This window comes from Silene latifolia, chromosome X (genome assembly GCF_048544455.1).
Source record: "Silene latifolia isolate original U9 population chromosome X, ASM4854445v1, whole genome shotgun sequence".
Lineage (NCBI taxonomy): Eukaryota > Viridiplantae > Streptophyta > Magnoliopsida > Caryophyllales > Caryophyllaceae > Silene > Silene latifolia.
The window spans coordinates 335,780,100-335,850,570 of record NC_133537.1 but is presented as its reverse complement, the minus strand read 5'-3'; the positions used below and the strand labels follow the sequence as shown (position 1 = coordinate 335,850,570).

Below are 70,471 nucleotides of genomic sequence, written 5' to 3'. Positions count from 1 at the left end.
GCACGAGCTAACATATGGGCTACTCTATTAGAGTCTCAGCGCCTAAAAGAAAAATGAACACAATAAAAAAAAGTTGCACAAATAAAAGAGGTCCCCGTAAACTAAAAAACTCTCGCTTCTTTTGCTGTAAATTTTGAATAACTCCTAAATAATCATCTTCAACAGAGTATTTATGGGCTATCTATCAATACTATATATTAGTTTCAAAAATCAGGGAACTTCAATGTAATTAAATAAATCTATACAAATTAATTATACTATATAGTTTTAAATCAATAACACTGTGCGATGAACCTGAACAAGAGACTTCAATGTAAATATTATATAGTTTTGGTTGAAATATATATTTAGAGAACACCGGAATATGGTGATTTTCCTTAAAATAAACATGCCCCACTTATGGTATTAATTAGTATAAAGATGTTAATTATTTTAACATAAACAAATATGATATAAGTATATTATATTTTGGAAACTGTTAAAAAGTAAATAAATCAAGCTAGATTTCCAAAAAAAATATAATATTCCATAATTATTTCGACTGAATTAATTTAATGCATGTATGTAATATATTTAATGTATATATGTAAATCACTCATTGGATACTTAAAGAGTAAAAGTAATTATGTTAAAGAATTGTAGTAACATTTGATATAGTAATATGATAGTAATAACTCATTTGAATAGTCAAATTAACAATATTACCAGCGAGTGGGAGTAGTGAAAGTAACAACGGGAGCAGTGAAATTATCAATATTAATGTACAATTAGTGAAAGTAACAATAATTACGACGGGAGTACTGAAAGTAAAAGTAATAATAACAAATGTAATAAAAGTTAACAATTCTAAGAACAAAAGGAAGTATATATGGAAAATTAGCTAAGTAATCGATTTAAGTAAAATATTAATAGCGGGAGTAGTGAATTTATCTCATAATTTATTTCATTGTAATTTTAAGATATACTCTGTTCATAGAAAAATATATTAATAATTTATGAGTTATGCAACTTTAAAATAGTTTTAGTTAATTGAAAATATATTTTAATGCTAAATAGAGATAGCTAGGGCGAAGCCGGACACCCACACTAATAATTCCATATACTATTAGCATAACGACTATCTTTGAACCAAAATAATACTTCCGAGTTTTGAGCTTGATTTCACGTTTCATCTCTAAAACCGTCTTTTAAAACAATTCGGAATCGAAATTACCATAGTAGTTAAAACTACTCACTCAAGGGGTAATTCCTAATATGGGCCAAAAGACAACAATATATTTGGTCGACACAAAGAGCGGTGCGGATTTAGGGTGTAGAAAACCCCCCAAAAATCCCTAAATCAAGTTCCAAAACCTTCGACATCTTCTCACTCTTCTCAAATTTCTCAATCAAAACCCTAATTCTCGATTTTCCGGCCGTCGATTACCGTTTTCTTACCACCTGCCGCCGGTGAACGAAGACCTAACATCCGATTTTATATTCACTGAGTTGTATTTATTACGCAATTCGCCAATTTCGTTTAATTTTTTCGAAGGTTTGTGCTTTTTTATCTTCAAATTCATATTTTTTAATGCAATTTTAATGTTGATAGTTTTGTTTTTGATATGAGATTCGTCGATTTATGTGCGTATTATTATTGTTTTTGTTAGTTGATTAGGGTTTCCGTAGGTTTTAGGGTTTGGATACGTTGATTGTTCAACTAATTAGTTTTATGATTAATTGATTAGGTTTTCGTTAATGTTATAATTAACATTATTAAATGAAATAGTTTTGAGATTGAATGTTATTCTATTTGATGAGCTTATGCTGTTATGCTGTAGTATATGTACGTTTGTAACAGCTTGAGATTGAATTCTTTTCGAGCTAAATAGTTGATTAACTAGATTTGCTTCGAGTACTCGAATTGAATTGGTTTTGTGGTTCGGCCCTATTCAGTTGTTTTCTGTGGAGAAGAAGTTTTGAAGTTAAACCTGGAAATTATGATACTTTGTTTTTTTATTATCCGTTGTTAAGTGTGCTGTGTATTGGGTGTTTGCTTAATTTACCTGTCATGTGTTTTTAGTGAACTAAAGTTAGTGTGAGATGGCAAATGCGGAAGCAGCTGGTCCAAGATATGCTCCGGACGATCCATCGCTACCAAAGCCTTGGAAAGGTTTGATTGATGGGAGTTCGGGTCTTACCTATTATTGGAATCCCGAGACTAACGTTACTCAGTATGAGAAGCCACCGCCGGTTGGTGAAGCTCTACAATTGCCGCCTGTAGAGACTGCGTCTCAGCAGCCTACTGCACAACCGAGGCAACCAGATGTTTATCAATACCCTTCTCATTACATGAGTCAATTGTCCCAACAACACGGCCAAGCCGTTGATGTTTCTCAGTACCCCACTCAGTACAAACAACCTCAACCTGGACAGTTTCCTAGTTCCGTGAGTGGACAAATGGCACATCAACAACCATCACAAATCCCTCCGGCCGGGCAGCCTGGTTTGTACCCAGGGCAACATTATGCGCATCCTGGACAAGGGATGCATGAAAGGGGTCCGGAAGGCGGACATATGCCAATGCAACAAGGGCAATATGGATCACAAATTGATCAACATACGACACAACAAGGCCCTCATTTGGCAAAACAACCCGGTCACCATACATCTGAGTTGGGGCAGCAAACAAGTCAACATAATATGCCACAACAAGGGTCACATGTTGCACAACATGGTCAACAACTATCAGAGTTAGGGCAGCTTCAAACTGGTCAACGTATTATGCCGCAACAAGGATCACATGTGGGTCAACAGCATGGGCAGAATCTTCCTGTATTGGGACAGCAAGCTTCTCAACACCATAGCCCTAGTCCACCTGTGGGACACTCGCAAGGTCATCAATTTATGCCACAACATATGCATTATCCTCCCTACCAGCAATCCATGCTGCCACATGGGCAGCCAAATGCTCAACCCCCGTCTCAGCACATGCCTCAAGGACCCCGATTCCCGTATCCGCAAGATAGCAGAAATATGGGGTTTGATGGAAATCAGCAGCCTAGAGGTGGTCAAGGATATCCCTTCAATCCTAACAGTGAAACACCATCTATGGCTGGACAGCATCCCAATCTCGCAGCAATACCTATGGCAAGGAATCACCAGGTGGTGCTCTGATCTATCTAATTTATTGTCTGTTCTTCATATTCATATTTCCACGCTATGTTGCTCGGACTCGGTTAGAAGTATCCGACACGGATTGGTCTATTTTTATTATAAAATTCATGTTTTTGGTCTAAAATGAAGTGTCCGAGTGTCCTACCCATGTCCGAGTGTCCAGTGTCCGACACGGGTACGCGAGGTCATATTGAAGAGTCCGAGCAACATAGTTTCCACGGTGCCATACTGCAATTGACCTATACATTTGTGTTCGCACTGATTGCTTTTATTTGACCAGCCAGATAGTTTAGTTTAGCAAACTCATATTACTAGTCGGGTAATATTTGAGAGAATGGAACCTTGCTTAATATACTAGCACAGTAGCTTCGTTGCAAAAATAAGTGACCACTTTATCTTATCTATGATTGTAGTGCTCGATTTCTTTCAGGGAAGAGAGACTGAAACTTTATATCAACATGCTTATAAATTTGACCGCATTATGTGAATGCTGTGAAAATATCAATTCTGCTTTTGTGTTATTTGGAAATGGGCGAATTTTTAAAACGAAGGGTTGGGGGATAGTGATGCTTTTTGTCTCAAATGTTCGTTGACTAAAAATCCGTTGCATTAGTTTTAAAAGTATCACCTACTATTTTTGTTTCGGTGTCCTGTTCTCCTTTGTCCTTTGTTTAAAGACACCGTTACTTTTATGAATAAAATGTTTTTTCAGTTATTGCTTTTCTTGTACAACTGTTTGTTTCTAAAAGTATATGAATATGGATATTTTGACAGGACCCAAGGACTGGTGCTGCCCCTCATCATAATGCTCATCCTTCCCCTGATAGCAGTTTGAGTGCTGGAGCTGCACCTGGAATGCATGGCATGTTCAATCATTCAAACGTCGATCGACCTATGCCCAATCAAGCTTTTATGAGGCCTACTCCCTTGATGTCTGGCCCAACAGATGGTATGAACATGCAGTCAGCTGAGTCTTACCGTTTGCAGCATGAAGTAACAGCTACGGTGTGTATTCTTTGATTATTCTTGTTTCATTTATAAGATTTCGCAGTTTATGGTTGATTTACAACAAAAAATATTGTAGTACAAATGGTTTTTTGTTCCACCTATCCTGGTTGTCCCCGCTCCTTTCATACTTAGTCTGATATGTGACAATGTTATGGAGATTATATTGTGTTGTATACGTGTATACTCTGCTTGTGGCAGTTTTATGCTGTATCTGTTTATTGTCAGAGAGTATTGAAACCAAGTGGTGTAGGGAATGTAGAGAGGACTCTTCATTTTTCCAAACTTCGGGCTCATATTTAAAAAGTTTGGGTATTAGTTAACTTTGTCAATCTCAAAAGGAGTGGAGTTCTTGACCTTTGGCTTAAATTCAAGTGACACCTGTGAATATTTAGGGGGTGTTTGGTTGGCTCTCTTGGAATGAATTGGAATGGATTTGCTCCGTTCTAATGTTTGGTTGGAGTATTTTGGAATGGAGTTAGATACACAATGGATTCTAACTCCATTCCAAACCCCTAGAATCTCATACCCAACTTCCCCCCTTGGTATCAAACTCCATTCCTCCCTTCTACAATTTTAAGATGAACCAAACAAGTTTATGAGGGAATGGATTTAGAACCCTATGCCATTATGGATTCATATTCCATTCCATTCCATTCCATGTTATTGAACCAAACGCCCCCTTACATTGTTATTTTATGTATCGCCTGCTCATGACAACAGTTCTTAGGCCTGATGATTGCACAGCTTGCATATGAGTTCAGGCAATCCGCCCTTAACTGAATAATAATTTGGGACAACAGTGTCAGAATTTGTTGATGCTATGTGCAAACAATAATCTTTATGTTCTTCTATCTTGTTTGTGTTACTAGAAGAACCATATTGTGGTGTTCATTTCAAAATTAGTTCATTTGGGAATTTTCTGAGTGGCATACTTTTTTGAACCTTATCTTCCTATGTACCTAGCACTCTTGATTTCTCATATTCTTGGTCTGTTTTTTTTTTTTGGAAAATACCGAAAGTTGTGTTTTTTTTCCCTCTTTTAAGAATAGCTGTCGCTCCTTAACTACCCTGATCTTGAGACACATTAGTTGGTTTTTTGTTTGTAAGCAGGGTTGAGAGGAGGGTATATTTCTGTCTTAGTTACTGACTTACTTATTTTAAGCTAGTTATCATTTTGTCTCCCTGTGTGCCTCTTGGACTCCTGCTATCCCAATGGTGGGGGAAGAGGGGTTTGGTGTATATATCTTGATGCTTGGTTCATTATTTGTCTTGAGCGACTTTTTAAGAGCATATACTTCTGAATAGACTGCGGTATTGTAAGGTTGAATTTCACAAATGCGTGCCCTTTTTTTAAAAACAGAACTTTCTGGATCCTTTCTGATGTAGTACATGCTACTATAAGCGTTGAGATTTCCTACAATTTGTTTTTTTTTTGTTTGTTTTGGAGATAATATTATTTTTAACTTCTAATATATCTGTTTATGAACAGGGTGAGAATATTCCTGCTCCATATATGACCTTTGAAGCTGCTGGGTTAGCACCTGAAATACTGAGAGAGGTATAGAAATCAAATGAAACTAAGCAATTTTTTTTTGTTAAAACCTAATTTTACGGTGTAAGGATAAGGTAGCACTTTTTCCTTCAGCTGCTATGAGTGATTGATACTATTTATATTACTAAAAAAAGTTTCTTGTCGCAGGTGCGATATCTGCTCCAGTGGGGAGCATATGTCGTACGCTGCACTGCTATGCGCGCTCTTTACGTGCAACAAGTACTTTTGTTGAGGCTGCACAATGGACTTTGGAGCCTTCATCCATATGACAACTCATTTGACTAGGGTTATCTTGCTTGTTGGCTGCGTCTTATAAGTCTTTATTGCCTCCTTTTGTTGCTTATGTAAGCAACTGCATATTAGCTGCCCTTTCCTTTTTAACTTATTTCTGTGATTGGAAAATATCTGTTTAAGGATGCACTATTGATTAAGTATTTTCTTGATTCTTCGTATGCCAGTTACAATCTGCTGGTTTTGCTTCGCCGACACCAATTCAAGCCCAAACATGGCCTATTGCACAACAACACAGAGATATTGTGGCCATTGCAAAGACTGGTTCTGGGAAAACTTTGGGTTATTTAATGCCTGCCTTTACGCATCTTAAAGAAAGGCGGAATAATCCTCGGTGTGGTCCAACAGTTTTGATTTTGGCTCCAACTCGTGAGCTTGCCACTCAAATTCAAGCCGAAGCCATAAAATTTGGAAGATCTTCCAGGGTCCTCTGTGCTGTAAGCTCTAGGACATGTACTTTTTTTTGGCAGTTGGATACCGTGTCACCTTATTTCCTGCATTCTTTTATGTTTATCTTTTCCTATGTTTGTAATGTCATTTTGATTACTTATCTTGTGTAACAAATGATGAGACTATGATTGTGGATAATTCCCAGTGCTTATATGGTGGGGCACAAAAGGGCCCTCAGTTGGCCGAATTACGCCGTGGTGCGGATATTGTTGTCGCTACTCCTGGTCGCCTTAACGATGTTCTGGAGACGAAGGATATTGATCTTGGACAAGTTTCTCTGCTTGTGCTTGATGAGGCCGATAGAATGCTTGATATGGGCTTTGAACCTCAAATTCGCAAGGTTGTGAATGAGATACCTCCACAAAGACAGACTCTGATGTACACTGCAACTTGGCCAAAAGAGGTCAGGAATATAGCAGGTGACTTGCTGAAAAATCCTGTTCAGGTGAACATTGGTAGTGTTGATGAGCTTGCTGCCAACAAATCTATTACACAGGTATCTTAAGAATAGAGTTATGTCATCTTTTTTTATTGGAAGCCTTTTCAAAGAATGAGTGGGTTCCGTCTCGGAAAAATTACAACTAGTAAACTTAATATTACGACACATTGATGCTATTAGAGACTATTATACACGTGTTTCACAGAGTGATGCTATTACGGTGCTATATTATACGCGAGGTAATATGTGGTCTTGAATATCTTAATGCATGGTACTGATTGTACGATGTTCGGATCGTTGCCAATAATGATCTGAAATGCGCAAGTGTTCAACATAATACTTCCGTCCCTTTTAATTTCTATCTTCATATTTGGAAATTAAGAGAGTGTTACAGTGGCATTTTGTCCCGGTTTCTTGGTTAAATTCTGTCTATGCTTTCTGGTTGTTTTCGGTTGGCTTGACAGTCTTTTTGTCACCCTTATAATTGATTTGCCCTTTTGCAGTATGTTGAAGTTGTACCATACATTGAAAAGCAAAGGCGATTGGAGCAAATTCTTTCATCCCAGGAGAGGGGTTCTAAGGTGATTATTTTCTGCTCTACCAAGAGAATGTGTGATGAACTTGCACGAAATATGAAACGTAATTTTCAAACTGCCGTGATACATGGTGACAAGAACCAGAGTGAGAGAGACTATGTGTTGAATCAGTTTCGCTCTGGACAATCACCTATATTAGTTGCCACTGATGTTGCAGCTAGAGGGCTTGATGTGAAGGACATCAGGTAATTTTTATCTTGTACTTCAGATTGTTTTAGAAGTTTATGTATATCGGACTGCCTCAAACCCTCCCATAAGTGTCAGGGTAGGGGTATTGTATCTGCACAACCTTAGCCTATAAACAGATCGAGGGGAGGTTTCTTAATGGTTAAAAAATGAAAATTGCATCGAGTAAAAAGTGCGCAACCAATTTTGTGGTGATAGAGGCGCTGTTTCCTGTTTAAGTTTTGTTACCTTTCTTTTCCCATAATCTTAGCAACATTATTTTCAGGGTGGTGATCAACTATGATTTCCCAACTGGGATTGAAGATTATGTCCACCGAATTGGTAGGACTGGAAGGGCAGGAAACACAGGAGTGGCTTACACCTTCCTCTCTGATCAAGATTGGAAACATGCAGGTGATTTGATTAAGGTGCTAGAAGGGGCTGAGCAGCCAGTGCCACCAGAAGTGAGAGATATCGCTCTCCGTGGTGCTCCACCATTTGGTAAGGATCGAGGTGGTATGAATAATCGATTTGAACCTAGCCCTGCTTTTGGTGGAAGTCGTTGGGATTCTGGTGGCCGAGGTGGTGGCATGAGGGATGGTGGCTTTAACGGTGGCCGTGATGGCAGTAGGGATGGTGGATTTGGGGGGCGTGGTGGGCCTAGGGATGGTGGCTTTCGAGGTGGCCCGAGAGATGGTGGCTTTGGAGGTCGTGGGATGAGAGATGGTGGGGCTATGAATAGTCGAGGAGGGGGGAGAAGTGATTTTGGTGGTCGCGGAAACCGGGGAAGGGGATTTGGCCCTCCTCGTGGTGGAGGTTATGGAGGAAGGCCTCGAGATGATTATAGCAGAGATGATTTTGGGCGTGGTCGAGGTAGGGGACGATTTGATAACCGTAGAGATGGGCCTGGTAGGAGTAGAGGAAGAAGTTACAGTTCTAGCCCCGAGAAGGTTAATACTTGGGAACGTAGCCGAAGTAGGAGCAGGAGCCGTTCTCGGAGTTGGAGCCGCAGCCCCCGCAGGAGTTACAGCCGGAGCCGTAGCCGCAGCCCACGGCGAAGTTACAGCAGGAGTCCCCGCCGGAGCTATGATCGGAGCCGGGGCCGAAGTAGGAGCCGTAGCCTTGAGAGACTTGAGAGGCCTAGACGTGCACGTGCCTCAGGATTTGATAAGCTACCCGAGTCAAGTGCCCTTGAGCAAAGAGACATCACAACACCATTGGTTGACACTCCTGTGGAACCACCACAGATGACCCCGATGGGTTCGGATATTAATAACGGTCTTGTGCCTGGAAAAGAGCATCTAGAGAACCAGGAACCTCCTGTTGTTTCTGGCGGAGCTGATCTGTCTGGTCAGTTTGCTAGCGGGGCTTAGGCTTCCTTCTACATTTATGCGAAACCCATATTTTTAAGCATTCGACATCAAAGAAACAAGCATGAGGTAAAGAAAACTAAATTGGGCAGAGCGCCGTTCATTTTCCTGTATTAATGGTCATCTGGCTGATTCAAGTTTTTACCAAGACGTTCGTCGACAGATCCATGATTTTTCATGTTTGTGTCGGTTACAAAAGAAGGTTCACTCGATATTTTATTACGTATCCCGATTAAGTTATGCTATGGCTGTAGTGATGTTATGATTAAATTTGCTTCTCTTGGTAACAATTTGATTTACTCCATTATGTAGTAGTACTATTCTTTTTGGTCAGTGTTGCTTTGGGCTCTGTATTTCAGCCTTCAAGCAATACAATGAGTTGTGTATCCGACTTCAACGATTACTGAATCCTTTTTCGTCATATTGGTCTAGAAACCATTCGATTTGCCAAAGTTATCCGACTTAAGAAAGGCTGTGTAATAAGATCCAATTTTCATATGGCCGTATTAATTCCGCGCTTTTATGTTCCTCGACACGCTTCTTGCATGCTATATTCAAACCGTCGAAGTTCATGTGAATATTCGACCTGTTTTCGCCTCATTTTGACCTTACTTTTCGGCAAATTGATAGCAAATCGAAGAACTTCAAATACATCAACCATTTATATTACTAATAACACAATACAAGACTTTCATATCCAATAAATATCATCACACAAAAAGGGAGAGAAAAACACCCAAATGGGATGAAGCTGCTACTAGTATACCTAAAGCATTACCTAAAAGGCAAAAACCCGAAAAATATCAAAGCCCTTCATGACAAATACTTCGAAAAGCCATATACAAGTATACATTTGTAAATTGCGAAAGAAAACACCTTTTAACTACTTATTTCTACAAACTGAGGGAAGGCGCCGAGGAATGGCTCCTCAGCGCCTTCCCCTGGTTCGTAGAAATAAGTAATTAAAAGGCGTTTCCTTTTACATAAATTTATAAGACATATATATATATGAGACATCGATCTCATTGACAACAAGCGACAACCTCACCGAGTGATTCAGGCATACCGTCTTGCAAACAATCAATAGGAGGGATAGTCAATGTCTCTTGAAACCCATAAGAATTCCAACAAAAGGGATCATCAACTAATTGCCCTTGTGATGGCAAAAGCTCGACTTCGGACATGGTAATGTTGGTGCAAGGGACGGTGTCACTACAAGCAAAATGAATAGGTGCACTTTGGACATTGTTGTAGGTACCCTTGATGTTCTTGTAGGTCACACCGGAGAGGTATACGGCCGAGGTTTGGTTCCGACAAGCCTTTGTAAGGCAATAATATTGGTCTATGAGAATACTATTTGTATTATTTTCCATTTGAATGTCTTGAAATGATACGTCTGAGACCGAACCTGACCCGCCTTGCCATGTCTTGATTCTTAACCCATTGTCCGAGTTCTTGATTAACGCTCCTCGGACCGTTATGTTTGATACACATGCTTCCGAGTTATGGACTCCTAGACTTCCTATGCTGTAATTGAACAAAGTCAATAGTTTACGTTTTCTTTTCAGAAGTAAATGTTTTGTATAGTACGAACAAATTAAGGCCCTTGAAAGTTATACTACATCTGAACGGTTGAATTTCATACGTTTGATTAAAATATACGTATATTGAACAAATGCATGAAATTCAGAACCGAACAAAGGCAGTAATTATATTATAAAGTAATAATAAAGCACTGACAAGTTTACTATGAAAATACTGTAATTGACAAAACTGAAATCAAAAGACAAACAAAAGAAACCAAAAAAGTCCTTTTCCAAGAAGTTCATGCAGTACAATGACATTGACAAGAACTGTATTATTCCAAAGTTTAAAAAAAAAAAAAAAAAAAAGTGAATGACAGTAAAAAAGTAAAAAGGTAAAAAACTAATATTCACCTGATCCCGTGACTGTGGTCGCACACCACACCTTGTATGTCCACATTTGAGCTTCCTGGTCCTATTGATATGCAATCATCTCCTACCCATATATATACATACATACATACAATTATTTACGTATATTTTACTCAGAATCGTTTACAAGTATCCGACACAGGTAAATGTTTAAGTATCAGATTTGACTATTTCTATGAAATGTATACTTATTTTGGCTAAAATGAGGTGTCCAAGTGTTGAGTGTCAGACACGGGTACCAGCGGCGAATCTACTAAGGCCATTCCGGGGTATGCGGACACCGGAAACAGAATTTTTTTTTGTGTATTTTGTCTAATTTTCAGGCTAAAAAAATAAATTTATAACTTTTTTATGTATATAGAGATTTTAAATATTAATTCGGACTCCGAAAAGAAATTTTTCTGTATTCGCTATTAACAGATACTTGATGGTATCATTTTACTTTATTCCGTCAATATACTGACTAGGGTAAGGTGTCGTTTTACTTTAACGTATCTTATATAAGAATTTGTATGCATCATAGGTCATCACTAATCCGTGATTTTACGCCTTTACGTATGACAAGGTAAAGAGGAGTCGAGTGTACAAATCCGTAATCATTCTCTCACGTATTTTTAAAAGAAAGCGTATGTACGTAAGTACGTACCGTTGGCTATCATGGCGTTGTAGATGGCAACATTTTTAGTGTTCTCGACATGGATGCCATCGGTGTTAGGACTATATTTCGGAGAATTAATTTGAATCTTATCGATCAATACTCCGTCACATCCGTCGAACTTTACATGAAATTGTGGACTGTTTTGTATCCTTAGCCCACTTAGCTCTATATTCTTGCTCATGAAGAACCTAATCATCTGTTTCAAATATAAAATTCCCATAGTCATGAACGAGAACTGAGTATACCATCCAGTTTAGTCTAAATTCGTAAAACACAGAATGATAAGAGGACGATGTATAAAATTCTTCCTCGTCAATTTTAAACCTTACAATTAATAGTATGATTAGTGATTTAGAGATGATGGGATTTTAAATGTTATACGGCTTTACCGGAAACGAATCGAAAACAAACCAGCTATAACAAAATTAAAAAATTAAAAATTACTCCTTTTAAAATTCAGTTTTCTAAAATTATTCCTTTATATAATTTTTTTTTCCTAAATTACTTCCTTAAAATACAAAATTGCTACAAAACTCAAATTTAAGCAACTTATTTCGTCTGTTTTTAAACTTATTCTGTTTGTGGCTTAGTCAGTTTATACTTTGATTATGTAGACGACAATTGGAGGGAGAGTTCAAAAACAGACGGATAAATAAGTCACTTGAGTTGAAGTTTTGAATTAATTTTTGATCAAAGTGTATTTTGAGAGAGTAATTTTAGAAAAAAATTATATAAGGGATTAATTTTAAAAAACTGAATTTTTAAACAGAGTAATTTTTAATTTACTCTTAAAGGTAAATAGATAGATTGTTCACTTACAGCTGGGCTATCACATGGTCCAGGCAATGTTGAACCATTTGGACCCTGAAAACAGTAAAACAACATGTTGTACAATTAATTAATTCGTCTTCTAATTAAACATGTCATATATTCTCTTTGTTTTAATCATTTGTTTACCGTGAATCAAAAAGTAAACAAATGATTGGGATAACGGGAATATATATTAACGGTAAGTTATCAGAAAGTAATAAACATACCCTGTGAGGTTTACAAGGAAGTTCCCACCATTGTTCACCATTGCCTTCAATGGTTCCAGTTCCTGTAAGGGTCACCTGATCCAACTGATAGAATACTAGCCATTGCCTCTTGCTGTCCGATTCCGGCCAGCATTCCGGCCCGTCCGGTGGCATCAAAATCCCATCAACCTACACCAGTTACATTTATTAGCATTATGCTAATTAACCTTTGCTTAATATCTTTGTATTACAAATAGTTCATTTCCTTAATAAATCTGTTTTAAAAATTACTCTTTCCATTTCAATTATTTATTTACATTAACTAAAATATATCTCAAAAAAGGAAAATATTTCTTGAGACAGATATATTACTAGTAACCTGATGTAGCAGGTAAAGCAAGTCAGAAAATGACAATAAAGATACTAATTCACTTTTACCATGAGAGTAATAGAAAAAAATAATTATATAATGGCGAAAATAGAAATAAACACCTTTAACGATGGCAATAAAAGCATTTAACTCTAACTCGACCTAAACCAATTCAACTATAATTTCCGATTTTTTTATTTACATTATGTCATGACTTGTTCACCTTTACTGAAATTTTCCGTGATCCTAATTATAAATCCTGATTACGCGACTGTTTACGACTACACGACAATAAATTAATAAGACAAATTAATAACTAGCTCGATTATTTCTTCTTAGAAAAATGGACTATGATAGTTAAACTTTGTTTTTTAAGACGTTGAAAGTGTGACAGAACTTCACCTGAAACACAAGTCCGGGCTTACAAGGCCCGGGAAATATAGTAGAGGTGATCATGAACTTTCCACTCGAAGGAACATGCACTACACTCGACTCCACCGCGCACGCCGCCTTCCACGCGCTCCGAAAGGCGGCCGTATCATCCGTCGACCCGTCTCCCACCGCCCCAAACGACGTTACGTCAAAAATACACGGGCCTCCTTGGTCCGGGCTTGGGTTTGGGTACGGGTCGGACGGGACCATGGGCCGGGTTTCCGGGGCCGGGCTATACGGAGGTGTTTGATCGTCGTCCGATGGTGCCGGTGAAGAAGGTGGTGTTGGAGATGAACCACCTCCTTTTCTCTTGTGGTAATGAGCTCTTCCTTCTACTAATTTTTCAATGTTTTGAAAACCTAACATATAAATCAATGTACAAAATATAAATAATTTGAAATGGTCCATTTTGTTACAATGTGTGTTAGAAGTTGTAACAATTATGTTTTTCGGGTAATGACGGTTTTAAAAGATGGTTCTGAATTGTCAATTTCGAATTTTCAGGTAATGACAGTTTCAGAAGATGATTCTGAATTGTCAATTTCTAATGAGTATATATATATATATATAATAAAAAGAGACGATGATTCTACTTGGTCGACGCCGGGAAAACGATATTGATATTGTTAAAGTAGTAATTTTGGAAGTAAGGTTTTGGAATGGAGATTTTATAAGATGCAATGTTGCATATAATGTGTGTGTTGGACCATATAGATAGTATAAGTATAAATTATGAAAAAGAGGAAGTGATTTTATAGTATGAGAGTGAGATGTCTAAAAGAAAGAATATTTGGCAAATACGTTAGAAATGCGACACGTGTTGCATTATGGTTGATTAGGGAGGAAATTGAAATTTAGTATGCCGACTTTGTACAACACTTACACAAGACAACAGTTAATGTTTCAGTTAATAAAGCTGAGGTTTTTTTGGTGATTCTTTTATTCACATGATTGATGATGCAATTCGAAGTTGCTAGATTTTATGTTGGGTAATTCTTATATTTATGTGATATTTAAATTACCTAATTTTTTTTATTAAGACGGAAATTCGTATTTGATACTAGTTCAAATGGTTAAGTATTATAAGCTATTTGAATCGATGAATTAAAAAAAAACTACAGAATAGCAAATGGTTAAGTATAAGTTACTTGGCCTGTTTTAACCATATATCAGATGAGATTAACTGTTTAAGTTATGTAATAGGTCGGTTTTTCTAAAGTATGTTCATTAGGGCATATTAATGATAAAGAATGGACATATGAAAGGAATTTAATGAAAAAATTCTTCTACTCCTTTCATGTAGAGTTTTTAGTTTTATTTATATATTCCTCTAAATAATGGTAATTTAATAACATTTGCATTTATTCAATGAGATATGATATAAAAGTTAAATCATCAATCTTTTAAAGTTTAAACATAACATTACTTACTCAAATTTCACTGAATGGGAGAGTATTGCGGATTTTGAGACATTTTCTTCTGGGTTTTAGTCAGCTTTAAAATCGTGAATAATAGCCTTTAAAAGTGGCAATTTTCGGCAATAATCTTTTGAAGTCGGCGAAAGATTTTGCTGAAACTTTATCAGGGATTTAGGGGATTACTATGCCTTCAAATAATTATAAAGTGTCCAAAGCCCTCATAAACGATTTAGAATGAAGTGTAAAACATGTTTCATCTTCTTTTTTTTGTTGCATGACTTTAAAAGTACTTTTAAGGTCTCTAAATGTCTCTATTTCAAACTACAAGTTCTCTCTATTACCTTGAAACATTTTTATATTGTATGAAATAATTATGGTATGAATTTGAGATCTTTTATTTCGGGGTCCAGTCAGCCTGAAAATCTTGGATAATAGTCTTCATTAATCATTATAGGGTGTTTTTATTGATTTTCAAACGGAATCCAATCAGCCTGAAAATCTTGGATAATAGTCTTCATTATAGGTGTTTTATCGATCTTCAAACTTTGATTACGTTGCAGATTTGGAGACCCTTTATTTCAGGACCTTGTTAGCCCGAAAACTATGGATAATAGGCCCAGGGCCGTCTCGGGATTTTGGAGGCCCCTGTGCGAACTCTAGATATGGGGCATCTATATAACATTTTAAGAAACAAAATTTTAAAAAAGAAAGGAACTCGAGATCTCTATGTCAGAAACCTAATTACTATCCACCAAGGCACTATCTTTCATTGAACATCTAAGTATCTTTGTCTTATTTATTCTTACTTTTACTTTAATTTCTAACCTAAAAATTTGGGAGCCTTGTGCGTAGCTCGCCCCGCACGGGTCCAAAGACGGCCCCGATAATAGCTTTGAGAATCGATAAATTTTTTATTTTTTTTGAGAAATTGAGAATCGATAATTTTGGTTCTTAAACTTGCCAATTTTTCTACCAAAACTTGGTCACTAGCTAAAATGACGACTCTCTCCTCCCCATTTATTTGTTTTTCTTTTATATTCTTTATAAAGAATATATTAATTAAAAGTAAATGAATGATTGAGCCAAAGAAGGTACGTTATAAATCTAAGACGATATTTATAAATGTCGGGTGTTATTTACCATAAGATAAAGCACAAAATCTCATTTGTGACGGCACGTATCCGTCACTTTCACTTTGGAGTGACGGATACCATTTTCCCTCACAAATGACCCAAATAGAGGAGAGAGGGAAGTCCCCCCTATTCATTTTGTGAGTGGCATTATCCGTCACTTATTCCGACCCGTCTTCAGCAAGACTAATTGAAGATAAAGTTAGGTCAAAATTAAAAAGACAAAATTGTCACACTCTTAACAGTCTTAAGTGTGAATGAACATGGTAGTGTTCACTATTTCATGTCTTGTGGTTCACAAATCACAAGACTCCAATCTGCTCCTCACAAACTCCTCACTTTCCACTTCTCCATACCTTTTTTTTTAGGTGCTATTATCACCCAACGATTGTTGCATAGCAAATGTTTGTTATAAGCTTTATTCCTCAACATGTAAATTTTGATCCCTTTTATTAAGGTTGTACTCCGTAACTTGTAAGCACGTCAAGTCGTCAATATTGAACCAAAATAACATTATTTTATAAGTCTGTTAATCAAATAATTAGCTTATAACTCTCTTTTTTAATCAAATAATCAAAACCCCCCAAAAAAATAAGTTAATAGACTTGTAAATTTTTTATTTTTATTTTGATAACCTAAAATTCTATTTAATAATTTGTATATTTAAATATGTTAGTTTTTATCATAAAGTGTCGTGAAATTAAACTAAAATTAAATGTTATCTTTGGGCTTCTCTCCTTTTGGATCAGTCATATGCTATAGGACGGTTTTATAGAAGATTTCATGTTCGTAAATTTTAAGTTAATGACGAAATTAAAGTTCACTCATCCGGCCCACTTACTACAAAACTAAAAACAAATTAGATATACAAAAACTTATTGTAAAGACTAAGGTCGTGTTCTTTTGAACTGAAACTGTCTGAACTGAATTGAACTGAGTTAAACTGAACTGAATGGAGCTGAATTGAATTGAACTGAACTAAAGTAAAAGTTGATTTGTGAAACAAAGAGCTAATTTGAATAAAGCTGAAATGAAAAGAATAACGTAAATGAACTGAAGTGAATTAAAATTAAGTCCAAAAGAAGACGACCTAAATAAAGACTAAATAACAAAGGGAATCTAATCTTACTTTACAAAGCTAAGTGTACATTGGTAAAACTCTTAATGTGTTTCTATCAAAAAGTTGATTATTACTCATATAACATACATAATCACTATGCAATGCATCATCATAATGATACACATTTTGTATTTAATTTTCTAAATCATGAGCTTCAAAAACTAATGCCTAAATATCAATGCATAGATACAAAACGATCACTAAAAATATACTCCGTATTCAAAAGCTTATTTAATTCTTATATCGTGATCAGGGGCGTCTTACAATAATTGGAGGCCCAGTGCCACAAGGAAAAATGAGGCCCCAAATATGAATGCACAAGTATATTATACTTTGAGGTTCGTAATACGGTGACCAAAAGCGGAGACCCGGTTTCCACGCCCGTGGTTGCCCATGGCCTTAGACACCCTTGATCGTGATTGTCTAACAAGAATTTATCGTAAGAGTGATGATATTCATAACGAGGAATTGAAACTTGTCCATATTATTTAAATATAGATCCATGGATCTCTCTATCAAGAATAACAAACGCATTTGGATTTTTTGTCTATATGAATCTCTCTTATACATTTATTTTGATGTGATGTCAACAACAGAAATGGAGGTAAGCACAGGCTGATCAGGGCATGGCTCGGGCGAATTTTTCGGAAAAAATATAATACCCACTAACGTTTTTCTTAACAAAAGTAACTATGATTCGAAATATAGATAAGATTGATGTTTCAACCCTAGGTTCAATAAAAGCATTCTTAAGTAGGATAAAGCGATAAAGAAACATTCATTCGATTGTATGGTTAACTATATGAAGAAAAATGATACCCTCTTTCAATTAATAGTTTTTATTTGTTTTATTTTGTAAGAGAAAATAAAGTAAATGTAAACTATAATGGCATTTACGACACGAGCAAGTACATAAAGTAGAAAATAGAGTAATGTGGTTGATGTCAATTGTCAAAGAAGAATTATACTGTAGAAAGCTAGGAATAAAAAATCTCGTGACTCTTATTTGTTGTATAGCTCTTTGTGCGTGGTTGGACGATAAATAATATGCATTGATGCATTGATGAGAAGGAGTCTCAAATTATTGGATTAAATTGTTCACGGGTGTACCACTGTGTATGTGCATGAGAATTCCCTCACCCACCAAATAATTAGCAAAGCAAAAAAAAAAAAAAAAAAAAAAAAAAAAAAAAAAAAAAAAAAAGTATAATCAAATTAATAAAACTCGAAAACAAAAGAAAATGAATTGCATGCAATCAGTGACGGAGTTATGATTAACAATTAGCTAGAGAGGCGAAAATTTTGAATGGGAGCGAATGAGTATGGAATAATGTTAACTTGCAAATTTTCAGAAATTTTATTGGATACCTGGTGACAAGCGCTCCTGCTAACTCATCTCTTGAATCTACCACTGCATGCAAATTGTCCATTATTCTCATAAAAAATATACTTGACGGATAATGTCCGTCATACATAATGAGAATTTGTATAAAAACTATACTTGAAATAATCTTTTCTTTGATTTTTCATGATCAAAATTCAACGGGTATTAAAATGTTTACATTCGCAATCAAAAGTTATTTGAAAAAAGTAATTATAAAAAAAAAAAAAAAAATACTTTGTAATATATAAATAAAGAAAGTCGAGCCGACGTTTTAAGAACCATGCACTCGTGAAGTGTTAAATAAGAAGATTATTTTCAAATAAAAGAATTTTTGAATTATTGTATGATATGATTGTCTTAAATTAATTGTTTTATATATATATGTAAGATGAGTCTATACATTACTTGCAACCCTACTTAACATATACTGATCCAAATGTCGATCGATTGATAATTCACTAGACCATTTTAAGTGTATTCTATACCACTCCTTATAACCACATGCACTACTTGCAGTGATGGAGTCAGTGAAGGCTAATTTGGAGCGGTTGCCTCGTTTGAGAATAGAAATTTCAAATATTTTAATTAAAATTTTCTCACTCTTTTCAAGTTGACCTTATACTATTGCCTATTGGTGATTCAATTCCGTTGAAATTTTCGTCCCCGATAAGTTCAAATCCTAACTCTGCCACTAACCGCAACTTTCTAAATAGAAAACAGAAATACAGATTCCTAATCACATTAAACAAACACTTCTACACATTCAAAACTCAAAACTCATAGTTAGAATTGAGAAGGTTACTATCTCTGTCTCCAATTAGTCTTTTCAAGACGGGCATTGAAAGCAGTGACGGATAATGTCGCCTCTAAAACGGATAGGGGGACAAGGTGGGGACACACCCATGTGCTTCCCTCTCTCCTCTATTTGGGTCATTTGTGAGGAAAAATGGTATCTGTCACTCCAAAGTGACGGATACGTCTTGCGTCACAAATGAGATTTTGTGCTCTGTCTTAGTTATTTGTTTACCTTTGATTAAAATACCATTTACAAAGAATAAAAAATTAAACAAATAATTGGCTCGGATTGTTTCTGGAAAGTGCTAGGGTAAAAGAAGGATAAAAAAGGTGTGCATGTTTCTTATGTTAGGATATCAATATGTAACACGTACGTGCCTTGTAAAGCTTGTGTTCCCAATTTTGTAAGGCTTCAATACTTTGACACACGTGAACCGTGACCATCCAATAATTTTGTGTTGAGTCTCAAAAAGTTTCTGAATAACAAATGACTGAAAAAAGTGTGGCCATCGTCTAGTGAGATTCTAGTAAAGAATGTGACATACCCCATACGGTATTCTTTTAAAATACAGAATGAGAAACGATCGAAATACGTAAATAATAACCTCGTCATCACGTTACCGGCTAATATCATGACGAGTTGGGTAAGTCGGCGAACGAACTCAACTTAAGTGTTGGGTTGGGGCGCAAATGTACAATTGGCGGTGGTTGAGGTGCACAGGTTGGTTGAAAAGTGGTATCTGAGACGAGAGGAACGAAGAAATATAGATTGATACACGGGATTGATTACTGGGTACATTTTAATTCGATGTTGGAGACTGGAGGGCAACAATACCCGTCTTAACCACAAAACTAAGACATCTTCAGTGGATACATGTAACTATGCAAGTAATGATGAGTGGGATAATCTTCCGGGAGCCCTACCAAAACTTGGGGAGATAATATGACAAGTATTAAGATGGGTATTTGGAATAAAAAGTAAACATGATTCAATGAAAACCAAAATAAGAGATCCAGGTCTGAGTTCAAACCAAAAGTGAGTACATATATAGCGGCGATAATAAAGAGGAAAACACTAGTAGATGACAGTCCTCTGCCTATACTCCACCTTCTGTTATGAGAGCAGCTAACGTAACTCGACTTGTTTCTTTTAGGCCTGCATATTAACCAAAAGGTCGTTGATTAGAACTGAGATAATTTGAACCAAAAGGAACATAAACAGGTTCCGTTCTTAAGTTCAGGTTAGGAACACGAGATTTTCCCGTTTTTGGAGTAAAAGGTGCTTTGTATTCGTTGATGCAAATATGAATGTTTTAACAAAGGCTGTATTCTGCTTCATAATTAATAACTAAACAACGTAAACCTACTCTTAGGGGCCGGATGCAAGCGCCCTTTATTCCTTACCCATGTTTTATTAGTAGAGGCGGTTTCCAAACGACCCATACTAAAATTTGCATCGAAATGCGTTGAATGACTGTTACTCCTACTTCGCAGTTCAAAGTAAAACAAAGAGCAACAAGTTTAGTGGCACGAAGTGTTTTATTCAATAAATCAATGTCAGCGAGACTTTTGTTTTTGTTCAAGTAGTCATCACTCTTAACTAACATGTCCATTGTCACAAAGGATTTTAATTTCCTGATCCCAAGGGCCAAGCCTACCCAAATAAAACAAGGGTTTCTGAATAGTAAAGGTTCTCATCCGAATAAAAACAAGGTTGCTGAAATGGATTTTCAAACTAAAGAAGCATACCTTGCTAGCAATGTTGTTTGAGAGCCAGTCCAGTCCCTCATACAACCCTTCTCCAGATGTGGCACATGTGCTTTGAATGTACCTACAAAATTACCAAAAAAAAATGGAGAAAATCTTAAGCAAAGGTCAAAGCCTGTAGAGATTGACAACCAAATAAAGAAAGAGAAAATATGATATGGGGATAGTTGATCAAGTAATCAACTAACAATGAGCGAGCCTAAAAAAAGTCAATCAGGCGCTACATACCAGTGGCGTTGACGTAGTGAATGGAGGCCAAGCTTGTCAGTAATTTCAGCAGCATTCATTGCATTTGGAAGATCTTGTTTGTTAGCAAATACCAACAACACTGCATCTCGCAATTCATCCTGTAATATTTTGTGGAACATACAAGCAATGATCAATAGACATGAAAGCAAACAAAGCTGTTTATAATGGTTTAGTAAATTACAGTATATAAATGCCTTATTTGTCAATCACTATACAGAAAAAACAGATAAAAAAGCTAATAGCCTGATACCTCATTCAACATCCTGTGCAGCTCATCCCTAGCCTCAACAACACGGTCGCGATCATTGCTGTCAACGACAAAGATAAGCCCTTGGGTGTTTTGGAAGTAATGCCTCCACAATGGACGGATCTGAAATGTGCAACAGAAAATGAGATGTGTCAAAATATTCAATTTCATGGTAAAGAACATAAAAGTTTCACATGAAGTATACTGTCTTTATACATCACATGAACATTCACAAGCAGACATTAGATGTATCAGCAACATAGCAAGTTCTCAATCTTAAGAAAGTAAAGTGTATTGAGCCTCAAAGCATTTGTTATACTCCAACCAGTATTTGACCTTGGTATTGACAAAGCCTTTTTGCAGCCACAAGGCTAAAGATTGTGCAAATTTAAAAAAAAAAAATTTAAAAAAAAAATCTATGTAGAAGCTAAATTCTCAATTCAAAAGTAGCCAATCAGAACAGAAACGGCACATACAAAATCAGCAACAATATCTATGATGTATGTATCATCGGGACCCAACAGATCAATGTCAGTTTATACCTCAAGTAAAAAGTGTTGGAGCAGACTAGTGCTTATACTGCTTACATTGTCCAATAATTCAGTAACAGAATGAAAAAGGATAGTTCGCAATTACCTTGTCTTGACCCCCGACATCCCACACGGTGAAGCTGATGTTCTTGTATTCCACAGTCTCCACATTAAATCCTTCACGGATACAAGTTCAAAACAATTTAATGTCAAAAATTATTAACCAGCAATAGGAAAAAATTAAAACTCAATGCTACAAGCACTAGGAAAGGAAATAAACAAGAAACAGGTATGCTACAAATATTCTCACCACGTGAGTGTTCAATATCATTCTCAACCTCGCTATGACAGATATCTTTTTTATTTGGATATTTTTATCCTCAGAATCACCAATTAGGAAACACACCCACCCCCAGCTAAGACCCCTACCCTGCATACTTAAACCGACCCAAGTACTAATTACCCCGCCTGCACACCACAGCCCACCAACGTACTAAAACGCCATGGCTAAGGTTCGGCTCAATCACGTAACTAACTCTGATAATTCACGATTGGATGAAGGTGTTTCTCCAAAGAATTCAACCGTGGATTTCTGATATGGGTGTCTTGGTAGTGTTTTTGAAAAACTGTGGTTTGGGGATTACGGGCAGCAGATTCCAAGGATGTATAAGGGTACGTGAAGACGTAGGAGGGCAGAAAAGGCTTAATAGAACGACTGATGCAGAGGACAAATTAGATAGACTGCAGCAATGAGGAGATATGTGGAAGAAGATGACTCAATGGGGGCTGTGATTATTGTAGATCATGTGGATTAAAAACATGTGTGTGGTAGACTAGTAGGCAGTGGTTATTTGTAGTGGTAGACTAGTAGGCAGTGGAGGGCGGAGTTATTGGGGGTGGGGTCGGTGTAGGTAAGCAGGGGTCTTAGTTTGAGGGGTGAGAATTCCGGAAGCAATGAAAGAGAGGAAAAGGTCAGAGGTGAAAAAGGAAACAAATTTTATATCCTTTTTCTTTGGAAAGAAGGAATTGCGTAGAGGATAATATATCACTTGATCGCATTCTCTTCTTTCCGACCATAATTTAACTCAAAACTCCACAAAATGAGATGCGTAATTACACATATCCTCTTCAGAGCTCACATAATACGTTCGACACTCCAATTGTGTAAAAGACAAAGGCTACATATGACTGCCAAGAGCAACATATGAAACTCTTTAACTAGTCGTCTAGTATCGGCATAGCTAAGAGCAAGCACATTTACATCACTAAAACACGACACAACACCGATAATAAATCAAGCACAAACGAGAACACTAACAAAAACATCGATGCACATACCAATTGTGGGGATGGTGGTAACAATCTCTCCGAGCTTGAGCTTATAAAGAATTGTAGTTTTACCAGCTGCGTCGAGACCCACCATAAGAATACGCATTTCCTTCTTGGCGAAAAGCCGGCTGAACAACTTGGTAAACGATAACCCCATCTTTCACAAACCTTCACTCACAGATCCCAACAACAAATCAATCATCAGCAACAACAAACCTCCATTAAATACTACACACACAACCTAAATCCCCCCAATTATTTGAATCAATTAAATTAAAACATCAATTACGCTAATCATTTCATCATCCAAAGACCAAAACCCTAACAAATTCATCAATTACGCTCTCATTTTATCATTCAACAAACTTCCATTTAATTCAACACAAATTAACTCCCTCAATCTCATGTATATCAATCAAATCGAATCATTTTATCATCCAAACCCTAGCGATTCATTGAAATATTAATTAATCCGCAGATCATGATATAAATCAATTCATTCATCGACTAATCGATCAAACAAGCTATAAAACAAGCTATATCAAGAAACATCAGGAAATTCAAATCAAACCCAATAATCATAATATCATAAGAAACTAATTAACATGCACAAAATTGAATTTTTATATCAATATACAGATGATCGTGTAATCAAATCGAATCAAATCAAATCAAATCAAATCAAAATTAAAACCTTGATTAATCGATTGAAAGACAGATTAAGAAAGAGGAAGAAGAGATCTGAGCTTACGATTGAGAGATTGAGAGAGAAGTAGGAGATCTGAGAGAAGTATGCGTCCCACGATCAATTGGAGATGAAAGAGAGAAGAGGAATGATATTATGATGGAATGGGTATATTTATGGCCTCCAAATTACTGGTACTATATTCAATCATTTTTTTAGAATGTTTTTTTTTTTTTTTTTTTTTTTTTGGATATTCGTGTCACGCTAAAATTTTTTGTTTTAAGATGACCCTCTTTTTCGCAAAAAAAAACTTTGTGAATTAATAAATCTTGGCTACAAATTCAGAATACGATACACTTTTTTTTCAAATTGACCGTCTTTGAGAGGTCTTCGGTTTGAAAAAGAATTCACCGACGTCGCAACTCATAATCGGGAATTATGGTCGGTCAAAGTTTATTCGTTTAAAAATCTTTGACCAACTATAACTACCGGCTATGAGTCCAAAAAGCGGTGAATTTTTTTTTTCAAATTCAAGGCCTTGACGAGATAATTGGTTTGAACAAAAAATTACCGTTTTCTGAACTCGTAACAGAGAATTATTGTCAGTCAAAGTTTTTTTGTGAAAAAACGAGGGGTACATCATAGAAAACGAAAAAGTTCATGGGTACATGAGAGAATATCCCTTTTTTTAATTTGGGTAATGTTAGGGGCGGTCTTTTTCGATCAGTCCAGATCCTCTGTCCCATTATTGTGTCACATTGCCTTAATATGTTGACACCTCATCCTTATATAATATCTACATATTTATTTTTAATATTTATTGCTTATGTGTCGAATGGAGAGATAATGGGACACAAGATGGGACACGAAAATGGGACAGGGGATCCGGACTGTCTTTCGATGATCTCTACTTGCATGTTGATAAAATATTATCGACTGCCGAGTAGTTATGGACTTATATAGTTAGACCTGGCTACAGGCTTGGTTAGTGGTCAGGTCGGTCTATCCGGGCACTAAATCGGCTCGTCTAAGGGAGCGGGCTGCACCAACCGGTCTGAGTTGGCTCCTGTTTGGCCCTATCCCGACCCGTTGTGATATTTTCTATACGGTCTAAGGTTAGGCTTCGGAATTGGAGGCTTGAACCGATTCCTGTCTTAGGTGCACCAGCGCGAACAATTATATGTTGGGCCAAACAACACGGATTGGCCGGGCTAGAATGTTGCCTGGTCTACTTATGGACTTATGGTGATTAGAGAATATTTGAAAGAAATGGTGTTTTTCGATTTTCTCCTTTAACAAACAGTTAAAATATTTACACCAAAAAAGCTGATAAAATATTAAAGTTGGTTGAGATGGATGACCAGATAACAGAACCATCTATTAAACTAATTGGTCACGAGTTTAATTCATGACACTTGTGAATGAAGAAAACAAATTGAGAAGAGTTTATTTAAACAACTACCACAACAAAGCTTTAATCCTAACATAGGTTAGGATCGGGTAACACAAATCATCAACTTCTCTAAAGTTATCTTCATTAATTTAAAGAAGATTGTCATTACTCTAATGCTTTTGCAAAACTATCAAAGAAAAGCTATCAATGTGGGCAAAGGTGGAAATACTATATTTAAAAATTGGAATTTAGTCGGAAAAGACATGCTACGTTATGCTTCCGATTATTTCATTATTATGTGAAAGACTATATAGTACGAAGTACTATATTTTTTGTCCCATTGAAAATGAATGGATGAGGAAAAATAGAATACTCCGTATTAGTGTGTGATTGCGCGCTTCTAGAACACGCGATAGATAAACCGATCACCATTGTAGGCTTGTAGGCTGTAGCTAAAGCCTAGAGAACACACCAGAATATTGATAAAAAAATTCAAGGCTCGATCTATTCGTGTTACACAATTTCGGGGATTTTCAACAGGAAAAGAAGCGATTTCTTTCATTCATTCACTTATTTTGGAGAGAAGTTCAAATAAATTAGAACTTCTAAAGAATATTACATCTTCGAACCTCATTTCTACAACGATTAATTTTAGATACAAAATAATGAAATATAAACAATATATACTACCGTATTTTTGTAATCCGACTAAAATGCGCAAATGGTTCTGAAGCTTTTCTATCTGCAGTTTTCGCCTTTTCAGGATCCCCAAAAACTTTCCAAAATCGTAGAGTCTCATCGTCTGCCCCTGCTGCTGAAGCTACAGTGCACCCATCTGGACTCTGCAACATATCACAGAAACAAAAACAGGTTAGAAAACAAAAGGTGATATCACATTTCGGACGAGACTTTCAGACACTACCGAGTTTACACATGGTCATTCTGTAGATTTGAGCATTTATTGGGTTGGTCTCATAGTCCGTCTCATAATATGGGACTGTCTCTGAAGAAACTAATCAATTACGTGTATGTAAGACCCGTTGCTTTTAACAAATTCAGATTGGTTACCTGTGTGGTAAAAAGTACTCGAGACTGGTGCCCACTTAGCTCTGTCATCTTAGTCATAGAGGGGTACTTCCACAATGTCAGCTGGTTTTGAGGAAACCCGTGTGAGCTCAGAAGCTCGCGGTCAGTCTTACTCCACAGTAAAGAGCAAACTTGAGAACCCGAGTTTACCGAGTTCAGACAAGCACCAGTGTCTGTGTTCCAGAACTTAATGCACCCGTCGGCACCACCACCACCAGAAGCCAGCATATTACTCTGGAAGGGGCACCAAGCCAAGGCTCTAACTGCAGCTCTGTGATCTTCGAACCTGTGAAGCCACTGAGTCCGAGTTGATGTCATGGCTCGATCCCAAATGTATACCAGGTTGTCGTTGCCTCCACTAGCTAGTTTTTGGCCAGAATTGGACCACTTAAGCCCGCAAATTTGACCTCGGTGCCCTTGATATGTGTCTACAATGTGGTCCCTGACTCTCACGTCGTTGTTGATGATGCTGCAGTCCGTTGATCCGGAGGTAAGAATATGTCTGTTCCATGCCAACGATCCTACCCTAGCTTGGTGTCCTGTTAGAGTCCTTAGCTTCAAGAAATAATAATATTAAAGTCAGAAAACAATAACAAGGAAACATTGGTGCAAACAAAAATTTACATGAGCTAGATTTACGAGTAAGACCAACTAATTAACCCTCAATAATATAATGAAGGACCACCCCGATTCAATTAAAAACCCACATATACAAATTTGTACTCCGTAATAATTAGAGGGAATGCAGAATATATTGATGTGTCTCACAAATGAGACCGTCTCACAGAGGCTAACTATATTTGCAATTAAGAACCAATAATCAAGTTGCGTAAGATTAATGTACTTACCAATTTCATGGCAGTGGCATCCCACAACTGAATATGAGAGTTATGGAAACCAACTGCAATGTGACAACCATCAGAAACCCAGCTCACACTTGTCACTGGACCTGTATCCTCGTCTACTGTGAGAAGTTCTGAGACAGAACTGGTATCAACACTCCACAAGTAAACTGTGTTTTCAAGCGCTATTGCCAAGACATTGTTGCTACCCCAGTCAAGTAAATTCACGTAGTAGTCATCTAAGAGTTGAGGTGCGTCCAAAGTCCGATCAGCAGTCTGCATTTTCGGCAATAAAATTTCTGAGTTAAGAACAAGTACAAGTTTGAACAAATCAACGTCTAAAACAAATTCCTACTCTCGTAGTGACTAATGGAGCTATATTAAGTAATTACGATACAGATGTTGTAGATTTAATTTTTTTTTACTGTAGCACACAAATCGGACCACATGGGCAGTAAACTTAAGGCCTTGTTTGGATAGGAAAAAAGGAGGGAAAGGAAGGGGAGGGGAGGGGGAAGGAGGGAAGAGAAAAGAAGGGAAGGGAAGGGAAGGGAGAATGGAGGAGATAATTTTCCCTCCAAATCTTGCCTATGTTGGTGGGGAAATAATTTGCCTTGTAGGAGAGAAATGGAGGGATCCATTTTCCCTCCCCTCCAAATCACTGTACCTCTATTTTGCTAACCAAACAATGGATTTCTCATCCTTCCAATTCCCTCTCCTCCCTTTCCCTCCAAATCCCTCAATCCAAACACACCCTAGGCCTTGTTTGGATAGGAAAAAAGGAGGGAAAGGGAGGGGAGGGGGAAGGAGGGAAGAGAAAGGAAGGGGAGGGAGAATGGAGAAGGTGATTTTCCCTCCAAATCTTGTCTATGTTGGTGGAGAAATAATTTGCCTTGTAGGAGGGAAATGGAGGGATCCATTTTCCCTTCCCTCCAAATCACTCTACCTCTATTTTGCTAACCAAACAATGGATTTCTCATCCTTCCAATTCCCTCCCCTCCCTTTCCCTCCAAATCCCTCAATCCAAACACACCCTAAGTTTCCTAGTGGCCGGGGACACCAGATCGTTATACGTATCCAACAATGAATATTTCAGAAATGTAAAAACATATACCGAGCAATCGTTTCAAATCATTCATTCTATCATATTAGAACCACTTCATGATAATAGATAAAGTCACATAGACATAGACGGATTACCTGAGGAATGTTGCGCTGGCAGGGCTTAACGGGCTTAGATGGTTGGACGACAGAATAATCATCCTCAGGATATAAACTAACGGGAGTGGGCGGCTTATTCTTATAAGCAAAGATCCTTGAATTTTCCAAGTTGAATACTTTTCTCAGTTGCTGCTGGTAAGCCTGCTTCCTTGGTGAATCAAACTCGCTATTTGGCTTCTGCCTCCATCCTCCCTCCAGCACATAATCGAACTTTGTTGCAGATCGATTAGGAATAAATCTGTCCAACTGTTGCATACAAAACCCATAAATACTGTCAGACCGATACTACCAGCAAGCCGTAATATTCAGAAGATGGCAGAAAATCACATACAAGCCGAATATCAAACCGATTTAAACTTGTATGTGTACTCCCTTCTTCCCAATTATTTGCTTACCTTCTTTATTCTTTGTAACGAGTATTTTAATCAAAGGTAAACAAATGATTGGGACGGGAAAGAGTATATAACTCACAGTTAAGGTGAAGGATCAGACAGACAAACATCAAACACGGTCGACAGTTCGAAAATTTAAAGACTAATATGCATAATTCAAATAAATAATGGCTAATTCATGTAAAAAACTTAAATCAGGATACTTAGAACAATAAAGCTAACAACTTTTCTAGGGTTTACATTGCATAAATCAAAAATAAAATTAGGGGAATCATGGTAATTAGGGTTACAATTCAGAATACTGTAAATCAACTACAACACACAGAAGACGTAATATCCCCAAAAATTAGGGTTTTTGAATCAGAAAACTGCAAATCAAACATAAAATACAAACAAAAAATATAAAAATTAGGGTTTGATGCTTACGTTTTCCTTTGAACTATTTCTGGAAGGAGCGTACTTTCGAATCGATCTTGTAATCGGATCCAACATTCTTAAATCAAAATTCAACCCACAATCTTGCAAATTCCCAAATAACCCACGAAAATTAACAACAAAACAAGTGAAAGATGAATAATTTGGGAAAAGGGTAGCTTCGAAAAGCTTTGAATTGAAGTGGGTAATGCAGAAATTCAATTGAAGATGGAAGAATTGAGAGGAATTAGAGTAGGGTTTGATTGAATTAAAGAAGTTAGAAATTGGGGGGAAATTATGATCGTGTGATAACGGTTATAAATAGTTTTGAGTTTCACCGCCATAAACATCCCGCTCCCGCGCCATCTCTAAGCTACTCTTTTTTTAAAAAAAAAAAAAAATTTACCGTTAGATATGGATTTATTTTTTATTTAAAATAATGATTTGAAAAAAAAATAATAAAATAAAATTTATTTGAACAAAGTTGTATTCAATGGGACTATAAATAAGAAAAATTTCTTGCGTCTTTTAAGATTATTGTACTTCTTACATTTAAGTTTTTATAATATTTCATTTGCTGAATTACTTTTACACAAATACTATTATATAACCGGTTGTACAAGAGCATTGTACCACCATAACCAATCTAATTGAGCTTATGTGTATTTTTTTCGAGCTCTTATAATTTTTTATTTATATTTTAATTATTTTATGTCAAAAATTAAAATCTAATTGAGCTCATATATACTACTTTTGAGTTTCATTATAATTTTTCAAGTTCTATGTTTTTATAATGGAGGTCGGATTCTAGTAACAAAGCTCGCAATCTATAGGTCTAAGCTCAAGTAAACACATTATAAAGCTCATGTTCTGTTCTATACAACCAACACAACTGGTTGTATAATCTACTTAGGCCCTGTTCTTTTGGACTTCAAGTTGCTGAACTTAACTTAATTTTTCTGAACTTAACTTAATTTTGCTGAACTTAACTTATTTTTGCTGAACTTTTCTGAACTTAATTTTTCTGAACTTAATTTTTTTGAACTTTTTCGAACTTAATTTTCTTGAACTTAATTTTCTTTGAATTTTCTTTGAACTTAACTTATAATAGCTTAACTTTTCTAAATTAAAATAATCTTACTTAAATTAACTTAATTTAATTTCACTTACTACTACTACTACTACTACTACTACTACTACTACTACTACTAATAATAATAATAATAATAATAAATCCCTTCAAAAATAAATAATATTTAATAATAATAATAATATTTAATAATAATAATAATAAAGAAATATAACTAAAAACACAAATAAAGATTATAAAATACTTTATTTATATAAGTTAATATTTTCGTACATATTACCTAATACATAAAAATAAAAAGTAAATCACATTACTTTTTTTTTCTTTCTAATCATATAGTTCCATATTATCATCTTCCTCGTCACTTTCTTCATCTTCATTTGAGCTCACCCCGTCAAATCCATTGCCTCGCCAAATGTTCTTGACTATGTTATTTCGCACCTTGTACATAACTTTTTTCCGCTTCTTATCAAACATGCCTAAATCTTTTGTCCCTAGAACGTTCTCATGTTGTATATAACAGGTATCCCATGAGTGTGCATCCGTATAAAATTATTAAGTGTGAAATTAGAAACAATAATGGACATTCGATACTTAGGCGACATTTGAGGCATAACTTTTAACACCTTCCACCTTTTTTTCAATTGACCAAATGCTATTTCAACTTTCATTCTCAATGACGAATGTCGGTAATTAAAATGCTCTAACATACCTTCGGGGGATAGGTAAGAATTCGGCTTTAAATAAATGTTTTTTTTTTGAAAAAGTTATATAGAATAATAATTAATCTCGGATTGTTTATACAACCGATTTGAACGAAAATTGTATCTATTTTTTAAAACTCGTCAATATTATGAAACTTATTATTCGCTTAACTTTTTCAACTTAATTTTCTTTGAACTTTTCGAACTTAATTTTTTTGAACTTAATTTTTTTGAACTTTTTCGAACTTAATTTTTTTGAACTTTTCTCAACTTAATTTTTCTTTGAACTTTTCTCAACATAATTTTGCTGAACTTAACTTAACTTAATTTTGCTGAACTTTTCTGAACTTAACTTAATTTTGCTGAACTTAACTTATAGAGAGTGACTTTAAGTCCAAAAGAACAGGGCTTTACTCTTACTTTTAGGTGTAATGAGGACAATCCTCCCGGATAACACGATAAATTTTCATGAGATAAAATGGGTTAAGGACGTTAAGTAGCTCAATTTTTTGTTTTGTTTTTTTTCCAAAAATTGACTAAAATGCTTTAGGTGTTTTGTAGTTTCGGATAATGTTACTAACTTACTGATTGTCATGAGGTTAGTAAATGATATTCAACTATTCATACCTTTGCTCTAATATAAACGCTATTAAATCTGATTCTACCCGAATTTATTTCGGTAGGAACCACCTCAATTCATTAATTAGATTATTTTGAACATTAATAAAAAAAAACAAATGAAAATCAGGAAATTTGATAGCTGAATATCAGTAATAAGTAACTTTAAATTACTAATATAACTAATAAGTATCAGAAATTTTATACTCTACAAATATACACCAAAAAAAAACAATATGAGAATGGATCCATAATAAATTAGTAATAAGTCAATTTAGACCCTCTCTATTTTTATCTTCTCACTATAAGGTTTCATATTTCATCTCTAAACGATCTAATTGTCGTAACGTCAAGTAATGGACAGTGATGTGTAGGAGAAATAATACAGCTTTTAGAGAAAATCGACCATAGCGTTCATATGAGGAAACTGAGAAAATCCTGAATCTTTAACTTGTAATAATTAACTCATACCCGAACTTCTTTTTTTTTTTTTGGTATGTGTGTTATTAAGAAATAATTATTCCTACACCAGTTTAATTGAATATAACTACAGCTAGTCTTGCTTGTGACGGGCTAATCCCGTCACAAGCTTGTGACCTCTCACAAAAAGGGAGAGGAGACAAGGTGGGGCACCCCCATGTGCTTCCACTCACCTTTTAATGGGCATTTTATGAGAGAAAACGGTATCCATCACAAGCTTGTGATGGATATCGTCCGTCTTCAATGAGATTTTGTGATATAACTATATATAGAAGATGTTAATGTTGTTTACCAAATTACTGAACCCAACATCATAAATAACTTCAAATGTAACCTATTTCCCCGAATCTTTTTCTTTTATAAGTGAGTCTTTTATAAACTCACTTTTAGATATTGTAAAATTTATAACAAAGATTGATAATTGTAAATATCATTAATGATTTTTCTGGAAAAAAAATATTATTAGTGATTTACAACAGAGCTATATTTATACATAATACAAGGGTAATTATATTGATGATAATCAATATGAATGTATGAGTTCCAACAAGGGATGCACTGATTCACAAAGGAGTTGGAGCACTAATATTTTCCTTTACATTATCTTTATCGTCACGGTGCCGACTATCATGTTTCGGGTATGCCTTACTTCGTCGGTACACTCCAACAACATCGATATACTCCATTACATCTCACATACCAAATGTATGAGGTAATACACAAGCAACAAACAAAAGAAAATATACATATGAAATAAAAATTATAACGAGTACTCATCACGATCCTGTTCTTTTGGATTTAATTTCAACTTATTTTCATTCAATTCAGTTAAGTTCAACTTTTCTCTTTGCAAATCAAGTCTTACTTCACTTTAGTTCAATTCAGTTCAACTCCATTAAATTCAGTTTAGTTCAGTTCAGTTCCAATAAGTTCAATTCAATTCAGACAGTTTCAGTAAAAAAAATGGGTCATAACAGTTCAAGTTATCATAAAAACGTCTCATATAAAACTAGCACGGTTTTTTCCGACCCCTTTGCAAAAATTCCACGCAACCCATGCCATAGTCTAAAAAAGTCTCACTTCCTTACCCGTATAATGCGCTCACTCACTTGCTTTTAGTACATTCTCCGTAGTTGTTAGTTTCATACCATCCTACTTTCATACTCAACACACCCTGGAAAGCAAACCCTCTTCAAAGTTTCAATCTTTCCATCGAATTTCATCAATTTTATCAGATCAATCTCTAAGTAAGCTTCATATCATCAATTTATTGCTTATATTTTACTGGGTACCTTTTAATTTTTAATATAGTTCATGTTTTAGTTTAAATTTGATTTTCCCCCCTTTTGCTTGATGTTAGTGATCTGAAGTGTTATGGGTATGATTAGTGTAGTTTTTAGTGAATTTGATGTGTGGAAGTAATTGGGTTTGTTTAATTGAGCTTGGTTTTCTGTTAATTTGATTGATTATGTTTGTAATTTTGTTGATTGATTGTTGTTGTTGGGGGAAGTTCTTGAATTTTGATTTATTTATTTGAGCAAGAAATTTCTGTTGTAGAATTAAGTGTATTAGTTGGAAATTTCCAAATTAGTGTATAAAATTTATAGATTTTGATATTTTAATCACACAAATTGGGCAAAATGCCTCTTTTTAGGGGAATGATTGCTTTGCAGCTGAAATGTTCTCTGCCACTCACTATGTGAGAGCGTTATTTTAATAGCTTAACATTTCTAAGGTGGGATTTGATTAGCAGATTACACTCCGGTGTGGCGTTATGATCACTAAGATGGGTTGGTTTGTTAGAAAGTTAGACCATTGATTTTGGGGTGATTTTCCCTATTTAGTTGAAGTTTTGGTGTGAGCAGATAGTATACCTTGATGTTTATAAATTTAAATCTATAAGGGAATATGTATGTCTATGTTTTTTTCGAGTTTTATTGTTCTTGGATATCTGTTGGATTGAATTAGCCGTCTTATTTGTTGTTGGATTTGTTGAAGGAATAGTAATAACTATACTGAAGTAATTCAGTTAATTTTTGTTAGCTTGTTGACTCGTAAGACTCGCTGTTTCTTGGAACTTATTATAACTTTGCTACGCTATTCTAGAGTGATGAGCTGCTTCGGTTGCTGTGGTGATGATGATTTTCAGAGAGGCGGTGACAATGGAGCTTTCATGACAAGTAATCCCGCAGGTAAAGAGTAAATACACATTATCATCGAGATTGAGAATCTTTGAACTAAGATTGTCTGTAAAACATTTTCGATTCTTTGTTTGATGACTGTCATATGGGAAAAGCCTCTCTATATCTTCTACAATAAAACACTAAAGTCTTGTAAGGTGTTTTAATTTGATATAGTAAAACCACCTGATATTTGCTCATATACCCCTGTAAAAGTACTTTATAGTAACGACCTTCTATTGGGTATTTTTGGTTTTACAATAATGCTTATATCATGTTCATTCTTCTTTACATAAATAAATTGTGTTTTAGCACCGGGGTTAAGGTTGCGTACATCCTACCCACCTTAGACGGGAGGCTTTGAGACACTAGGGTAATGTTGTTGTTATTTTGATAAATTGTCAATTTGTCAAGCTCTTACATGTCGAGCGATAGATTTATCAATTTTGCATGTTGCTTTAGAATGGACAATATTAACAGAGTAGATCATGTTTAGGCCACAACGCAGCTTACCCAATGAGAGAAGACAAACCAAAGGACACACAAACTGTAAATTTTCAGCCGCCGGCTGTTGCTGCTATCACCGTAGACGAGTTAAAGGAAGTTACTGACAATTTTGGGACAAAGGCTCTGATTGGCGAGGGTTCTTATGGAAGAGTTTACTATGGTGTTCTAAAGAATGGTCAGGCTGCAGCATTAAAAAAATTAGATTCTTGTAAGCAACCCGAGCAAGAGTTTTTGGGACAGGTAAATCCCTCTGAAGTATTGTTCTAACGCCTTTGACATTTTTATTTTCCAGTGAATTAACATCCTAGGACATGTCCTACAGGTTTCAATGGTGTCAAGACTTAAGCATGAAAATGTCCTTGAGTTGGTTGGGTATTGTCTTGATAGCACCCTTCGGGTCCTTGCCTACGAATACGCTCCTAATGGTTCACTCCATGATATTCTACATGGTTAGTAGCTATTTTTTCTCTTGTCGATAGTAATTTCGCTTACTTTAATAAAGCAGAAGGCTTACTAAGGCTGTAAGGCACTAGCCAGAACACCTCGGGGCCCTTTGGGACGCCTTCTGCGCAGCCATAACTTATTTGGAGCATAACCATGCAATTTCTTCTAGTTCCCTTACTATACCTTTCCTGTTACTCCGTTATATCTAGCTCATATTTTCTTAAATGTTAACCGTCTTTCAAATTCAAAAAGGTTTTATTGCACAAAAAATTATTTTGAAAATACGACGTTTTCAAAAACTGCATGGCTCTTGTGCCTGCACCTTGCACCTTGCACCTCGTCACATGTTACCAATATAGAAAAGGTCAAAGGAAAGGAAATATAAAATAATTGGGTGCGTACACTGAGCAAGATATCTGAGCAGTGGTGCTTCAGGAGAAGTGATGTAAGTCTATTAGATCTAAGTTAGTGTTTTTTTACTAATAGAATAACGCTTCATGAAATTAGGACGGAAAGGTGTCAAAGGAGCACAGCCTGGTCCTGTGCTGACCTGGGCGCAAAGAGTCAAAATCGCTGTCGGGGCAGCAAGAGGCCTCGAGTATTTGCATGAGAAAGCTCAGCCTCACATTATTCATCGTGATATTAAGTCTAGCAATGTTCTCCTGTTTGACGAAGATGTCGCTAAAATCGCTGATTTTGACCTGTCAAACCAAGCCCCTGATATGGCAGCACGTCTACATTCGACACGTGTTCTTGGCACATTTGGCTACCATGCTCCTGAGTAAGTTTTTTGGTTGGCAGTACTAAGATTCTTTCATCATCTAAAAGTCAACTCTCTCTCTTCGATAAATATATATATATTGGCTATTATTAACATGGTAAGATGGATTATGGAGTGCTAATTCGTCAAGTATATAATTAATTAATTATTAGTATATAACAGCTCTAGTTTATAAAATACCTACAGAGTATATTGATAATCACTGTCTGTTATATATATTTTCTCAAATTTGAGAATTACCTCATAGCCCAGCTATTTCTCAAAATCTGGTGATCAAGAATGCTGGTTTTGCTATCCGTGAGTAACTAATGGGAAAACAAGTTATCAAAATCATTATTTCTATATCACAATCTAAGTTTCTAGCTTTTAGGTTTTTAATACTTACATGCTTTTCCCCTTGCTAATTCTATTTCCATCGGGACTTGCTATACCATGGGTTAGAAATTTAGAATGTGATTGATTATAGAAGCAAAAGGCTTATAAAAGAAAATCGATTGTATATTGCGAGTTTTGAAGCAATTTTCATAATGAGCCATTTAGAAACACTCTCTGCCTGTTTCCATCAAGGTGCAAGGCTGTGTACGTCATGCTCGTCTTAGCTCACCAACGGCGGACAGTAGCATCCCTTGAGGCACTAAGCTAGGGTTGTTATGATATGCCTTTCACCGTAAAAATACGAAGTAACCAGGAAATAGGTGTTTAATGGCATTGTGACTATTTGAACGAGGGTTTTTAATGGCTCAAGTTTTTCGCCTCTAAATTCGGAGCATATCTTTGTGATTCCTTGATGCTGCAAATCAGGTTAAGTGCTAACATATGCTTGTTTTCTTGAATTTGGATGGTAGATATGCTATGACAGGGCAATTAAGTTCAAAGAGTGATGTTTACAGTTACGGTGTCGTCCTTTTGGAGCTCTTAACAGGACGCAAACCTGTTGACCATACATTACCCCGTGGACAACAGAGTCTTGTAACATGGGTAATTTTCTTTATGAATGATTTTCTTATTCCTTGATCACGTCTTCTAATTTTTGCAGCCAGTTTATTTCTACTCTTTTGCTTATTTAAGGCAACTCCAAAACTCAGTGAAGACAAGGTTAAGCAATGTGTTGATCCAAGATTGGGATCAGATTATCCTCCCAAAGCAGTTGCGAAGGTAATGAACTCATTCAGAGAAATAATCGCTGTCTTTAACGAAGTAGAGCTTGCTGATTAATCATTCCATTTATTTAACAAAATTAACCACAGTGCCTCACAGACAGCAGTCACAGGCCCTTTTTTATAGCCGAATATATGCAGCCTTACCGACCTATAATGAAAATTGCATGTATTGACCGGCTAGTGGCTACCTCATCATATATGCATCCCTACTTCTGTGTTGAAAATACTAGGGCCTTGTTTGGATACCAAAATAGGAGGAAAAGGGAGGGGAGGAGGAAGGAGGGAAGGGAAAGGGAAGGAAGGGAAGAGGAGGGGGAGGGGGACATGGGTGTTTGGATGAAATTTCCCTCCAAATCTTGCCTAATGTGAAGAGATTTTGATTTGCCTTGTAGGAGGGAAAATGGATCCTTCCAAATCCTTTCCCCTTCATTTCTCTCCACCCTTATTTTCTATCCAAACAAGGGATTTTAAATCCCCTACGCTCCCTCCCTTTCTTTTCCCTCCAAATCACTCAATCCAAACACACCCTAAACGATTGTTCCAGGATACCCATAGCTAACTAATTGTGTCGAGAATTGCTCATGCACCAGGTGAATATTATAAAAGTCGTATAATGACAAAAAAAATGCATGTTCTAATTCCCTTTCTTCACTTGGTTGGAACAGATGGCAGCTGTTGCTGCTCTATGTGTACAGTATGAATCTGACTTCCGACCCAATATGAGCATCGTAGTGAAAGCTCTTCAGCCTTTGTTGAACACCCGGACAGGGCCTCAGCAATGAAGCCTCAAAAGGCATAAAGTTGCCTCCTTCCATCAAGGAGTTTGTAGTGAATGTTACATTGAAATGTGCAAATAGCTTGATTCTCTATTATTATCATGTAATATAAATGAATTATTTCAGCTTTTGTAATCCGCAACTCTTACACCTTCTCGTAGGGTGACATTTTTTTCAAGATTTTTTTTATTGGTTTTTGCAAGTGTTATGTAGTCTTTCCCTCCCTTTTTTTTGCTTTACTCGTAAAAGACATCATTATTCAATCATTGAACACCGATGTACACAATTAAACTTATTGTGTACATGAATGATCTGGTTGGTCTGAATGTAAATAAATGTTTTTTTTTTTATACGAGAATTTTGTATTCGCTGCATTCAGTTTGTGTTGAAAAATTTTAAGCCACCAGATTTGTTTTCCAGAATCCCATCAAATGAAAATGAAATTGTTCGTCTGACAACGGGAATTTTTCAGCATGTCCAAAGAAAGTCTCGAGTCAAATGTTGCAATCAATCAATGTCTAGTGAACAAATAACACTGATGACCAATACAGAACATTTACACTCGAATATCTTGAAATAATCGTCACAAATTTGCTCCTATGTCTAATACAGGGTAAGATATTGACAGCAAAATAATTTCAATGACAGCAGAAACAATCTCAAGAAGCCACCACAACTGGGGGCAGAACACAACCGAGGAACGATGGACAAAAACCTCAACCAGGATTTACATATAAAAGACAAAGCTCGATATACACAACAATATTGGGTAGCAACCCGAGAATCCATGCACCCCAGTGGAAAAACTGGAACTCCAGTAAAAGTAAACTACCCAAATTGTTCAGCAGCCTTCACATACAATAGCCTCCTCGTCGTCTGAGCTGGAGGTGCTAATCCAGGGATGTCCCTTATGTCTTTGTTGTTTGGATGCACAATCTGAGACACGACGAGTAAAGTAATTTAACAGATATCTTACCCCATATAAGAGTACCAAAGACAACAAGTACTTCGACAGATATCTTCTCACAATATACAATATTTGTGAAAATCTGAAAAACTTTTGTTGTTGTTTTGATAATATCTAGCACGTATCGCGACATTTATTTTGAGAATTAATGGTCAAAGGTAATATTTGTTGACTTCATGCATGTAAATGTATGTAAACTCCCCTATACCCCCAAAATAAAGAAAAAAAGGCGCAGCAATACTTCATGGCTTCATGCAGATGTAAACTAAAGGTAATACTGTAATAGCCTAGTAGCTCTAGGGTAATCACCAATTCACCATAAGTCTAAAAGCATGTATGGGAATTATCGATCCAAAAGTTGGCAATTTGTGTACTTATGTACCTTCACCACGATTATTGCTATCACACCGCAGACAATAAGTAAGAGGAAAAGCATGATACACTTGTCAGTGGCAACCTGCAACCATGCAAATAGCAAAGATTAGGACTGATGATAATACAACGCTTAAAAATAGCACTCGTCACTTGAGCATGACCAAGTTTATCACGGTGAAAATATGCAAACCTGCCGACCAATTTCCTTGACCAACTGAGACGCTTTCTTGATTGAAAATTGAATTGTATCTAAATCATTAACAATCCGACCCATTTGATCAGTCTGCAACAAAAGTAACGCGGGATTAATTTTTTGTTGCCGAAGAAAATGAAAAGAATTTGCTCATTGATGAAACTTACTTGCCCCTTTAAATTAGATGCAGTTTGCGTTCCAACCTCAAGAGTTTGGGCAACAACCTGAACAATCCAGCTATATATCAGGATTTAAAGTCACAAAAAAAGAGCCTAAAGATGATAGGGTGTTGATAGCACAAGATATTGTCACCTGCTTGGAACGCTCAATCGCTTGGTCAGTCTCATCCAATGTCTTGTTCCCAGCATGAATAAGTTCTTGATTTGTCATTGCTATGCGGAGAAGACAGAATTAAGTATCAGCAGGCTTTCCAAGGTAAAGTGAAATTTATGTGAAATAACCAAGCCAGTGAGCAGTGACCAGACACAATCAGTTAAGTTTACAATATATAGATGTCATGAAAGTTTGAAGCTATAAGAAAATTCATCTTATAGCGAATTTTATACTCCAAGCAGAATAGCAGATAATTGACAACGAAATGGAAATCCCTCGTAAATCCAGACCGAAAAACCCAATGCTTGTTTGGAAAAATGTATGAAGAAATTAAATTTATTTTTCAACAAATCAAAAGCCACGAAATCACGTAGAGTAATTAGGCTAGAGCTCCAGTAGTCGAGCACAATCCCAACAAACTTAATAAGTGCGATGACTAGTGAGTGAAGGATTACAATTAAAATAAAATGTGAGGTAAGACTATATCTCACATGATGCCATCTGAACATTTTCTTCAGCCGTTGGTTCACTACTCCCGGCTCCCATGTCAAATAATTCCACCTTCTTGTTACCAAGGGTACTCAAATACCTTCAAGAAAAGTTAAAAGAGAGTCACCCAAGTTAGTTTGAAGGTAAACATCAGTGATGGATGAAAAATACCATCAGGTAGACACTATCTACACATAAAGCACAGATTATCCCACATCCAAAGGATTATCTTCGGTCAATGGTTTCAAAACCTATTGACCTGCATCCTATACTGATACATAGAAGAAACTTTGTAAATCCCTATTCCTAGTAAAAGAAACAGAACAGAAAGTTGCCCTAGATAGCATGCTTCTTTCTATTAAGGTTTGCCAGATGCACAGGCCTCTACCCACACCTCTACAAAATACAAAACTAGAAGAACTGATGTCTATGCCCATCTCCCAGGCTGTGAAGTAGAAAAAAGGATCATTGTTAAGGAAAAATTCAGGGTTGCTTTGTTTCTCGTATGGTGGTAGTGCGGTACCAACACTACCAAGTCAAAATAACTTCCTTTAATTAAATATTATTAGGCTCATCAAGCGAATCCAAGAGGATAACCCGGGGAGGGGGACAGTTTAGGAGGTGAACTTACGTCTTCCTCAAGCTGACGTAAGAATTTAGCTCCTTGATCTGCAAAATGTTAAGGGCAAAAATAAGAAAATAATCTCGCTGTAAGGTTTCATTCAAGTATAAAATAGTAGTACTCAGGGTAGCATTGCATATTCTGAAATAATAGGATCCTAATCACGACTCAAGGGACATTAATTAGTTATTACAGGATGCTAGTCTAGAGTTATATCTGCTTATATAGAAACATAATCGCTTTGGGTCATGTTTTGCTTATCCTGAATTCTAACAACATTTACCTAATAAGAACGCCCAATCAGACACCAAAGTCACAAGTGCAACCATCAAAATGAGATACGCAAAATACAGTATCTGTAAGTCTGCAACAGTATCCTGAATTACTGCCTACGATGTTAGATCAAAATTTCTAAACTGCATCTCGTGGTAGCATCCACCACTTATATAATTCTTTGGGCAAGCACATTAGGAATGGAGGAAAATGTCTCTTCGTAAAATTATTATGAGAACCACAAATGAAAGAGAGGCTTCTAACCATAGACTGCTTCTCATCGTTCAGTTTCTTGTTGACTTCAGGCGAGTTTCTGGCCTCTTCATCTTTGATTTCCCGATCAAACTCCTTGATCAATCTACAGTAGAAAGATGTTAAAATCAGATTGAGAACCCCATATAAAATTCATAGGAATCATAACCCTAAAACCTTGTTTAAGTCTATACAACAGGAAAACAAATGTAAAATACTTTTTTGTTACAGGTGCATAGACCAGACTGAATCACAATAATACCTCGGCGGCGGCCAAAAATTGTACCATAAAATACTATATTATAAGGCATATGTTGTAACAAAGCATTGGTGCCACGATGATTTAGAGTCCACTAACACGAGTCTCTTGAAAACGAGATAAACGAATGGGAGGCCGGAATAGTTAAAGTAAGATTGGAACAAAGCCTTGTTAATGGAACAGAATGGAAAATAAGAGTTTAAAAGGTTGTAATAGTTAAAGTAAGTTTGATTAACATTTAAAATGATGTGTAAATAACAAAGCATGCGAAATGTTTGGAGCTTGAAAAGTATATCCAAATGTTAACTACCTTTTGCATTCCCTCATCTTTCCTGTAAGTTCTTCCAGTTGATTACTCTGTCTATTGGGGTCTTTAATCTTGTCCAACTTCTGGAAGCCATTGCTGAAAGAACAAACCATCAAATGTCAACAAAGAGGACATAAAAAATATAATAGCAACATACGAACAAAAAAGCGATTCGCTATGCGTTAATTCTAGCCCTAAGTCGATTTGGAATTAACACAATCCAGTCTAGCATGTAACCATACTCGGCGAATAAATAACTTAAACTAATAAATATGCCAAACATTCATGGACTGTTAAATCATCAAGTTTCACATTGTTCAATTTTTGAAACTATGTTTTCATGTTAGGCTGCCCATGTAAAATCGTTTGTAAAGCACTGCAAATCACATCTCAATGGCCTGGGTGCAAAATTTGTAAATCTCTTAGACGGTTGCAAAATTCAATTGATCGCATAATGAAGACTTTTCTGTTTTGCATCCTTACGCTGTTAAGATGTTAGCTAGCTACTTGGCTAAATTACTGAAAAAGCCGAGTCTTAGTTTAAGAAAGTGCACCTAGGCATAAAGTGCAAAGCTACCTAATTTTTTTCATTAATTTCTTCTAGTTTTACAGTTAAACTAAATACAAGTTCAAATTTATTATTCTACTTATTCTATTAGACTCTTTCTTTCACTCAACTATGCTACTTCAACACTTCACTTTGGTTGTGTATTGCTGACCTACCGAAACGACAAGACACTCTGGCACTTCATTTTAATCGTAAAAAATTGACACGTTTTCACAACAGTCATGTCCAACACTTAACACTGCTGTGCCCGACATTTTCACAACAATCATGACCAAAGTTGGTGGGTGTGAGTGGTAAGGGCTCTCATCTCTTAAACAAGTGGTCAGGCGTTCGATTCCCGACTCTTGCGAATGAAAAAGCCAAACTTGGGAGGGGTCAACCCATTAAATTGCCTTCAGTACCCCAAAGGAGATTGCCCCGGCTGTCGGTAGGGGATACTCCTGGTCAACACCAAAAAAAACAAGCTACTCCTCATTACAACTCAAAAAATGGTATTGTTGTACAAAAGTTAGGGCAAGTTATCAATTTGGAACCTTAAAACTACAGCCAAAACCTTATATTATCACCCCATCCTACCAGTCTACCACAAATTAAGCAGAAGAGGCCAACTAATATATTAGGGCCTAAACCTTATATTATCGTCCCATCCTACCATAAGCAGAGTCAAAATTTATGTTCAATACAACTACTATAGTAGGGACATTATCTCCGTCTACTCCAAATTACTGACTGGAGAGCATGACAGAGCTTCAACAGTGCCTTTAGTGAGACCCAAAACGTTTCCAAGTCCTATGAAACTGTCAAATGAACAAGAAATCTGCCATATTTCACTTCACAGTCGGAGTTCGCCATAACAATACACAACCAGAGTATACACCACAAACCAGTGCAAAGCAAATGAAGATATACCCTCACAATCTACTAACTACAGTTCAAATGATCATCCAACACTAGCAATCTCGGATTACGACAATCGAACAATGCAAATCATTGACATCAAATTAACAACATCATGAGCTCAAATTCCACTAACTAAAAGCAAAAGAATTAAAATCACTATAGTAGACGTGTTCACCACTACTCGTACTAAGCATTAAGAACTGTAACACTAAATCAACATTAATTAGTCAATCGTAGATTAACAGTTGCATAAAAAAAACAGAGCGAAAGCAAAAGCAAAAGCAGAAACGAAGAACATACGCAAGAGCGCGGAAATTATCCCGAATTTCACCATAGATCTGCTCCATCTGAGGATTCATAGGCAAATCCGTCGCCATTTTTAGCCGATAATCACACTTTTCCAACACTAAATTAAATCAATTAACACCAAACCCTAGCTCAAATTCCTGACTAAAATCGCCTAAATTTCACTCCATATAACAAAAAAATCAAAAAATTTTAAAAACTACGAGTGAAGTGAGAAATTAGGATAGTGATTAGTAGTTAGAATAGTTAAATTTCAAGTTTAATTTGAAAAATCTTGAAGAAGAAGAAAAAAGGGGGAAGATGATGATGAAAATTGAAAAAATTAGGGTTTGTTAGAAAGAGGGGAGAAAGAAGTTGACAGAGTGGGGAGAATGATTGAAAATTTCAGGAGAAAGTGAAGTCATTTGCTGTTTATTTTGGATATATTTGTGTAATAAAATAATAAAATTATTCTCTTGTACATACTCATTTACAGCTATATTTTGATGTTTTTCTGACTGGATTTTTGTGATGTTGACTACTTAACTGTTAATTAAGGAAATAAGGTACTGTATATTCTATCCGTTTCAGTTAAAAAGTCATCTATTTTCGTATTTCTCCGTATTTAATAGTTTCTGTATTTATTTTCATTTTATCTAGTTTTTTTTTTTTTTTTTTTTTTTTCAAATGAGCGCAATATGTCACGGGTGAGAATTCGAACCTCCAACTTCATGATTGGGGTAAAAGAGCTTTTACCATTTGAGCTAACTCTTGTTCTCCTATCTAGCTTTTTAATAGAACATCTTCCATAGTTCTTTTATACAGTACAAAATTATTTGTGTTTTATGCGGTCTAAAATTACCATTTTTTTTGTTTGGGGTCAAAAATCATAAAAAACTATTAATAGGAGCGAAGAAAGTAATACGCTATGGTCTACGGAGTATCAGACAAAGCTGTAATTGTTGAGTAATTTGAGATCGTATTGCAGTGTGAGTCGGTTATTTTCTAAACACTCATTTATTGATAAAAAGAAATAATGTTACTCTATAATCTTGATCATACTTTGATTATGACGGTCGAATTTATTAAGTTGAGTCAAATATAAAGAACTATCTCACCCTATATGACCGTCTTATTATAATTTGAGTAAACAAGAAAAAATGAATCACACTAATAAGCACCTTAACACAAAGGTGTAAACCGAACCACAAGGGCATATATGTTCTTGACGAGATAAAAACAACTCCTTATGAGTCATGATTTTACCAGATAAACTAACTGACATCTGCACAAAAGGGTTATAACTTGTGACGAACTTATTCTCTGCAATTTGAAGCAGAACAATAATCACTTAGGGAGCGTTTGGTACGCACAAAGGTATCGGTATGGAATCAGGAATTAAACCAGGGTAGTATGAGTTTGGAACTCGATTCCTCATACCTTGTGTTTGGTTCAATTCTGGAAGGAGGAATCAAATCTTGTTATATATTTATTTTATTAATAAGATGCTGTACTATTTACTTATTTATTAATTTTATACTTTAAATTTTCATATATCGATTAGTTCAAACTTTTCTACAATTTTTTTTATATATGTTGCTTTTTTTAAATATCATATTATTTTTGTTCTTAAATATATTAAACATGTTTGGGAAAAAAGGCATTGTATATTTTTCCCCAAGAAAAGTCTTTAAAACAATTTAATTTTATGAATTTTTTAAAAATATGGATATTTTCACAACATTTTTTCTTTTTAATTCTTTTTTTTTTTTTTGTGATACCCAAAGGTATCATTCTCATACCCACCTCTTCTCTTGGGTATGAGAAACCCATACCACATGAGTTTAAGGTATGAGTATCAAAGTATAAAAAACATGAAACAAACATAAGGTATAGGTTTAGCTCATTCCAAACTCATACCTTATACCTAGAATGGGTGACATACTACATGAAACCTTCTATTCCTGTTCTCTTCTGTACCACCAAGCACAACTCAGCTTGTAACATACTACATGCCACCAAAAACCGATACAGCTCAGTGCGACCCACATGTTCTACTAAAGAGTTGTCAACACAACGAAGAGACAAACCCCGATAAACCAGTCAGAAATAACTCGATTACAGACCCGAATTGATACTGGAGAAATATTTGCAGTAGACAAAGAGTATATGAAATTACAGCACCAGCTGCTTTTACAAATTCTGTAATCACATTCAATATAAAAGCTCATATAGAGATTGTAGAGCCTTAGGAATCAAGTAATGCAACCGACGTCACCAATAAGATGAAACGAATAACATAAACTTTAAATACACATCTACAAATTTGATTGTACAATAATGCCTTTAAAATGTAAGTTTGTCAGCCATGCTTCTTATGGAAGAGGTTCTTGAGAGTCCCCCAACCGCGATAAATGGAGATACGCATCTGTACCTGCAATCATGTAGCGACATTTGTAGTACCTTATTAACTCGTATTTTTTTCAGAATTAAACAGTGATGGTTGATAGACGCAACTTAAAAAAATTTCCAATCATACTACGTGCTGCAGACACCATCTTTTCCTCACTTTTTATCAAGCGAGTCTCCCTCATAAAAGTGTGAATTTGTAAGGATCGGGTGAGGATTCCAGACCCATGTGACCAGCGGCGGATCTACTAACAACATTCCAGGGTGCGCGGACACCGGAAACAGAATTTTTTTTTGCGTATTTTGTCTAATTTTCAGGCTAAAAAAATAAATTTACAACTTTTATACGTGTATATAGATTTTAAATATTAATCAGCACCCTGGAAAGAAATTTTTCTGGATTCGCTATTGCCCACGTCCTTGAGTATCGTGTCAGACATGGGTAAACCATAACTAAAATGTGAGCAACATAGCCCAAAAAAAATTACTGCATCATGACCAAAAACCCTTCCAAGTGAACCTTTCAAGGGATGAATCTTATTGCCACTTCAACCGATCTAAAGTCTTCGTGACCCCAGATTTACTAAAGCAACCTTTCACACAAAGTCGGTTGAAGTTGGGAGAGAAATGGGGGAGGTGAATTCCGTAGCTACTTTCAGACAAATGTCAAGAACTTGACAGGAAAATGAGCAATATGTCTAGCGAAAGATGGGGAGACTTTAAAGTTGAGAGAAAAAAAGATTTACCATATCCTTCCATTGAAATAATTTGCAGATCACCTCCAAAATAGCGAGCATATAAGCGACTTATGGGAAGCCCGTATCCATATCCAGCCATTGTTACATTCTCACCCGTTCCAAGATCAGTGTTATCATCCAAGGGGTTCTTAGCAGTACTATACAGGTATGTGAAAATCTTCGGAAGACCACTTCTTGCAATTCCACCACCTTCATCAGACACCTACATTCTCATTTACGTAAGTCAAGTAAGACAATGAAGTCTGAAGAGTAGACCATGAATCAAGAAATCGATAAAAGAGAGGTTCAGTTGGGCATTGGATTACGTGCCTTAATCGTGACATCTTCTAATCCATCAGCTACGATAATTCGAATTGGCGGGAATACTTCATCAGAGTCCATAAAACGCTCTTGAACAGCACGCAAGGAATTTTTAACCAGCTCGAAAACCATTATGTGTAAATGTGATGGCACATACCTGTAACGGATAAGACGAAACTGATAAGACAGTCTCTACAAGAATTGGGAGATTGGAGAGCACTATATTAATGAGCTACTCGAAGTCTCAAACAGCATCGTTAATTCACTATTAGAGCCAAATTTGGACATTAAAAATGTACTCAGCATTATGACTCCTTCCATTCCAAGTATATTGTCTCATTTTACAAGAGATTAGATTTAAGAGTTAATGACAAAATACCATTATTACCCCTTGACTTAGAGTACCATGTTACCATCACTATTCCCTCCCCACTAGAGTACGTTATACACAAAGCGTGGAAAGTTCTCCAAGAAAAGGCCAATTAATTTGAACCAAAAAAGGGGACAATAGAATGGGGTGGAGTAATGTTATTATGGAAGAAACTGATTTACAAACGAGACGATGCAAAAGGAAGCTTCATTCCAATAGAAACTACACAAAACTCCGAAAATAATATGAACTTCGATTCAAAGAAGATGGTTGGTTGAACTGGTTCGGAGGAGAAAACGTGTCTGCTCATATAAGATTTGGAGTTCTTTTATCATCTGCATCAGTTTTTATTTTCTTCTGTTTTTTATATAGGTGGGATGGGGGTATCGATAATTGTGCATTGCCATTCTGTCTGCATAAGAGTTCAAGTAGAAAGAAAAGCTTACGGAAATGTAAAATTTGGGTCTCCATAGATATCAATTTCAGGTGCACTTCCAAAATGGCGCATACAAATTGCACGAGCGTCCTCACTAGCATTTCTGGCAACCTCTACAGGAGACATTTTCGTATGTATATATCCTATACAATCAGGAAGAGGGTTTACATCATGCAAGGCCACATGTTGCCCTGAGGTAAGCCAGAAAGATATATTAGCTCGCGTAATCTGAGATACCAAGAAAGAAAAAAGAAAAAGAAATCAATACTGTAAATACAAGATCAGGAAAAAGAAAGACCCAAAATTGACAAGCAGTCATAACAAACCTATGAGCATGCGGATGCCTATTCTGGACATATAAAAACGATCAAGGAACTGATGGATTTCAATTAAATCCTCATAAACAATCTTTGGATCCATGCCTTTCTTCAACTGCTGGACACCCATAGCCATCATAGGAACGACATTATTATGTCTGACTTTTATCATCTTAATCATTTGTGTGAAGTCTAATTCATCAGTTTTGCACTTGATATCGGGGAATGATCTCAGATCACGAAAAGAATCAACATACCAATCTCGCACCTGTGGAGGAAAGAAAGCATGCACTGGTTTAAATAAAGAATCTCTCATAATCACAGTCAACTTTCCAAAGACCACAGCCACCTTTACATGCAAAGATATTAAAATGACAGTTGCAAGGCCACCATAACACGAAATTCTCAGGACGGTAAAGAATCCACATAGGGAGATACTAAGCTGAATATTTACAGTTAATAGCATCGAGAGTTTGTAATGAGAAGTCCAGATAATAGCAAGCTGAAATAACAGAGTGAAGTCATTGGATAACGCCTTTTTTCCTAATGTCAAGAGTTGCACACTCCAGATTGGGAAGCATATATTGTCACACTATTTTACATGCAAACCACCATCCAGTTAAAGACAACCATACAAAGCTGTACATCATCTTACGCAGTAATTTTTAATGCACTCGAATGTATGCAGCCTTATCCAAATGTTAACAACACGAATAGATTATTTTTGGGTAATCTAAAATGGAATTGCGTCGAGATTTGCATCCAATGCCTACTAAGTCCCAAAAAATACAAGTGCAACTTGTTTCGTGAATTGTTTTGCTCCATTGCATCATTATCCAAAACCAAAGTATTCCATTAGGAATGAAATTATCGGTCAGGTATCCATTAGAAACTTAAATTATTACATGATGCTAACTATATGATTACATTTTGTTTCAGCCTAAGCTAAAAGTTTGGTTTGAAGTGGAGAGTTTGCTAAGGAAGCTTACAGGAAGGCACATCGAATGTTGGAGCTATTAGGCTACACGAGAAATCGGCCAAAGCAAAATATTTCATGAGTATGTGTGTCGCTTACTCAGTCACGCAGTAATGTGAACATAAATTTGAGGAGTGGGGTTCTGAATGCGAAATTCAAAAAACATCTGTAAAACAAGTCTAATCATCTAAAATAGCAAAATTAGTGAAATTTATGTATAGCACATCTTATACGATAAGATCACAAAATTTGTGGGGTCCTGGAGATCCCACCCCAATACAACTCCCTATATCACTGTCTGCAGTCTGCACGGCCAAGCACCAACAGTAACGTACATATAAGAGAAAGCCACTACATGATGGAAGAAATCGAAAAGAAACATCCTCCATACAAGTCCTAAGTCAAACAAATTAAGGAAAGGCACCATACAAGTTCATCAAGATACTCAACTTCATTTAAACCACACAGAACGTAGGATTCTCGACCAACATACTCAACTTCATTATTACATGATGCTAACTTTATGATTACATTTTTGTTTCAGCCTTAGCTACAAGTTTGGTTTAAATTGCAGTGTGTGAAGGAAGCTTGCAGGAAGGCGCCTTGAATTTTGGAGCTATTAGGCTACACGAGAAATCGACCAAAGGAAAATATTTCATGAGTTTGTGTATAACTTACTCGGGCATGCAGTAGTGTGGGCATCAAGTTTGAGAAGTGGGATTCTAAATGCTAAATTCAAAAACGATCTGTAAAACAAGTCTAATCATCTAATATATCAAAATTAGAGAAATTTTATGTATAGACACATCGTATACGATAAGATCACAAAATTTGTGGGGTCTTGGAGATCCCATCCCCACACAACTCCCTACATCACTGTCGGCACAGCCAAGCACCAAAACTAGCGACATAAAGAAAGTCCCCTAAATGATGAATGAAATCGAAAAGAAACATCCTCCAAACAAGACATAAGTCAAATAAATAAAGGAAAGGCACCTAAGAACTTCGTCAAGATACTCAACTTCATTTAAACTACACAGAAAGCAGGACTCTCTACCAAGCAAACCACTTAATGCAGACACCGCTTTAGTTGCACTCACAAGTCATAACAACAAAAGTAGCTAAAAAGAGAACAAATTGATGCACTACAAAATTTAAACAGGAAGTTACTTAACATACGGCGAATTCTAAGTTTTAGCAACATAATCCTAGTTCACACGGCAAAACCACATGTACTAATATAGTTATATCCTAACAAAATCTAAGCAAAACCCACTAATCACAACAGAAAACCAACATGCAATCATAATCAACCCCGTAATTCCTCGAAAAAGTTTAAAACTTTTCAATGATTACTCCACAGCAAACGTATCAAACCTAAATACAGAAAACAACACAACTAAATTCCAATCAAAATCTTGTTCATCATCATCAACAACAACATTTCCTCAGTGCCTCAAAGACTCCCTCAAATTGCAAGGTAAAGGGGGGCGGACATACGCAGCCTTACCCTTGAATTACCAACAAAAAGAGACTGTTCCCGAATGATCCAAGACGAAAATTACTTCAAAAACTAAAATTCATCAACAGAAACTAAAAATTCATTCAAAAATCACATTATATTTCCACAATCACTGCAAATTACACAAAAAATTACAAATGGGTAATACCAAAATCCAACAAAAACACATCTTTGATCACTTAAACCCCATAACTCATTCTCAAAATCCATCTTTTTACTGATTTAAGGCGGCCATACACAAGTTTATTGTAAAACCGGGTTCTTTCAATAACTACTTTTACCCACCAACATGGTCGTGTTTGAATCAATTAACACTAACCGAATAAAACCGTCTAACACAAGACTAACCGTTTCACAAAAAACATGCAAAACTAAAAACCCAACTAAAAAATTGACGAATTAAACAAAAAAGAAACAAACTTTATACCTTCAAAACAGCAGGTTTGAGTGATAAACCATAAGGAAGAGATTCAAGTTCAATAGCACGACGAGCAATACGAATAGGCAATTCTTTATGAAGAAATTGTGCAGAAATTAACAAATTACGATCAGTAGGTTTAGACCCAAATTCCATCATATATCTAAGTGTAACCCCAGTTTGTTTTAATAAACCCCATTTATGTACTTCATCAATTAAGCTTTTTGAGAAGCTTTCTGCAGCCTTTTTGGCAGCCATTTTTGGGTTAATATTGTTATTAACGATGGTTTAATTTCATTCGATAATTACTAGATTGAAAATCCGTGCGTTGGTGTGATTAAGGGGGGTGATGGAAGAAAGGTGAAGAAAGCAAGAAATGTGGAACAGACATTAATAAGAAGAAGAAGATAGGAGGAAGGAAAAGTTGTGTGTGTATGAGAGGATGAGGAAGAGTGGTGTGTGAGGGTCGAGGGATAGGGACTTGTCATGGGAGTGTTTATTTTTGTGATTACCATGATGGATGATTTTTAGTTGGTCAATCTTTAGACGGATAATTGAGTATTTCGGTCGATTAAAATGAGTTAAATAACACTTTATTAAAGATTTAGTAGACGGATTAATCGGGTCGGGTTCGAGTCAGGTAAGTTCGGGTCTCTCATTGATTTCGGGTTGAATTGGGTCGGGCAATTTCGGGTTTCGGGTATGTTTGGGTTTATTGGTCGGGTTTGTTCCGGGTCAAGCGGGACAGTTGTTTTGGAGGGTCATTTCAGGTCAATGGAAAAGAGAGAAAACGCCATTTTAAGTCTTTTCGGTTCAATTAGAGTTATGTTTTGTGGGGTCAGTTACAGGGTCAAGAAGGTTCGAGTCATGTTTGGGTCGGGTCGAGTCAATTCGGATTTTGGGCATTTGGGTGATGTAGTTTGGGTCAATCGGGTCGGGTTGCTTTTGCGAAGGTATACTCTATTGGTACAGATAAAACAAGTTTTCTACTAATTTACATACCTGGCAAATTTGATTCGACCTGAATAACCCGACCGAACACCAAGTCGAGGACCCTATATTGACCCATCAATATGATCAAACCTAAATGTTTGTTGTTGCATATGCCATTTCGCATTTTTTTTTGGTACATAGGAGGGGCAAAGCCCCGAAACTAACCAGCTACGATACGAGATAAAGAAACACTTAGAACATCTTCACGAAAAATAGAACGCAGACTGTATGGTGGGTCGGATAAAATGGTAGATGACGGAGCCGAAGTAACGCCTTGATTAGCAAGCCAATCAGCAGCACAATTTGCCTCTCTATATGAATGATCTATTTTTACCGTCCATCCATCTAGCTTAATTAATTATTTGCAGCGCTGGACCAAGGGACGTAGTTCATGGCTCAAAAGTTGTTCGTCTCAAAAGAAGCTCACACACGAACTATTGTCCATCAAAACGATAAGTTTCGTGATATGGAGAGAACGAGCATGCTCCAATCCGGCCAGCAGAGCTCTCATTTCTGGTCTCATAGAATTACAAACTCCACAAGAAAATAGATAACCCGAAACGAAATTACCCGAGTCGTCGCGAATAATCCCACCACAACCAGCAGGACCTGAGTTTCCTTTTGACGCCCCCATCGGTGTTGAGGAGAAACCATCCAAATGGAGGGGGATGCCACCTTGCATAAATTTCCTCATAGGAAGTGTCAGGAGCCGAGTTAAATAGGGAGAACGGATCAAAAGCATTCTTGGAAGTGTCGAATTGATGTTGAAGGAACCGGATCGTATCAATCGGATTTTCATCCCCTCGACCAAAAACGACATTATTTCTTCATTTCCAAATCCACCAACATGATATAGCAAATTTCATAGGCGAGTCGGGTGAGGCGGTGGTAGAGGTATTTCTAACACTATCCGAAACCCACCTTGGAAACGGACTATAGAAAAAAGAGTCATATGACACGGGCAGACCTATTTGCAACCAGACTTCAATAGAAAAAGGACATGAACGCAACAAGTGGTCGGTTGTTTCGTCCTCCGTCAAGCATCTAGGACAAATTGGATCATCAGATAAGTCGTGCCGAACTCTATTGTAGTTACACATAATACGGTTATGGGAGGAGAGCCAAACGAACATACGGATTCGTTGTTGAACGGGAAGCTTCCAAATCAAGTGCCAATCAACTGTGAGATCATTGGTGCGCATAAAAACCAGGGCAGATTTGATAGAAAATTTACCCGAAGTGGTGCCGCTCCAAAATAGTGCATCCTCGATATAAGGATCATGTGCTAGCGAATAAGCCTCAATTTTTAGTAATTCCTCCCTTTGAAGAAAATTTGAGAATAAATCCCATTTCAAACCTGACGATTTATCCCACATATCGCTAAGAGTCGCTCCTAAAATAGAATCTGGAATATTTAATATGGCTTTGTCAGACAGACATCCTTCATTGACTCATGAGTGGTCCCAGAATAAGGTCGTCCGACCATTACCCACTGCAACCGAAGCCCCCTTTTGGAGACTATTTGCTTGAGAAGTAATCCCCGCCCACACATTTGACATATTCGGACGGGGTTGGAACATGTCGACGTCGCATCGACCATTGTAGTACTTAGCCCGGAGCACCCTAGCCCATAAATTAGACGGTTCCGGCAATACTCGCCAGCCTAATTTGGTTAAGAAAGCAGCATTAGACTGACAAGCTTATTTTATGCCGAGGCCCCCTATACTTTTTGGTTTCTGTATCGTTTCCCAAGAGATCAAATGAATTTTACGTTTTTCTTCGTCACCACCCCATAAAAACCTTCGGGTTTTCCTATCCAATGAGTCACACACTGACCTTGGAATTTTCGATGTTTGCATATTATAGTTGGCTAGAGTAGATAACGTGGACTGTACTAGTGTGGCCGTTTGCCATTTCGCTTTTATCACATCTGTTATATTTGACCGTTTAAATATAATAATGGGTATGCCTATCTTAACCAGAAATTTGTGAATGATCTTGCATTTAAAAAGTAAAGATTAACAACTAAAAATACAAATCCTATTAGGGTTTATAGAAAACAAAAAGAATAAAGATATAAATAGCCTACATAATTTGGTTTAGTTGGTTAGATATGGCCGTATGGGTGAGTTATACACCCTCCGTCTCGGCTATTTATTTACCTATTTTAGTTTAGGGTGTTTAAATGAATTGTTATCTTTCTATTTTCGGGAACGTATTGGATGGACAATTTGATCATCCCGCCTACTCAATTTGGTCAACTTGTCATCTAATAATTAGCCTCTCCTTTTTTCTTGGTCTTTGAGCCAAAATCAAAGGTAAACAAATGATCGGGAAAGAGGGAGTATACTCCCTCCAATTCACTATATTCTTTCCTATTTTCTAAAACGGATTATTCAGGTTTTATTTCCCTCTCTATTTTTGGTAACTTTAACTCTTATTTTATTCATCCCTCTCTTCTATCACCAAACAACACCCAACTCTTTTAATCTTATTTTATTCCTTACTTTATGTTTGTGGCCCACAATTCATTATCTAACTCCTAATTATTCATCCCTCTCTCTTATCACCAAACCTCACCCAACTCTTTTATTCATCTCCTTAATATCCGTGCCCACAAACAATGGGAAGAAATTAGCGGATTAGAGGGAGTATACTTTTTCGGGTTTGCTTGAGAAAGAGATAGGTAAAAAATAACGATTCGCATACTTAAAGACATCAGCAGTATTAGAACTTGTTTCCAAGGGTGTGGTTACAATTTTTTTTTTTTTTTTTTTTTTTTGTATAAAGGGAGTCACAAAGGCGATTTTAATGCTGATGGGATTTGAGACCAGGTCATGAGCACCAACTCACATGACTTTACCAACTAAACTAGTTAACAAAGGACATTTGCGCAATTCGAGTAAATAATATGGTGAAATAATATTATTATTAAGAATGTAAATTTAGCCAATATACTCGTATTAAGTTATTTTAGTGTTGTCACGATTGCTTTGTTTTGATCTCATGCTTTTCTAAAAACATGTGATATGTGTTATTGGTCTTGACAGTTAGCAAAAACTCAAAATTTAATTTGTGATTCTCATATGAATATGAAGAAACACAAATATCAAGTATCAACTATTGGCCCTACAAATTAATTAGAATGGCAACAAGAGGAATTGAGACCACAACCTCAAAGATGTGTGCGTTTTTTTTTTACCAAGCATTTGGCTATTGTTGGTAGCCACAATCATCTTGTTGACTAGTTTTAAACCCGTGCAAATTGCACGGGGTCGTTATTTCAAATTTTGTTATTATTAAAAAACGTAAAAATAATGATTTAAGTTTTATTAGTCATATTTTAGATTCTTGATTTATATTGTAATTTCATTTTCAATCACTAAGTTTGTACATTTCGAACATATATATAACAGATTAATAGTATTTCAAATATAAGTCGTGCAATTATTTTTGCACTTGTTATTTCAAATATAACAGCATATAAATATGAATGATTTTGTAAAAAAACATATTTATCAAAAAATATAAATTTTAAAGAATAGTTTACGCATCGTGAAATTTTATTAAGCATATACGCCATTGTACAATATACGCATATTATAAAACCGTATCTTATATATTTTTCACCCTCTTACAATATAAGAATTTATAGAGGTGCATTTTGGACTTATGCACTATAATCCGAACATGGGTCGATATACACGATCACAAATCACAATAATAATTATTATTTTATTATTTGAAGTTGAGTTTAGTCATGTACATACTCGATGTTGACCTGTCAAAACTTTACCCACCGTAAACTTGTCCTTGCCCAATCTGTTTGTTCAGGATCAAAGACTCGTAAATTTTGACCCGAGACACGATTGTCCCAAACCCGAAATTACCAATTATTTTAAAGTCAGAACCGGACCCGACCCGTTTGCTCAATGATAATAAAATTATTAGAATAATTTATTTTTTATAAATTATTTAATTTAAGTACGATACATAATAAATATAATTAATTATTAATATTAAATACAACTTAATCTATTAAAATATGTTTTTTGCGTGCCTTAAAAATGGCAAATATGATCATAAAAGTCGTATGATCTGATTCGACCCTACTTGTATGACCAACCCGACACCCGACCTACCTGGCTTGTTTCATATGTCAAACTCCAAACAAATGATGTGAGATCCTCATATAACTTATTTGGATAAATTGGCCACATATTTGAATAAGTCATTTAAAATGAGTTATGAAGATATTAATTATACAAATTATTATTTAAAACGAATATATCCACTTTATAGTTACAACATATCAACTATTAGCCACTTGGATAGATGAAGACAAAATAATAATGTTTAAGAAATAACAACCCGTTGTCCGATCTATCCCAATAGTTGAAATATTTAACCTGCTTTTATTATAAAATGGATGGATCCTCGTTTTAAGGTAGATTGTATGACACAATTTTGATCTACCAATATGGCACGTAACGCTACACATATAAATGAGCGTCTATTCTTTCTCAAAGCGGACGTACCTGTCTTAATATTAAAATTGGTCAAATATCTTTCCATGTGGTTATATATGACAAATATTTTTTTTCTCTTTATACATCTTCTTGTTATCTTATCTATCACATATGAGTATATTTAACCGTCTTAAACTTTAGACGGATATACCCGTTCTAAATGAGGATTTAAAACGGGCTTATCCATCTCTTAAATTAAAACGCACACAGCTCACTTAAAAGTAACACTACCGTATAAATAAAAATACTGCCCAGAAAAAAAACCTACTTTTAGGGCCTCACCTCATACTATCCAATTTTATGTTCATTCTAAACTTTTTATGCTGTACAATAATACTCCATATTCATCCTCTTTCTCTCTATTTTGCACTCCTCTACAGCCACTCCTCTCACACCCTCTCTCAAATTATTTTAAATTTCTCTCACACAATAGCACCTTTAAATCTTCAATTAATTATTTAATCTTTATACATGGAGTGTAAATTATAAGGATTTGAAAAAAAAGGTAATGTGTGGATCTTTCTGCAGACAATTCCAGGCTATTGTAGACGATAAGCAAACATTTTATAGAAATATTTTTGTGTATGCATATTTTTAATTAATATATTTTTTCCAGCAATTTTATTTTCCTAAGGAATTATTTTTCTTCCCTTTTGTTATTGTAGTAATTTATTTTATTTTATTTTACTTTTTGAATTTTTAGTTTCATGCAATTTTAAAATATCTACTTATTTCGATCCTTATAAATTATTCATGGGAAGTTTTACTAATAAGCTATTGAATTTTGTAGATCTAGTGGTCGATTTATTAATAATGTTATACATGAAATTTTTTTAAAAAAATATTCCGTATTTTTTTCCTCTTATCGTTGTTTTGGGTTAATTTTTTCAGATTCAATACAGACGAAAAATGTTGTAATTATATACTCCGTATTATTTATTTATTAATTGTATTAATTAATTTATGATTATGTATTTTACTGTAAGCAGGATCATTTATGTGATATCAATTGTATCATGAGATTCATGACATTGGCAAAGTCATTTACTTCTTAAAATGATGCATTGATGCATATGGAATTGTTATTCGGGTTAATTTATCGACAAAGCACGTTGAAGATAAATTTATTATTTTTGATTTTATATTAATGTTATAAAATTTGTAAATTACAAAATTGTCTTATATATTGAAGCCAGCATATTAGCAATTAGCAGCAAATGAAATAAAATGGTGTAGAGATCGTGGGTTCCACAAATTCAGGAAAAAAAATTGGAACTTTGAAAAGTCAACAGACAACCACGTGCTGACAACTCAGCACTGTGGTTGTTCTTTTAATGAATAGGATTACTGACTTCAGTGGCATTTCTAGGATTAGAGTGGCCGGGTTCAATTTTACACAATTTTTCTTGTAAATTAAGACCGTAATTTTCTTATTGATAATGTAGCTATAATATTGATTATTCTAATTTATAAGGGTAAGTATTAAAAAAATTGTGATATGTATCAATACATTGGGACATGCTAAATCCCGCACGCCATTTTACTAAATCCCGCACATTTCTTCCACTTATTCCGAGTGTATCCCTCTCATTTCTATACCTACCAAAAGAAAAAAAACATGAAAAACCTCCAAAAATAAACATCATGTCACCTAATGACTATCAAATCTGGAAAAATGCTCTTTCGATTGATCCATCAGCAATAAAATCAATCAAATGAGTTTGATATTTGCAGCCTTGCAATTCGCATCATGTTCAGTAGTAAAAAAGATCCGTCGTTTCTATTGAATCCACCTAAATCCTAATGATTATCAAATAAATTTCATCTATTCAAACCCTAATTGTTAAAGAAACCTTTTTTTTTAAAAAACATTAATTAAATCACTTTAAAGACGATATTAATAAAATTGTTGATAAAACGGAGAAATTACATGTCTGATGTGCAAATTACAATCATAATTGTCAAGTTGTTAATGAATTGTTTAGGTTTGTGAGGGAGAGAAGGGAGATAATTTTTGTAGGTCTTTTTATGACGAAGGGTAATTATGGAATATTAGGGCGAATTGTGTGGGATTTAGTAAACGGATGTGTGAGATTTAGCAATTGCGTACATTGGACTTGTCGTTTAACAAAAACTCATTATAAATACAGTAGATGAAATTAACAACGGAAAATATTATTGAAGTGAATAACCCAAAAATAATTTATTATTATAGAAAGAAATAGAACCCCAATTTTAAAAGCAAAATATTAAGGGGAAAAAAGAGTCATGGGTTTCGAACCCGAGAACTCCAAAACAAAGAAAGGCTGCTTTGCCACTACACCACTTTTCAATCAATAAATAATCCACTACACTAAATTGTTCACAACTTTTCTCAACGGGTTCAATGGAACCCCATAAACCCCCATTAAAAACGCCCGTTACTAACTTACTGTTGATTGTAACTCCACTTTTAAGTGTCTTTTTTTCTTAAATGAACACCAACATTCGCCCATTTTTGGTTAAATTAGAATAACTTTTTATCGGTTGATTTATATGTGCGGAGATCCTAAACTTCTATATATAATTGACCCGTAATTGACACAGAGTAGTATATTGTATGTTTAAGATTAAAGAAATGACCAACGAATGACTTGTACGTTACATACTTGATACTACATGCTCAGATATGGGAGATGATTAGGACAAGAATGTGTTAAAGAATAAAATATCTTTACTTCTTTAGAATAACTTAGAATATAACGTGTTTTAATTAGCACAAATTCTCATTTGTGACGGATACCGTTACCTTTCACAAAATGTCCATTAAGAGGTGAGTGAGAAGCACATAAAGGGTGCTCCACCTTGTCCCCTCTCCCTTTTTATGAGAGGTCACAAGCTTGTGACGGGATTAACCCGTCACAAGCAAGACTAGCTGTTTAATTAGCTACGGAGTATATCCCATTATGGGTTAGCTTTATCTCATGATTGAGTTAACACTCTAAAACTACAGTATTATTTTCTAGGTGACATCATTCTTATAATAGTACAAACACTACAAACTCTTCCCCTTGTTTCATTAACGACTAAGATTAAAGGAAAATGATGGAGAATAAGAATTTAGTATTTTATTTTTCCTTGTCAAGATAATTTAAAATCGTCTGATATTATTGAGATTCAAAGAAATATCCCATACTATTTTAATACTCCGTATTTGACAACGAGAATTTTAGTTGATAGGCCCTGTTTTTTTCGGCTGAAACGAGCGAACTAAATTAAATGGAATTGAGCTGAAGAGAACTGAATTTAATGGAGCCCCGATGTGAACTGAATGCAGTTGAAATAAGAGTTAACTTTGTGACGAGATAAGCTGAACAGAACTGACTGAAGTTGAGTAGAACTGAACTAAATAGAGCTGCATTGAGATGAAATGAGCTGAAATTAAGCCTGAAAAAACAGGACCTAGTCTTATATTTTCAGTCATCTTTGATCACTAGGCTAAAATTTCTTCACCATCATAGGAATTTAATGACATATGTGAAATGGTTAACAATTTTTTCTAACATTTGTTAAGTGTTGCTCGGTAATATCTCTGATTCAATCCTTTGTTAATTTTTGATTAAAATACCATTTTAAAAAAGAATAAAAGAAGTAAATAAATGACCAAGACAAAAGAAGTACGAAGAAGTAGATAAACTTTGATGACATATTGAATTAAGCTTATTACTTAAAATCAGCGAATGCAGAAATAAAAAGTACCGTTCTAATATAAATGTTTTATAAACCTGATTTAAAAAATAGTGGACCTAAACAACATATCGAAATTCAAAATCTAAAGGTTGGTTCAATCACCACCAAGAGAAAACTTAATTCCTTCTCATTCAATGACATCAAATTGCTAAGGACGTCTCCACATGTTGGGATACCAAGGACTCTCTAGTGGCTAAGAATATATGCTATTCTTCTATCACATGGAGTATTACAAATTGTATAACAAATAGTATGGGATAACACGGGAAAAAGGAACATAAATCTGATGTATTATTTTAGACTTTTTATTTTTATTTTTGAGTATATATGTATTTTTTTTAGCTTATAATCTCAATGTTTTTTTTTTTGTTTTTGAGTATATGCGTATTTTTTTGAGCTTATTATAATTTATAAGTTAGATTTTTATTTTTTTTTTCAAAAAAACTCAAATTTAACTAAATTATATGTAATGTTTTTGAGTTTTATTGTTTGAGTAAGTAAACTCAGAAACTTTATAGTAAAACCCATAATTTTTAAAAGAAAACTCAAAAACTTTATTATAATGCTCAGAAACTATAGAACTGGTAGTAGTATATTATATATATAATCCACTTACTGCGCTGGCTATTCCAAATTTTAATAGGTAGTTAATATTATTATCGATTTTGGCTTAAAATTTCATTTTTAGCTACGTCCCTGTTAACTCTAATGATGGCTTAGACTTGACTCCTGAATATAGTACTATTTGTTTCGAGTTCTGCGAGAAATAGTTTTATATAGTACAGTAGTAAGAAGTTTGTAAAACAGATTAATTTTTTTTGTTTCGAACTTTTCATTTAACGGGTCATAAATCATAAAACTTTTTTCAGTAGATTTGTTTTACACAAATTTTCTGTTAGACGGCCTTATAAAAAAACAACTCAAAAGTATAATCTTACTTAATTTACCATTCATATTTTAAGAAATTAGTTTGCCAATAAATTATTATAATCTATATTTATAAATAAAACAAATCACTAACACTATGCTAACTTTTAACCCATATATTTTAAGAAATTAGTTAGCCAAATTACACACATTTATTCAAAAATCAAGACATAGTTTTATCATCACAATTGCCAATATTAGCTATATGTTTAAACATAGAATCCAAATAATTAGGAACATAAAACTAAAATTAGAAAAATTAAGTGGATGGTCACCTTAATCTTATCTAAAAATTAGAATAAATTCTCCTCCATTGAGTTAACTAACCATTAATTACATAGTAAATCAAAAAGTTTCTTAAGAAAGCAATTTTCAATTTTCAATATGAAAGGAAAGTTAATTGGATTAGTAATTTCCATAATAGTTCTAGTTGGTTTAGGTGCTCTTCTAGTAGTCACGGTTCGAGATGCTGATAAGAATGATCATCATGTCCCTAATAACCCACTTTCTACGACATCCAAGGCGATTCAAGCTATATGTGGTCCTACAGATTACAAAGAAGCGTGTGTACGCAGTCTTACCCCTGTTGCTTATAACAAGACTGCTAGTCCTAAGGACTATATCCAAGGGGCTATCAACGCGACTATTAATGCCATTATTCAAAGTATCGAGCACTCGAAAGATTTGAGTAAAGAGGCTAATGACCCTCTTAATCAAATGGCTTTCAATGATTGCAAGGAATTGTTGCAATTTGCAATTGATGAGTTAAACGATGTGTTTAATAACGTCGTTAGTGATCAATTGCATACTATAAATGAAAGGGAGAATGAATTGAAAAATTGGCTAAGTGCCACTATAGCTTATCAAGAATCATGCATTGATGGTATTAATAAGGATGAATTAAAGGAAAAAATGGCAATTAATCTTAAGGATGCATCTCATCTAAGTAGTAATATACTTGCTATTATTTCCGAAATTGTTCCGGTTTTAAATAGTTTTGGGCTTCAAACAAGTAATGTGAGTCTAAATCGTCGACTTCTTCATCATGTGCCTAAGAACGATAATGGTAATGATCTCGATCATGAGGGTTATCCGTCTTGGCTTCCTAGTGGAGATCGGAAATTATTGCGAAGAATTAACATGAATAATCCGAGGCCTAACGTTATAGTGGCACAAGACGGAAGTGGTCAATTTAGGACAATTAACGCGGCCCTTAGAGCATATCCAAAGGGGTTACGCGGTAGATATGTTATATATGTAAAAGCCGGAATATATAAAGAACAAGTTCTTATTACAAAAGACCAGGTTAATATTTTCATGTTTGGTGACGGTCCCCGTCGAACCATTGTCACCGGAAGACAAAGCGTTAACGGTACCAAAACTACTACTTATCAATCAGCTACATTTGGTGAGTTTGTTCAATCCTTTTTTTTTGCACCAAAAAATGTAATGGAGCGATGATTGTGGCTCTGTGGTGCGTGTAACACACGCCACAGTGCCATACACATCGCTATGTCATCTATTATAAGCTAATGTATCACTAACATTATTTTGTTGTCGAACAGCGGTAATTGGAAACGGGTTCGTAGGAAAATCGATGGGATTCCAAAACACAAGAGCCCCGAAGGTCACCAAGCCGTAGCACTACGAGTCCAATCCGATATGTCAACCTTCTACAATTGTAGAATGGACGGATACCAAGACACACTCTACACACAAGCACATCGCCAATTTTACCGCAACTGCGTGGTTTCAGGCACAGTCGATTTCATATTTGGTGACGGTAATGCAGTAATTCAAAACACCCTCATAATCGTACGTAAACCGATGGACGGACAACAAAACACGGTGAATCGCCCAAGGTAAAAAGACAAGCGTCAGACAACCGGAATTGTTATACACAATTGTCGAATTGTACCCGAACAATTACTGTTTCCTCTCCGATTCAAAATTAACACGTTCCTAGGACGTCCATGGAAAGAATACTCAACAACAGTAATAATGCAAACCATGCTCGCCGATTTTATCCAACCAACCGGATGGATGCCATGGGCCGGAACCTTTGCATTGGATACATTGTTTTACGCGGAATTCGAAAATCGAGGTCCCGGTGCAATTACAAGTAGAAGGGTTAGATGGAAAGGATATCACGTTCTTACAAATAGAAATCAGGTATTGAGATTTACAGTCGATCCGTTCCTCCAAGGAAATATGTGGATTCGATTTACGGGTACTCCGTATCTTCCTAGCTTGAAGCCTTGATAATGAAGTTTTTCTCATTTGCATATTATCACAAGTAAGAGCCAAGAGCAAACAACTCTTTTACAGAAAGAAGGCAATTCAATCTCTTTGCCTATATTAAACTGATTTGATACCATTGTAAAGGAAAATGAGTTGGCGCCACCGGTGACACCCAATCTCGGCGCAACCCTCTCACATGCAATAAGTGGGGACCCTTCAATAAAGGATTCATGTGAGAGGGTGACACCCAATCTCGGCGCCACTCGGTGGTGCTGGAGGAGGCTTGTGTATTATTCTTTTCTTTCTTATGTAATTTCCTTAGCCTATAAATGGAGTACAATTAATTTGTAGTAGATACGAATTATTACATCAATAAAATCGTTTATACACTTCCAATATTCCGACTTATAATATGGTATCAGTGATCTAGGTTATTTCTAATCCTTCTTTTCTTCTGCCGTCATACGTATATCACAAAAACAAAGCAGTACCTTTATCATGACAAATTCCAAATTGTCGAATCGTCGACAACTGAAACTCAAACTTATATTCACGTTGAGAATCCAGGCGCTAACATAACTTAGGTCACCTTCAATGGAAGTAATTACGAAGAATGGTCTCGTTCTTTTCTTCTCGCTCTCCTTGCGAAGGGAAAAGTTGGATACATAGACGGTACCACTGTCAAACCGCCTGCTTCGGCCACCAACTTCGAGTTCTGGCGGTCAACCAACGCTTTGGTTACTACTTGGATTTTTAATTCGATTGAATCAAGCTTCCGAAAGAATATCTCTATCCAACCCGAAGTGAAACAGGTATGGATTGACATTAAAATTTGTTCTGTCAAGGTAACGATGCCCGCGTTTATCAGTTATAGGCGAAACTTATGGCGTGTCGACAAGGGCCAACAGAATCTCTCATGTCATACTATGGCCGGATGACAAAACTCTGGGACGATATCCTGGAACTCGATCCTCTTCTGTCCTGCTCATGTAACCCGTGCCCTTGTGATTGGTTGAGTATTTTTTATGCTCGACGAGAAAAGAAGCGTGTTCGTGATCTCTTGATGGGCCTTGATGATCACTTCGACAACGCTCGCTCACAAATTCTTGGTATTAATCCTCTTCCTGATTTAAATATTGTTTACAATCGACTTTTACAAGATGAAGGTGTCTGTACTTTTACCATCCTAAAACCGAGTCTAAAACCGACACCATGGCATTTGCCGATCGTGTTCACAATGGTCCTCAACAGTCATGGGGAGGGGGGGGGGGGTGACAACAGGTCTGATAACCGACCCTTTTGTGTTGCTTGTCAACGATCGGGACTCATTTCAAAGTCTATTTTCGGGTCACGAGTAACTTTTCTGATTGGTGGGAAGATCGACCTCGTGATCGTATTTATATTAACCCGAATGATACGAATTTAAGCAAAACTACTTTTGTAATACCCGTATTTTTGGGATCCACAAATGTACCTTGAGATGCGTGAGAGGACCATTAGATGAGATAATATGTACTCGAGAGTGAAAGTGTGACCGTACACTAGACCAAATGTGACCTAGACTAGACCTAATGTGGGTGGAATGGACCGACTAAGGCGTTTACCCGATCGAGTAGGTGTCACTCAATCGATTGGTCGGACACTCAATCGAGTAGGTGCACTCAATCGAGTGAGTGAAACTCGATCGAGTGGACTCGCACTCGGTCGAGTGGCGCAGAATGAGAACACGAGATAAGGAATCTCAAACCCTTATCCTTATTCATGTTATCTTCTTCTTTCTCACTCCAAATCATCTCTTCCTTCTCTTTAAAACCCTCACAAATACACTCTCATGAGATTCAAGCTTTCTCTAGGGGATTGTTCACCTTATTCTTCATCCTTTCCACTTTGTAACTCAAGATTTAACCTTTCTCATCTTGTAGTAAACCCTAACTTTTGGGGTTTTTTATTTGGATAATTAATTAGTAATTAGTATATGTAATATGGGTAATTAATGGGTAATAATAAGGGGGTTTGTATTGTATAATAGTGTCGGATGTATTGTGATAGTATTACTTGATTTGTATAGGAATAAGACGGTCTTTCGAGACGGAATCATATAGAATTCGAGTAGCTTATTGTAGATACCCAGTATCTGCACCTTCCAAAAACCACCCGATGATGATCGGACTATAACGTGTTTTTGATATGCGTGCGTGGATTGGCGATACATGAGACGGTTTAATGCATTACTCGAATATGAAAAATTATTTCAAAAATAGTTTTCTAACTTCATTTGCATTAAAATAACACTATTTAGAGTTAAAACCGTCTTCGGACCCAAAACCGACTCAGAAACCCGCAATTCGAGTCAACATGAGTCAACCCGAGTCAACCCAAATCTTGAATGTCGAAAATAATGCCATGAATATCTTTATCATGTCATTTCCATTAAAATGACCCTAATTAGAGTCAAAACCGACACCGGGCCAAAAACCGACTCGAAATTCAAATCCCAACTCATACGGGTCAAACCCGAGTCAAGCACACAAAACACCTACCTCAAGTAACACCCAAAATCATCTTATTAGGTGCCCATATTGTTACACGACATCTTATATAAATACCACATATCAAACCAACCAAACAAGTAGAGGTGGCAAATAATGACACGACACGAAAACACGACACGAACCCGACACGAAATTAACGGGTTTGGGTTGAGGCTTAATGACCCATTTATGTAAGTAGGTCGACACGAACATGACACGATATTTAATTGGGTCGGGTTTGGGTTGAGCTCTCTAAACACGAACCCGACACGAATGACCTGTTTAATAAATTAATCTTAATTTTTTTTATCTTTCATCACATAAATATGCTTAAACTCTCCAAATATTGGCATGACACGAAAACACGACCCAAACCCAACACGATATTAGCGGGTTAGGGTTGATACTTGACGACCCATTTATGTAAGTGGGTCGACACGAACACGACACGAGATTTAAACGGGTCGGGTTTGGGTTGAAGGGTTTGTGACCCGTTTACATATGACACGAACACGAACCCGACACGACACGATCTGTTTTCCAGGTGTACAAACAAGGGATAGAGCAAAGGCCACGTCCAAATTGAAAGGGCCAGTACACCCCTTTCAATCACTAGGTGGCTCGCGCCTCTTTGGGGTGTCTGCTTAGCCTCTAAGCAAACTCAACCGACCTACCACCCCACATTTCTCTATAAATACCCACCATCACACACCACAATACTCACGCGAGAGTCTGCCCCTCACATCTCCCTCAAACTTCCATACTCGACTTCCTAAGTCACAAAATCGACACGTGTTTTTGACTTACCGATCGAAAACACAAGCCTTACACATTTTGTTTGGTACCGTCGGCGTGCATTCGACCGACCCATTTGACCAACTCAATTCATCAATCAACATGTTTTAATTAAACTATTTTCAACATATTTTCAAAACAAAATCCTTTTTTAAGGCACTCTTTTAAACTTCTTTGATCACGAGTAGTCACAACGAGAAAACCGTCTCTAAAGTCGTCTACCTTGCAAACATCAATACACGTAAGTTTGAGGGTGTAAATATCTCACTTATTTCATGTCTCTACTGTTTTTATGAGTTTATGAGCATGAACAATGCATAAAACGATTCAAATATAAGTTAGACGAGCCAAAACCGAGTTTTAGCCTGAAACAGAAGCTCCTTGCTATGCGGGGAGGCTCGCGCCTCTTGTGAGTGTCCAGGCGATTCAAATGTGTTTGAGTTCGTCTTTCCTTCAACACTTTCTTTTATTTTTACTTCTTTCCTTTTACGGTTTTTACCATTTTAATTCATTTTTATGACAAATATTTTGACCATTATAAAAATCATCCTTAGTTCCTTATACCATGACGGTTTATTCCGTGACTCGATGATGTTATTGGTTAATTACATTTTAATGAGTATTTTAACACCTTTTTCTTTTACTTTACCATTTTCTCATTTCTTTACATTTGTAAACATATTAGTCATAATTCATAATCATCCTTGGTTCCTTATACCATGTCGGTTTAATCCGAGTATGATGACAAACTTGACTAATTACAAAGAAATGAACTTAACATATTAGTTCATATCAAACATTTTACATTTTTATTTATAGATTACACTTTTCAAACTTGCAAATCCGACAACGAATATTACTAACACAATAGTAATTATTCCGAGTCATACAAACAACATTTGCAATCATTCATCACAAATACAGTTTTAAATAACCTTTTCAACAACCTTTTAAAATGGTTTCAAACAACCTTTTTAATAACCAGGAGACACCTCTTGGCTCGCCCCCCAAGAGCCTGCCTATTTCCACATTTAAAAACCTGGGCAGAGCCCATTCTCTCGCCAATAGGCTCGCGCCCCAATGGGGCTACCTGACACTGTTCTGTCTCGTTTTAGCACTTGTCTAGGACGATCCCGATTACGGTTAACCCGAATATATGACGGATCAGATTGACAAGTTTATGTTTTTACACTTTGTCATTAAACACACTTTTTCAAATAAATGGATCATGTTAAGCATCATAACCCGAATTTGGTAAATGGATGTTTAATTTCCGTTTTCACATGCAAATCAATCTAAATCCAACTTCGACATCAATTTCATGCTATGTGGATAAATAAACCGACTTAGCAAATTCTCACATGTTAGGTTAAGCTTTTGGATGCGCATTCATGCATTTAAACCGTTTTATCAACTCTTGCACTTAAACAACCACGATCGATCAGTAGAGGCCGCTAACACGGGCGGGATTGGGTGTCCGATTAAAGTGCTTCCCAGTACGTACCCTCACCCCTTACTTAGAATCGTTGGATAGTGGATGGCCTTATCCAGGGCGCTCGAGAGTCATTTTAGGCATAGAATGCTAAAAGGGGGACGAGTCCTTATCTTTAGTACCTATCTCAAACACCGCTTTTTGCCTTGATTGACCTAGGTATAAAGTGGATTCGAACGTGTTCCAAGCATCCCATTAATGCTTGGTGGCGACTCCGAACATCTTAAACATCATTTCGAGACCTTTGCCGAGACGAAACCGACCGATCTAAAGCGATCCGGTCAAAAGCATTTTTACGTCACCGAGCGTGGCTTTTAGACCGCTGCATATCCACACTTTGGCTTGGCGTGCAGGTGGACCGTGATTACGGACCGGTAGGCGGCTCTTGCTCGCAGACCGGCTTGTGGCCCACGTCCACACTTATGAAGAATGCTAAAAGATAGGTTTATCCTACTCGGTTTCAATATTTAGTGTATATATTTGTGTGTCTTTTATCATCATTTCATGTGTTAGTCGATTTGTACATCATGCTGGTATTTGAGGAATTGTTATTCATAACATGTTGGGATTGAGTTCATAGATGAGTCACATATTTGGTGTTGTATTCCATTTTTTTCATGCGTGGTTATTGTTGTGTTGTATTGGAGGTCGTGGATGGTGGTACTTAGTTGTTGAGGAGACGTAAGACGTTTGGAAGGCCGTCTTACGCTCGAATTGCCTCTTGGAGCTTCCCACTCCAAGAGGGATGTGCACATTAATTAATGGCTTGAGTTAGGAGGGACTCATGTGGTTGAAACACGACGTCCGGCAGGGGATCCGGTTGGCTTTCGGACCCAGTACATCTGGGCGTGTCCCGGTACCTTGCGGTGAGGCGTGGTGTCGTGGGCGTGTCCCTGACACCGGGGGGTTGTGAATACGTCTAGGCGTGTCCCGGTACCGACATGGTAATTGCATAATTGTAATTGTTAGACCATATAATTAAATGTCCTATTAAGTTTTGATAATGACAAATTATGTGTGTCTATATATTTGGTACTATTAATGGTTTGTTATATGTTACAAAAGCATTGAACAAAGTTTGTCGGACAAATACAAGTTTTGAAGCTCAAAATGAAGAGTTTATATTCAAGATACAAGATGATCAACTTGTAACACCCACATACACCAAGGTGCCTTACCAAGGCCACCCTAGCACATTGAGATGTTACCATCTCGGTTGCCCGAGGTACAGTATATCAAAAGTGACCATAAAGAAACCTACTTTAAAGTTCAACTATTTAAAGTGATTACATCAAAACCAACTGCAACTGAAATAAGATACATCTGTTCCAAAAACCAAAATCCACTAAATTAACAAATGTATTATGACAACACAGCGGAAGACTACGACTTTGACTCGTGGTGACTCCATCCCCAGCTAATCCCGCCCGCATCCAAGATATACCTGCTAGACAACTGCTCACCACCCTCGAATGAATCACCACAGTTTTTAAAACATTTAAACGGAGTCAGTTACTGCATAAACAATATCAGATAAAATAACAAACAAAAACATTTCAACAATACTTTTCTTTTGTGGAATTCTTTTGTTTATTATCATGAGTTTCTCCTAGTAAATAAGAGTAGGCAGTGGGCCGTGTTGGGTTGGCCTGTCATGCCTACCCCCAAAATTGGCCCGACCCAGGCACGGATATTGGGCTTATCA

General features: G+C 36.1%; 8 protein-coding genes across 8 annotated transcripts; 3 read left to right on the top strand and 5 right to left on the bottom strand.

Moving 5' to 3' along the window:
* Positions 1-1,125: 1,125 nt before the first annotated feature.
* On the top strand, positions 1,126-9,553 carry LOC141618999 (DEAD-box ATP-dependent RNA helicase 40). Its single transcript, XM_074436043.1, has 8 exons — positions 1,126-1,534; positions 2,063-3,144; positions 3,931-4,161; positions 5,654-5,722; positions 6,175-6,444; positions 6,603-6,953; positions 7,400-7,677; positions 7,944-9,553. Exons 2-8 carry the CDS (start codon positions 2,083-2,085, stop codon positions 9,028-9,030), a joined length of 3,348 nt encoding a protein of 1,115 aa, XP_074292144.1. The 5' UTR covers positions 1,126-1,534; positions 2,063-2,082; the 3' UTR covers positions 9,031-9,553.
* A 297-nt stretch (positions 9,554-9,850) lies between these two features.
* On the bottom strand, positions 9,851-14,183 carry LOC141619000 (polygalacturonase At1g48100). The gene is made up of 6 exons (XM_074436044.1): positions 13,429-14,183; positions 12,678-12,845; positions 12,460-12,504; positions 11,629-11,836; positions 10,965-11,046; positions 9,851-10,554 (listed from the first exon to the last, which is right to left on the bottom strand). Exons 1-6 carry the CDS (start codon positions 13,864-13,866, stop codon positions 10,050-10,052), a joined length of 1,446 nt encoding a protein of 481 aa, XP_074292145.1. The 5' UTR covers positions 13,867-14,183; the 3' UTR covers positions 9,851-10,049.
* A 6,087-nt stretch (positions 14,184-20,270) lies between these two features.
* LOC141618996 (ADP-ribosylation factor) lies at positions 20,271-24,311 on the bottom strand. Its single transcript, XM_074436041.1, has 7 exons — positions 24,179-24,311; positions 23,437-23,595; positions 22,205-22,275; positions 21,572-21,691; positions 21,301-21,419; positions 21,055-21,136; positions 20,271-20,461 (listed from the first exon to the last, which is right to left on the bottom strand). Exons 2-7 carry the CDS (start codon positions 23,582-23,584, stop codon positions 20,456-20,458), a joined length of 546 nt encoding a protein of 181 aa, XP_074292142.1. The 5' UTR covers positions 23,585-23,595; positions 24,179-24,311; the 3' UTR covers positions 20,271-20,455.
* Positions 24,312-26,033: 1,722 nt separating this feature from the next.
* On the bottom strand, positions 26,034-29,798 carry LOC141622465 (cell division cycle 20.1, cofactor of APC complex-like). The gene is made up of 5 exons (XM_074438503.1): positions 29,473-29,798; positions 28,634-28,900; positions 27,440-27,709; positions 26,574-27,146; positions 26,034-26,347 (listed from the first exon to the last, which is right to left on the bottom strand). The coding sequence occupies exons 1-5, from the start codon at positions 29,536-29,538 to the stop codon at positions 26,192-26,194; spliced, it is 1,332 nt and encodes a 443-aa protein (XP_074294604.1). The 5' UTR covers positions 29,539-29,798; the 3' UTR covers positions 26,034-26,191.
* A 3,651-nt stretch (positions 29,799-33,449) lies between these two features.
* On the top strand, positions 33,450-38,395 carry LOC141619006 (pto-interacting protein 1-like). Its single transcript, XM_074436049.1, has 8 exons — positions 33,450-33,599; positions 34,459-34,544; positions 35,029-35,279; positions 35,362-35,488; positions 35,991-36,264; positions 37,110-37,242; positions 37,333-37,419; positions 38,090-38,395. The coding sequence occupies exons 2-8, from the start codon at positions 34,463-34,465 to the stop codon at positions 38,204-38,206; spliced, it is 1,071 nt and encodes a 356-aa protein (XP_074292150.1). The 5' UTR covers positions 33,450-33,599; positions 34,459-34,462; the 3' UTR covers positions 38,207-38,395.
* Positions 38,396-38,736: 341 nt separating this feature from the next.
* On the bottom strand, positions 38,737-44,495 carry LOC141619007 (putative plant SNARE 13). The gene is made up of 10 exons (XM_074436050.1): positions 44,039-44,495; positions 42,274-42,366; positions 41,717-41,810; positions 41,189-41,226; positions 40,560-40,657; positions 40,048-40,127; positions 39,903-39,959; positions 39,733-39,825; positions 39,550-39,624; positions 38,737-39,136 (listed from the first exon to the last, which is right to left on the bottom strand). Exons 1-10 carry the CDS (start codon positions 44,113-44,115, stop codon positions 39,029-39,031), a joined length of 813 nt encoding a protein of 270 aa, XP_074292151.1. The 5' UTR covers positions 44,116-44,495; the 3' UTR covers positions 38,737-39,028.
* A 1,694-nt stretch (positions 44,496-46,189) lies between these two features.
* LOC141619005 (pyruvate dehydrogenase (acetyl-transferring) kinase, mitochondrial) lies at positions 46,190-52,044 on the bottom strand. The gene is made up of 6 exons (XM_074436048.1): positions 51,539-52,044; positions 48,623-48,881; positions 48,307-48,487; positions 47,500-47,647; positions 47,179-47,392; positions 46,190-46,457 (listed from the first exon to the last, which is right to left on the bottom strand). The coding sequence occupies exons 1-6, from the start codon at positions 51,785-51,787 to the stop codon at positions 46,399-46,401; spliced, it is 1,110 nt and encodes a 369-aa protein (XP_074292149.1). The 5' UTR covers positions 51,788-52,044; the 3' UTR covers positions 46,190-46,398.
* A 10,016-nt stretch (positions 52,045-62,060) lies between these two features.
* Positions 62,061-63,551, top strand: LOC141622460 (putative pectinesterase/pectinesterase inhibitor 21). Its single transcript, XM_074438498.1, has 2 exons — positions 62,061-63,115; positions 63,273-63,551. Exons 1-2 carry the CDS (start codon positions 62,092-62,094, stop codon positions 63,347-63,349), a joined length of 1,101 nt encoding a protein of 366 aa, XP_074294599.1. The 5' UTR covers positions 62,061-62,091; the 3' UTR covers positions 63,350-63,551.
* The last annotated feature ends 6,920 nt before the right edge of the window (positions 63,552-70,471 follow it).

Coding starts and splice junctions, on each gene's coding strand:
- LOC141618996 (XM_074436041.1), bottom strand. CDS start 23,584: ATGGGGTTATCGTTTACCAAGTTGTTCAGCCGGCTTTTCGCCAAGAAG. Junction 22,276..23,436: donor TACCACCATCCCCACAATTG/GTATGTGCATCG, acceptor GTATCCGTGAAG/GATTTAATGTGGAGACTGTG. Junction 21,692..22,204: donor ATGTCGGGGGTCAAGACAAG/GTAATTGCGAAC, acceptor TGCACATTTCAG/ATCCGTCCATTGTGGAGGCA.
- LOC141619006 (XM_074436049.1), top strand. CDS start 34,463: ATGAGCTGCTTCGGTTGCTGTGGTGATGATGATTTTCAGAGAGGCGGT. Junction 35,280..35,361: donor AGCAAGAGTTTTTGGGACAG/GTAAATCCCTCT, acceptor CATGTCCTACAG/GTTTCAATGGTGTCAAGACT. Junction 37,243..37,332: donor AACAGAGTCTTGTAACATGG/GTAATTTTCTTT, acceptor TGCTTATTTAAG/GCAACTCCAAAACTCAGTGA.
- LOC141619007 (XM_074436050.1), bottom strand. CDS start 44,115: ATGGCGACGGATTTGCCTATGAATCCTCAGATGGAGCAGATCTATGGT. Junction 41,811..42,273: donor AAGATGAGGGAATGCAAAAG/GTAGTTAACATT, acceptor TTTCTACTGTAG/ATTGATCAAGGAGTTTGATC. Junction 39,826..39,902: donor CATCTAATTTAAAGGGGCAA/GTAAGTTTCATC, acceptor CTTTTGTTGCAG/ACTGATCAAATGGGTCGGAT.
- LOC141619000 (XM_074436044.1), bottom strand. CDS start 13,866: ATGGACCATTTCAAATTATTTATATTTTGTACATTGATTTATATGTTA. Junction 12,846..13,428: donor AGCCCGGACTTGTGTTTCAG/GTGAAGTTCTGT, acceptor TAACTGGTGTAG/GTTGATGGGATTTTGATGCC. Junction 12,505..12,677: donor TTCCTTGTAAACCTCACAGG/GTATGTTTATTA, acceptor TACTGTTTTCAG/GGTCCAAATGGTTCAACATT.
- LOC141622465 (XM_074438503.1), bottom strand. CDS start 29,538: ATGTTGGATCCGATTACAAGATCGATTCGAAAGTACGCTCCTTCCAGA. Junction 27,147..27,439: donor ATGCCACTGCCATGAAATTG/GTAAGTACATTA, acceptor TATTTCTTGAAG/CTAAGGACTCTAACAGGACA. Junction 26,348..26,573: donor GAGTACTTTTTACCACACAG/GTAACCAATCTG, acceptor GATATGTTGCAG/AGTCCAGATGGGTGCACTGT.
- LOC141619005 (XM_074436048.1), bottom strand. CDS start 51,787: ATGGCTGCCAAAAAGGCTGCAGAAAGCTTCTCAAAAAGCTTAATTGAT. Junction 48,882..51,538: donor TCAAACCTGCTGTTTTGAAG/GTATAAAGTTTG, acceptor TTTCCTCCACAG/GTGCGAGATTGGTATGTTGA. Junction 48,488..48,622: donor AGGCATCCGCATGCTCATAG/GTTTGTTATGAC, acceptor GGCTTACCTCAG/GGCAACATGTGGCCTTGCAT.
- LOC141622460 (XM_074438498.1), top strand. CDS start 62,092: ATGAAAGGAAAGTTAATTGGATTAGTAATTTCCATAATAGTTCTAGTT. Junction 63,116..63,272: donor TTATCAATCAGCTACATTTG/GTGAGTTTGTTC, acceptor GTTGTCGAACAG/CGGTAATTGGAAACGGGTTC.
- LOC141618999 (XM_074436043.1), top strand. CDS start 2,083: ATGGCAAATGCGGAAGCAGCTGGTCCAAGATATGCTCCGGACGATCCA. Junction 3,145..3,930: donor CTATGGCAAGGAATCACCAG/GTGGTGCTCTGA, acceptor ATATTTTGACAG/GACCCAAGGACTGGTGCTGC. Junction 4,162..5,653: donor AGCATGAAGTAACAGCTACG/GTGTGTATTCTT, acceptor GTTTATGAACAG/GGTGAGAATATTCCTGCTCC.